Here is a 72,089-nt window from a genome sequence, read left to right as displayed (position 1 = left end):
ATGCCAGGCCTGGTAGCCACCTAAATTTACCCCCTCAGTTGAATGTGTGAGTTGGTCTGATGCTTCAAAAGGCAAGCAACAACCCTTTTCCTCCCCTTCAAGAAAGTAATGCAGCACTTCTTACTTCAATTCAAAAGACTCCTCTCATGGGGAAGCGAACTGCTCACAACCACCTTTGGAAACAAATGCTTTCTGTGAAGGTAGAAAATAAAGTGTGACTTTTCAAATGAGCTTTGCCATTTATGTCACGCATCACACACATTCTGCACAGAACCTTGATACAACATGGTGTTTATGTCTCCTGAAAGTAAGTATACTTCCACTTAGGAGGTTTGTGGATCATTGGCATTTAGCGCTTAATGTCAGCTCTTGCTTGTAGAGTTAATAAATAGAAACACATTCTCAATAGACATGAATATTCAAGCATTAAGTAGGTGAACTTTATCTGTTTCTGCCATTAGTGTATGTCTCTTGATAAATTAGGCAAAAGAGATCATACTGTTGCCGGGTACAGGATATTTTTAATGGAGAGCAGCAGTGCAGACGTAATTTTCCTGAGGGCATCTTTTCTGAGCCATCAAAATCAAAGCCAGAATTTGATGGCTCAGAAAAGAAATACAGACATATACAGCTACAGAGAACATGTAAATAGACATACCGGTAGGTTAAAATTAAACTATATAAGTTAGAGTATGGTAAATAATGCAGATATAAAACAATTAAAATATGTAGGTTAAGACCTTAACCGCTAATTTAAAATATGCATGTTAAGACATTGGGCATTAGATTTATTCAGAGCTTGTCTCCTTAGTTTTATAGCAACAGCATGGAACTTGGCCACTTTTAAGGTAATCTCTAGTTCCCTGTCCTCTATTAGATATTTTAAGTAGTGGTCATCAGATCTGCTTGGGGTTCGTTGCATGACTGGAGTGATAAATAACGAATGTACAGTATGTTCCTATAGTAATGAGAATATAATAGGACATGAGGAACAGTTTAAACTTCCTTCAAACTGCATAGGCGTATTCACTCTGAATATAGTTTACCTTCAAATCTGCCCTGCAGTAATGCAGATGGTAGGACACTGAATCTGGCAAGGGTAAAAGATCTTCTAAATTTGAGTATATCTACCTTGGATAAATGGGATCAGCGGGTGGCGCTGTGGGTAAAAGCCTCAGCGCCTAGGGCTTGCCGATCGTAAGGTCGGCGGTTCAAATCCCCGCGGCGGGGTGCGCTCCCGCTGCTCGGTCCCAGCGCCTGCCAACCTAGCAGTTTGAAAGCACCTCCGGGTGCAAGTAGATAAATAGGTACCGCTTACCAGCGGGAAGGTAAACGGCATTCCGTGTGCTGCGCTGGCTCGCCAGATGCAGCTTTGTCACGCTGGCCACATGACCCGGAAGTGTCTCCGGACAGCGCTGGCCCCCGGCCTCTTGAGTGAGATGGGCGCACAAACCCCAGAGTCTGTCAAGACTTGCCCGTTCGGGCAGGGGTACCTTTACCTTTACCTTGGATAAATACCCACTGAAGTAAAGTCCCACCCATTCTCTTTGATTTCTGGGTACCTGGTCATTTCACACACATGGCAACGCAGTTCAACACCCCAAATATGTTGCTTAATTATGGATTTGACTTTCTCATATCCACAGGTTATCACAGCCTAAGGTGTGAACCCTTGGCTTCTCAGTTTCTCTAGCAGTGAGGACTTCCACTTTGTTTAATGTGTATCTATTAGAGTTAAGGGTGCCAGACCTACTGAGAAGAAAATCAATTTTAGCCAATAGTGGATCTTCAGAATCTGTATACGGGACATAACTAGGATTTGTCCAACTTCCAGGTGAACTGCTACATTGGGCACACAGGATGGAATCCTCAGCAAAAAACAATAAAATTTAATTTGTAAAATTTCAAAAGGAGCGGTGTTTTTATAATTGCATACCTGGGAGCCATATGTGAGATGGATTTTTGAGCCATCATACTTGTGTTCATTGGAATGTGATTTTCACTTAATTGACTATAAGGTAAAGGTAAAGGTACCCCTGCCCGTACGGGCCAGTCATGTCCGACTCTGGGGTTGCGCGCCCATCTCGCTTAAGAGGCTGGGGGCCAGCGCTGTCCGGAGACACTTCCGGGTCATGTGGCCAGCGTGACGAAGCTGCTCTGGTGAGCCTGCACCAGTGCAGCACACGGAAACGCCGTTTACCTTCCCGCTATAAAGCGCTACCTATTTATCTACTTGCACTTAAGGGTGCTTTCGAACTGCTAGGTGGGCAGGAGCTGAGACCGAATGATGGGAGCTCACCCCGCCACGGGGATTTGAACCGCCGACCATGCGATCGGCAAGCCCTAGGCACTGAGGTTTCACCCACAGCGCCACCCGCATCCCCCATTAATTGACTATATATATATATATATATATATATATATATATATATATATGAGACGCGGGTGGTGCTGTGGGTTAAACCACAGAGCCTAGGACTTGCCGATCAGAAGGTTGGCGGTTCGAATCCCCACGACGGGGTGAGCTCCCGTTGCTCGGTCCCTGCTCCTGCCAACCTAGCAGTTTGAAAGCATGTCAAAGTGCAAGTAGATAAATAGGTACCTCTCTGGCGGGAAGGTAAACGGCGTTTCCGTGCGCTGCTCTGGTTTTCCAGAAGCAGCTTAGTCCTGCTGGCCACATGACCCGGAAGCTGTACGCCAGCTCCCTTGGCCAATAAAGCGAGATGAGCGCCGCAACCCCAGAGTTGGCCACGACTGGACCTAATGGTCAGGGGTCCCTCTATCTATCTATCTATCTATCTATCTATCTATCTATCTATCTATCTATCATCTATCTATCTATCTATCATCTACCAGCAAAAATATTTAAACCAGCAATGGTTTAAAGACGGAGTGGGGAGAGCAAATAATGAGCCTCTCCCCACTCTGTCTTTAAACCATTGAAAGATGTTTAACAAACAGTAGATTAAATGAATAAACCTGACCGGGGGGCGGGTTCAAAAAGGCTGTAGGGACAACAGAATATAGAGTGTTGGCTGCATGAGGCTTTGGCTTATTTCTCTGTTTGGTGTTGTTGCTGCTCCCTCAAGAGTAGACCAGACACTATTCTCTGGAGTGTAGAAAGCAAATGGGAGGTATCTTTGTCACATGCTAGTGTCTGAAACCAGATTGGAAGGAGGAGAGAGACGAGTTTGGCTCATCCTCCAAGAACTTCAGAAATCCTTTTGTGGGGATAAAACGGAAATATTCCAAAAAGCATGCCGTAAGGATAGATGGAGTTATAGACTGGCCCGAGATCACCCCGTAGGCTTCGTGGCTGACTAATGATTTGGTTCTGTGGGCAATGTCCAATATTATGTCCACTAGTATTCTAGTGGTTCTTTCTAAGACACCCAGATTTGTTCAGAGTCAACTACTTGCTTTGCTTGCCTTGCTTTCAGCGGGATGGCATGTTGTGGGGAACTCTGTTTGACTCTCTAACCGCAAACCACACCATGAGTGTTTGTCTCTTGCAGCAGAACCCCTTTCCTACTACAGTACTTTGAAAAACTGCATTCATAGTATTATATAGTATGGGTGCAGAGTAAGTCTCAAGAAGAGACAATACTGGGCTAAATTGGATCAGTAATCGAACTCAGTATACGGAACTCCTTATGTAAGAGAAAGCAACAGTTTTAAAATGTAGTCTTGCTGTTCATAGAGCTAATAATCTGAGCTGTAGTAGGAAAAGAGGGAAGGTGAACTCAGGCCTTGTGCCCCCCTGACCCCCATATGCAACTCCCAGCAGCCTTGTTCCTATGCTTTGGAGACCAGGTTAAGACAGTCCGTTAAGGCATCTCTTTATCTAAACCCTCCATTTCTCACTGAGTCTTGTTCTTCCATTAAATTGGCCTTATGACCCACTATTACAAACTGAAACTTGGGCAGAACATCTTAAATAATCACATTGAAGGGTGATGGTGCTTTGTTCACGGGGCTATTTGTATGACCTTTATTTTCCCCTCACAGAAATGGCTTTTTTCAAATGACTGGTTACCCTAAAATCCTGGCAAGCTTCCATTCCTAAACTAGATTTTTTTAAAAAAAGAAACCCCAAATGTGAATTGCCTACTGCCATTTCAGCAACACGGAAGACATCATTTCTTTTATAGTAAGTGGCTATTTATAGATTGTGTGTGAGAGAGAATAAATTTAATTATGCATTTCTACTACTGAGGAAAACTGAAAGAACTAGGAGGGAAAATCAGAGCAGTTCTTCAGCATTACCTTGTATCATTTGAGTCTGTGGTATAATATAAATCAGTAGTATCAGAAATTTAAGTGGATGTGACTTAATTACTAGATATAGTTGGGTTTGATAGGACTCCTGCACAAGCATAAAGGGATGTTTTCCTTTAACCTACCAAACACACATTTTCTGAACCATTTCGTTAGTGCCTGATTTCTTCAGACTTGGATAGGTAGTTTATATGAAAGTCAAAAATCCTAAAGAGAGTGAAAAACTGTGGGTTGCTAATTAGTCCTCTTTCCTTAGGATCCCACTCCTATATTTAACTGAGAGTAGTAAGTCATTTTTGTCCCACACTAACCCATGCCAGACTCAAAAGAATTATTTTTTACATGCTTACTTAATGCCTCCTGCAGATATACTTTTAACTTGGTTTTATTATGTTTTGTCTCTAAAAGTCCTAGGTGAGTGAACAACTTTGCATGATTTTCGCTGAATTTGTCATCTGAAAATGTTGAACTAGGTTGATATATTTCCAAAGGCCACTCAAGTGAAAAACAACATCTTAGAGAGTTCTGAATGGTTGCCTTACAAAGGTAGCATAACTTTATCACTCATGTCACTCAAACTAAGCTCCTCTAAGTTTTGAAGAGCTCATTCACAACTCAGAAATGGGTGAGATATTCTTTGTTCAGATCAGGTCCTACCTCAGATCCAAGGGCCAAGACCCTTGCCAGCCAGAAGCTTGCAAGGTTGCCCAGTGGTGCAGATGTTTGATGGCCCCACAAAATGTTTTAGCAATAGCTATTTTGTTCTGAATTTTTTAATTTTATGGTACTTTGTATTTGTGTAGTGCCTTGTTGTGCATGAAAAGTTGTATATAAATATTTTAATAAATAGATAAATAACATAAAAGCAAAATTCTTAATCTACTCTTCTCCTGTCTCTCTCCCAGCACTTTAGAGGCCCGCATGTAAAATGGATTAAAGATTGCAAAACACAATGAGCAGTGTGCTCTTCTGGGCTAAGAACAGACTCCTGCCTAAAGTGAGAGTATGATCAGTCACTTCCCTGAGGGCCCTTGGAAACGGGCCTCTCATACTGAATAGGAGAGATTGCCAGAGGGTGAAGCAGTGCAGTCTTTCCCAACTTGGTGTGCTCCAAATGTTGTTGGACTACTATTCCCATCAGCCCCAGACAGCATGGCTAATGGTCAGGGATGATGACAGCTGTAGTCTAACAACATCTAAAGAGCAGCAAGCTGGGGAAGAAGAAGAAGAAGAAGAAGAAGAAGAAGAAGAAGAAGAAGAAGAGGAGGAGGAGGAGGAGGAGGAGGAGTTTGGATTTGATATCCTGCTTTATCACTACCCGAAGGAGTCTCAAAGTGGCTCACAGTCTCCTTTCCCTTCCTCCCCCACAACAAACACTCTGTGAGGTGAGTGGGGCTGAGAGACTTCAAAGAAGTGTGACTGGCCCAAGGTCACCCAGCAGCTGCAGGTGGAGGAGCGGAGACGCGAACTCGGTTTCCCAGATTACGAGTCTATCACTCTTAACCACAACACCACACTGGGAAGGCTAAAGTTGAGTGAGCAAGCCACAAAAAGCTAGTGTAAACCAAGCGGGTATAAACTAAGCTGGTGAGACACTGCACCAGATCCAAGCTGCATTTAGCAGTGGGCCCAAGCCTGGCAGAGGGAAAATAAATATTTAAAATAGTGTTCTACATCAGGTTGCCAGGTCACCTGACTGAGCTGAATGGGCTTAGGATCGAGCCTAAATGGATCCTCTCTGGTCCCAACCCCACCATGCCCCTGAGCCATGGCTGCATTTGGGTGAGCAAGCTATGGTGGTGGATTTTTGGATGAGCTGGGGTCAGAGACTTAACACCAGCTGAGCCAGGGATCAGCCAGCTAAGACAGATTCACTGCAGCCTAAGCTGCTCATCCAGACGGGTCTTGCCACACTTGAATGAAGGCGTAGGCACCAGCTCTATGGGCTATTGTTGGCGGTGGGCCAAGGCAATCCCCATTGGCCTCCTCCTGATGATGTGTGTGTGTCTCATCCTGCTGCTGCAGCTGCAGACTGTGTCATGTGCACAATGGGAGGAGGCCAAGCGTGGAGCCCAGCATTGCACATTTGTGACATCATACATGCACATTACACTGGGCCCCTCAATCTGTGGTGCATATCATATCAAGTAGAGGAAATCTGGGCTAAAGAGGACATAGCTGTCTATCTATCTATCATCTATCTATCATCTATCTTTCTATCTATCTAATCTCTTTATTTAACAAAATGTATATACCACTTACTCAAACGAAACCCCTGTAAATGCTTTACAAAAGTATATTTAAAATACTAATTAAAATTCAATTAAAAGCAAATATTTAAAACAAGTTCCATTAAAAAATTAAAAATATAGAATAAAATCAGTAATTTCAAAACAATTATCTGTACTGAAATCACATGCTAAAGCTGCATGCTAAAGCTACAGGCCTGGCTAGGACTGCTGGGATTTATTTATTTTTAGCAGGCGCCAAAAACAATGCAGCAAAGGTGTCTGGAAGGGCCTGCACATCTTTACCTGCTTTGTTTGCTTGTTGAATTCCCAGAGGTCTCAGGATGGTTCACAGAAAAGGATCACAGTATGTAAAATAAAAATAAAAGCAATAACCCAATAATTCCCCACCCCAAAAGAGCCACATTTTAAAAGGGTATGTCAAGCACAGGCCTGGTTAAAAAGGAACGTTTTTGCCTGGCCCCTAAAGGTGTATAATCAAGGCACCAGGTGAACTTCCTTGGGGGGAGCATTCCACAGATGGGGAGCCACTGCAGAGAAAGCCCTGTTCTCATGTTGCCATCCTCTGGACCTCTCAAGGAGGAGGCACACGAAGAAGGGCCTCAGAAGATGATCTCAGGGTCCAGGTAGGTTCATATGGAAAGAGATGGTCCTTGAGGTATTGCTGTCCTGAGCCATTGTTACTACACATGGGAAGATATGTGCTCTTCCTGCTTTACTGTCAAACTTTCTAAACTTGGTGTTTGAATGGAGGGAAAAGGGTAGTAACTTGGTTGTGACTCTAATTGTTCTGCTGTTTTTTAAATGTGAAATCACTCTTCCCAGTAAATTTCATGTCATTATGAATGAGTAATATAATGACTAGTTTACAGCACAGAATTGGCAGAAAGCAAGTCACAGGTATTAATCATGCCTCATAATGTTTGCCAGTGCAGGCTGACCTGCAGGCTGCTTGTGAGAGTATCCTGTTACTCAAAAAAGAAACGCATGTCTTTTGGCAGGGTTTGCCATGCAAGAGACGAACCAGAAGCTCCATGTGAGGAAGCTGGTTTTATGATCCCCTTTATGATGCGGGTGGCACTGTGGTCTATACCATTGAGCCTTGGGCTTGCTGATCAAAAGATCGGCAGTTCGAATCCCCGCAATGGGGTGAGCTCCTGTTGCTCTGTCCCAGCTCCTGCCAACCTAGCAGTTCGAAAGCATGCCAAAAAGTGCAAGTAGATAAATAGGTACCGCTCTGGCAGGAAGGTAAATGGCATTTCTGTGCACTGCTCTGGTGATGGTGTTCCATTAGTCATGCTGGCCACATGACCCGCAAAAACTGTCTGCGGACAAACGCTGGCTCCCTCGGCTTGTAAAGTGAGATGAGCGCCACAACCCCAGAGTCATTCATGACTGGACTTAACTGTCATGGGTCCCTTTACCTTTTTTACCTCCATTCGCCAAGGAGAGACCCTCTCTTGCATATTTGGGTTGCAGCTGTTGCTTTATGAAGGAAAATGCCATTTCCAGTGAAGGGAATCAACAGACTGGCCACGAGTAAATGACCATTTACAGACTGATGTAGGTTTGAGCCATGTGCAGTACCTAAAATGGGTAATAAATGTGGTGTCCTCCAGATTTTGGGGGCTACAATTAGTTGACTATAATAAAAAACATATTGAAGAAGTTAAGAAATCAGGAGCTTTTGAAGTCGACCAATTGTAACTTTGGGATGTGGTAACATTTGCTAATCTTTTTGATACACTTTTACTTCTGTGAAATATGCAATGACTTTTCACTTTAGGTAAAGCTTTGTAGCAACATGTGGATCCTTTGCTTCTTCCAAGAAGCTTATTTTTTTGTCAGTGCTCTGTTGATAGCTTCAAAATTTCCTCTTCTTCCCCCTACTCCCAAACAGGAACTGATGACTTTATTGGCAACTCTAATGGAGGGATCATAGAGCAAAACAGACTAACCGGCACTACAATATAAAGTATCACCACATTATTGCATGGAACTTGTGGCTAGGAATAGTGCTCATAAGAGTCTCTTCAGAAAGAGATGTGTGATCTCACTGCAATGAGAATTATACAAGGGCCTTATATACAAAGCTCTTTCTGTCATGTTTCACCAGGAAGCTTTCAAAGGAAAATAAGCTCTAAACAAGGTGCCAAACTGTTCAACACATTGCCAGACACATTGCACTCAGGATACTTTCTCTGTTCGTCCAGACTGAACCAAAATTCAAGGTAATTCTTGGTTCTTGATATCTTAGTAAGGATTGAACTAGAAACTTGGCAATTCATCCCAAAGGTCATGACCGCCCCCAGCTGTAGATGTGTTAATGGAGATTCCTCAAAATAGCATCACCATTTGTGCACTATGATCTCAGTGCCTTCCTGAGTCTTCATGCCAGTACTTTAATGGCAGTTTCTTTGGAGTGCCTTCACAACCACTGTGAAGGATTCTGTAGGATATCTGAGGATATTCATGAATATGAACAGCTTTTCATGGATGAAAATAACTTGATGTGAATCCAGCCAGAATCAACACATCTGCTACAAACACTATAAACTGAAGCTAAGCACTGTGAATGTGTTTTAGAGAAGACAACTGACTCAAAAGAAGATTCATGGCTAGATTTTGTTGTTGCTAAATTTGCAATTAGCATATGTTTTTCTTACCTCTCAATGCTTGCCTTGTTGGGAAATTATCCAATTCCACTTTTGAACTCATTAATGCCTCTCAGTTCAACTGTGCTATTTTTGACCCTCATCCAGTTTTCCATTCTCTTGTCTGTTTTATATTTTTTGATCTTGTCTGTTGAATATTTTTGCATGCTTAGGTGTGAATCAGCTTAATTTTTTCCCCCTGATGGCATTAAATGGTTCCAGTAAGGTCATCAGTCATGAAAGACAACTTCAGTTACTTATGTTTCCATTGGTGCCTGCCTCGAAACATATATATCACAAAATCTAACCCCTCAACAATTTCCTTTTAAATGCAGCCTCTATTTCAGGACTCCTCTTTGCCCCACCTAAAAGAGAGCTATTATTAAACCGTTGCAAAGATGTGATACAACTTAAGATCCACAGAAGATCTCCAACCCACAGAATGGGTTGGAGAATGTATTCTAGCCTGCTAATGTAATGCCTCTTCATAGCCAATACCTCAAAAGAGGTAGAAAGGTAACTAATCTTTGACAGCTTTTGACAACTTTTCAGCCATCATACCAACACTCAGCACTGACCAAAAGGAGAAATTTCTGGGGAACCCCAGAGAAATCTGCCTTATACTAATATTGTTTATTCTTTTTAAATTCATGATTTCTTCCTCACCTTTCTATACTGAAGTGTATTCTTCTTTCATCTTATTTCTCCCAAATGCTTCTAGGCTCCACCTTCAATGCGCTGGTGGTGTGTCAAGAGCTGGAGGAGGAAGAGACATTTGTGGGAAAGAACCTGGCAACTGTCTGTCACTTATCCTTTCAGTCTTTGAAAGGGGAAAAGTTGTGCTTGCCTAGGGGGGATGTGCACAAATGTTGGTTGGTTTTTCTTTTGGGGACCCAGCACTGAAAGGAGAAACGTAGTGACCTACCCCTGACAACTGCTCCTATTGCTCTCTTCCCCACCACCTGGGAAGTCCAAGACTGGACTTCATTGCAGGTGCCCAGGGGACGGCCAGAGCCACCACTGGCTCACCATGGAGGTGCTCAGGTGGGTGCTGTTTGGGGGAGTCCAGAGAGAACATTGTCCAGGGCTCCCTTGAATCTGACATCTGGCCTGGAATAATCTATAATTTAAAATTCAGTTTAAATATGTTTTAAATAAATGTTTCCAGAAACTGAGTTACCAGATACTGGATTTCAGATAAGGGATTATCTTCTCATTTGATTATTTACTCTTATATGGTTGGTAGGAAATAAAAACTTCAGTCTGTATAATTATAGCTCTTCTAATACATTTTGGCAGTGCTGTTTTTCCTTAAAAATGTTTAGGGGTACTCATATTTTAACTCAAGAAAATCACAATTTTATAGTTCAAACTGGGAAAAATTAATACAGTAAATGGACAAAAGTACAAAGATTCACAAAATGTTTAGGGTTATGTGTCCCCCTGCGTCCCCCTAAAGATTTTGTGAATCTTTGTACTTTTCTCCATTTACTGTATTTAAAGCACTGCATTTTGGTAACAAGCCAGTTTTTATACCAAAACATCCAGTTCCATAGCTGCACCTGCACAAAGAACAGCTTAGACTAACATTGTTACAAATCCATATCGCCACAAATATCCCGTCTGGTTTTACTTTGGCTTCTTCTGGTTCATTTTAATGGTACGTCCCAAAAGTTGGCATTTTGGATACTGGAAGTTTGTGTGCCTGTTTTTGTTAAATTATAAACTGTTTGTATTCCCCCCAATGTTATTTGTTGATTTAAAATTATGTAAGAATTGAACTACTGGTATTATAGAATATTTGTCAGATAACTTTTCTGCTGTTTGCCTTTTATCTTATTTATCAGTTTTTAAATGTTTGCTGCATTGCACTTCCTTTGAATAGTCAGTGAGGCACAAATGACGCTGAAATTTAAATTAAAGGCATGATCCAGTGCATGAAATATGAAAAACACAATTTACCTTGTACAATGAAGGAAACAGGAAAAAAGATCTTGCATATTTATAGACACCACCAAATAAAATAATATTTTTAATGGATTTGCTACACATATCACTGTGATTTAATATATTTAATAAATGACTCCCAAACAGTGGAGAAATCTGAACAATGAGCATCACTTCTAGCCACTCAGATATTACCTGTTAATTACTCTGATAGCAATGAACAGAACTGTTTTGAACCAGTTATCTAGAGTACAGCATGAAGAGTCTGTCCAGCATTGAGCGATTACTAATCAAGCGGCTACCTAAATATGTATAATTATCTGTTTAAAGATAAGATCCATGTTACCTTTATCAAAAATAGACAAAATACACTGTTTAGAGTACAGAATAGCAGTACTACAGCCCTGCCAGAGGTGGATTTCGGAGAGTGCGACTGGTTCGGTTGCACTGGGCGCAGAGTCTTGGGGGCACTGCAGCAGATGCCACAACTTAGAATGGAGCATGAGAGGCAGAGAGGTGCCAAATTTTGACATCGCACAAGGAGCCCCAAGGTCTGCCACTTTTAGCGACTGGGCAGAGGACGAATGGCAGAGACTGCCTCCCCATCCAGACCCCTCCAGGGAGGAGGAAAAGGAAGATAGTACAGTGGTACCTCAGGTTAAGTACTTAATTCATTCCGAAGGTCCGTTCTTAACCTGAAACCGTTCTTAACCTGAAGCACCACTTAAGCTAATGGAGCCTCCTGCTGCCGCCGCGCCGCCGGAGCCTGATTTCTGTTCTTATCCTGAAGCAAAGTTCTTAACCTGAAGCACTATTTCTGGGTTAGCGGAGTCTGTAACCTGAAGCGTCTGTAACCTGAAGTGAGGTACCACTGTATAGATTTACAACAGGGGTTTGAGGGACGTCACAGCTCAGAGGCAGATGAGGGGGAAAGTTGGGAAATCATGGGAGAGCCAGGACAACACCCGGCTGACATGTTCTCATTAGAAATCATTCCACGCCCTCCATCTCCCAGAACCCGACGGGCCTTAACAGTAGGAGAGCATGGAGATCGAAGACAGAGGGCACCTAGCAGCACCTGTAGAGGAGATGATGACAGTGACAAATGAGGAAGTGGAAGAGAAGGGCGAGGTGGAGATTCAACTGAGGCAACGCCATTATCTAAGAGGCTGGGTTCTATAGCCTCTCTCTGTAAAGTTTGAAACACAAAAGGACTGTAATAAACTTTCCCTTGTCTTTATACTTTCCAGCCAGGAGCCGCTGACAACCACTGGCCCCACCAGTGCAAGGGAGATCCTGTTCTTGCAATGTGAGCCAAAGCACTGATGGAGGTTGATCTTTTAAGTCACTCATTTGACATACTGGGAGTGTTTTAGTTGGGAGGAGAGCAGAGCTCCAGAGAAATGTTGCTTCCTTAATAGAAGAGTGCACGCATCTACTTGGTTGAGAGTATTTTGCTGCTGTAATTTCAGTTTGTGTGGAGTGATGGCAGGCCCAAGTATTTTGACTTTTTGTCTCATGTGAATTGTGTGTGCCATAGCAGCATATGTTGCAAAATCCCTCTTGTCTGGAGGCAAGCGGAGCTGGAAATGGGTCACCAAGTAAGAAGTTTAAAAACAAGTGAAATGAATTTCACTCACTGACAGGTGCTAATTTTATTGCATTGTGGAATGCCCACTAAACTCATGACAAATGTCTTTAGGTTTTTGCTGGTGGTACCCAAATTCCTAAATGGTATCCCCACAACTGGCTTTTCTTTTTTCTTAGACAGCTGTGTGTTTCTTTAGCCTTTGATGACCTAGAAGCATATGGTAGCTCTGTATTTCTACCAAGTACCAGCAATCCTGGAGCAACTCAGCGAGCCATTCTTACTAAGTAAATTACAGTATTCCTAAAGCTGATTTAAGCTGCATTAGGAGGCAAACCGATTTCCCTGCTAGCTTCTGTGAAACTAGCACTCCAGATATGGATGTAAGCCAACAGCTTCATCATTTTGAGGGAGGGGGAGCAGCAAATATATAAACCACCTGCTGAGTGATAATTATTATATTTTTCTGCTGGCACTGGCTAACTGTTGAGAAAAAGAGTAGTGGTGGGATTGTTTTTAAAGATCAGAATTGCACTGGCTTTGATTAGGCATGAAAAGCTTTCCTTATCCCTTGGCATTCATAAATCTCCAAGGTCTCTTTACCCTAAAGAAGGACACAGTGTGCTGGTTTTTGAGGAAGGCTTTCTTTTCTTCATGCTTTGTGATTAATTCTCCTCTCCTCTAGCTTGTCTTGTGCTTGTAGCAAAGTTTGCTATCCGCTGCTGTGATAAGGAAGTGAGGATGGGAACTAACTCGAGACATTTCTGCCACACCCAAATGTATACAGCAAGTGTTGGTAGGAGGGCTGCCAGTTCTTATCCTAAAAGGAGTTTCTCTAATGACTTTAAGGTAGTTCTTGCCATAGATTTGGAACTTTATGCACACATGAAAATTGGATGTGCATCTTTTTAAATTACTCAGAAGTAACAATGGGTAAATTCTCAGGGTTTTTTTAAAAAAGAGGTATGAGATATTTTCATGACAATATATTTGCAAACAAGCTACCAAGAGTAAGTGGGTAGTAGATAACATTAAGCCATGGCTTATTTAACAAACCACATGAGTTGTCCCACAGACTTTCAAACCATGTCGTCCCCCCCCCCCCAGTTTTCAGCTGCTCTTGCCTGTGTAGTTTTGTGAGTGTCTGATGTAGTGTGTCCCCAACCCAGCCCAAGCCAAAATTGAGGAAGGGGGCTTCATTTGCACATGATGTCAAGCCATAGTTAAAACTATGCAAGGCTCCTAAACCAACAAATTAGATTGTGCTTTGTTGGTATTAAGCAAACCTTAGTTAAGCAATTTGGCAAAATTAACACATAAAACTAAGCCATGGTTTAATGAACCAGAGTTTAGCATTATGTACAAACCAAGCCAGAGTTGAACTATGTTTAAAGCCAACAAGGAAAGAGAAGAGATGAGTGGAAGGAGGGAGTGACTGCATGCTTCTGACATTGGTCCTGATTTGGAAATCATGGGAAGCTATACAGTACTTGAGGGTGACTGCATTGTGCCACTCATGTCCTCCTAGTGGTGCAGCAATAAAACGGCCAGCACATTTGCAAATCTAAGCAGGGTCTGATATGGTTTCTACTGCTGGCAGAAGGGATGGGAGGAACTGTCTTGAAAAGTTCTGCTGTGCCCCCTGCAAATACTTTTGTAGCCACCTTAATTGTTCGTTGAACGTTTGGCTGAAGTGAGGACCTCTAAATACTCATTGAAGAGACAACTTTATATGAGAAACGTATGTATTCTGTGCTTGGACTATCATAAGCATATTTATATGTGGGCTCATGTGGCAAACATAGGGAGCAATTCTATATCAAGACCCACCAGGATGAGTGGGTTAGGATCCAGTGGATTTATGGCTGAACTCCCTTATCCTTGGCTGAGCCAGCGATACACTGGCATATCTCTATCCCCAGCTCTGTTGAGATCCAGTTGGCTGAGCCAAGCCCTTTGGATGTTAAGCCCTTAAAAAAGGGGTAGTGGCAGGAGCAGGGCCAGAGAGGGAGAACTTAGGCTGGATCCTAAGCTCGTTCAGCTCAGTCATGTAACCCTGCAACCTGGCATAAATTAAGCCAGAAGAAATGGTTAGGAAGCCATCTTAAAATCAGAACCTGGTGTAAAGCAAGCTGGTGTAAATTAAGCCAGATCCAAACTTTGGGGCTACTACTAGATGAGCCAGCCTATAAGTTAGAACTTTCCAAATTTTTCATGTTGGTGACACACTTTTTAGACATTTATCATTTTGCTACACAGTAACATTCATTTTTGGGGGCTTATGCTGGCTCACCAGACTCAAGTTCAGTTAGTTGGATCTTGGCCAATCCAAGGATGAGGGTGCTAAGCCAGAGTAGCCCAGCTGCACCAGGAACTTCCCAGCTCAGCCAGAGATCTGCTGGATCCTAATCCACTCATCTTGGTGGATATTCCTTTAGGATTGCTTCACTAAATTGAGGTCCAACCCAGACACTGAGGTCCAGCTCCGAGGGCCTTCTGGCGGTTCCCTCACTGTGAGAAGTGAAGTTACAAGGAACCAGGCAGAGAGCCTTCTTGGTAGTGGTGCCCTCCCTGTGGAACACTCTCCTATCATATGTCAAGGAGATAAAGAACTACACAACTTTTAGAAGACATCTGAAGGCAGCCCTGTTTAGGGAAGTTTTTAATGTCTGATGTTTTATCATGTTTTTAATATTCTGTTGGGAGCTGCCTAGGGTGGCTTGCGAAATCCAGCCAGATGGACATAAGTTGTTGTTGCTGTTGCTGTTGCTGTTGTTGTTGTTGTTGTTGTTGTTGTTGTTGTCGTCGTCGTCTTCTTTTCCCTTTGCCAGCAGATGGAGGCCTGCTGCTGAATGGAGTTTTGCTTAACTTACCCTGGCTTTTTTTTATGCCAGCTTCTTGTGTATGGGATTGCTTCCATAATCATTGCCGTTTCCCCAAAAGTCTGTCTTTGGACTAAGGAATCAGACAGAACTTCAGACTTTATTCTTACTTCAACAGACTGTAGGACACGAATCTAAACGCACACACACACACACACACAGAGAGAGAGAGAGAGAGAGAGAGAGAGAGAGAGAGAGAGAGAGAGACTCTTCTACCCAAATCAAAATGTTAAAAGAAAACCGGCCTGAAAATATTTTGCAAATATAGTACGTACATGAAAGGAAGTCTTGCAAGGCAAAATCTGGAGGGGGGAAAATGACAAAAAAGGCTAGGAGAGATTTTAGTGTGGACTGTATTATAAAATGTACCATCTGTTACATGGGCTATTCCAGTACCAATATTTTCATTTCAAAAATAATGATGAACTGAATGCTGCCCCCAATATGGATGTATGGATTGTAATTTAAATATAAATGTAACAAATAATAAAGATAGTAGTAATAAATAAAAATATTTTGGGAGACAAAATGGTCCAGCACATCTGAATGTTATGGCTACAAAAAAATAATGTTCCAAATGAAGCCAACCTGCATCTCGTGTGGGCAGAATTTTTAATACTGATAGGAACCAGTCATTGTTTACTTGTGCCAAAGAGGAAACAAAGCCCTCTCCTGGCTTCCTCTACTTTGGATGGAGCCATGTGATTGCATTGTGTTTCTTTCTCCTTTTTTTGTGTGTGGCATGCTGCCTTTTCTGTTGAAGAGCCTGGCGTGCTGAAGTGCCAGAATGTATAATCCTTCAGACAGTGCTGTAATTTTGTTTCTGAATGAAACTGACAGACAATAGGTTCCCAGTGAGGGATATCCAGAGATTTCTAAGCTTTTAATGTACATCTGTCCTTGGGTGACACAGAAAGGGAAACTAGCTACAGCTAGAAAGAAAAGGAGTTTGTGCTTTCCCAATGTGTGAGTAGGATCCAATACTTTATATACATGTTACTATTAATTACATGGTTGCTTCCTCCTCTATGGTCACTGCCATATTCCTCTAGAGAATGAACTGAGACATGTTCTCCAGGTCAGTAGCAAATCAGGGCCTGAGAATCCAGCTCACTGCCAAATACCTGAAAAATGGTGGCAGGAGGGCATGATTTTGAAGAGAAGAGGTGTCAGACAAAGGAATACAGGGAGCAGACCATGGATTCATCTACCTCAACCTTGTCTACGCTGACTGGCATTGGGTCTGCAGGGTTTCAGATGGGACATGGCCATGCTCACCTGGAGATTCCAGGGACTGATGCTTAACCCTTCTCTGCCAGCTGCCTCCCCCCATTGGATTCACACGCTTGCTCCAGCTAGGAGAAAGTGGCCAGAGCAGATGGGACAAGGGACAGGCGTAAGTGTGGGAATTTCTAAACACTTGCTATCATCACTATCTTATCTCTCACTTCTTCGCTCCTCTTGCTGAATGGTGCTTGGAGATGCTGACAAGCTGGGATTTGCATTTTGCAGTGTGCACTGGAGCTGTTTGTGGTTTGTAAACCTATCCAGTGAGCAGAGCCTAGATGGAATCAGCAAACCTTCTTCCAGGCTCACAGGTCAAAGGGTGTGTGACAATTTTTTCTTTTTTCAAAAAGGAACACTTGTTGTGGGTGGGGGTGGGGGGTGGCCACAAAAATTTTCAGTATCACAGTGGGGCAGCCAGTAATATATGCCTATATAAATATCTATATATTTATGTATATATCTATGTACCTAGATAAACTGGAGTGGGGAGACAAATTGGTGCCCTGGGAGAAGAATCTTGTGGGCCATGAGTTAGCCACCTGTGTTCTAAGGCAGTCTCTCCCCCTGCCTACCAGCAGTGGGGAAACAAGTCCACATTTCTATCTATAAAATAAGTGGTTTTGGAACATGCCCATGTCCAAATGAATAATAATTGCATCACCAAAAGCTTAATAGATAAAGTACCTTTTCAGTGGCTGAAAAAAAGTAAACTTCTGATGGTTAAATTCTCAGATGTTTACCAACTGAATGTATGGAATAGACAAAATCTGACAAAGGAACTGGATTAAAGTAAAATTGACCAGCAATCATGTCTTGGTGAGAGACAAGTGGTTCCTTTTTGGATCCAGGTAGTCAATAAATGAAACACCAGTCTGATCTTAAACGGGGCTTATGTGCTAAGCAAGAACACAAAGCAAAGCACAAAACGCAGAGATCCTGGGGCCCTTGAGAGTTGCTGGGAAGGTCCCTCCAGAACAGCAGCACATCTTCCCACTCCTGCTGTCAAATTTGGTGTTGAAATCTCCATCTTAGCAAAGGCACTACACTACAGAGCTTTATACTATTGCGAGTGTAGTATATTTAAATATTGAAAGTAAACACACACACACAAACACTCAGAGGCAGATGGAGAGCATTTCTTATATTCTAACCTATCAACTCATTTGCTACTTGTAGCCAATGAGACCTCCAACATAGAATTGTGCTGGGACTCTCTCTTGGAAAGAGTCATTTCTATGACTGATGGGCACAGTCATTGTCAGCGGGAGAATCCTTTGTTTTATGGTTCCTCACATCAAATCAGACACTGGTAGATGCATTTCATATATTCAACACTGCTGTGTTGTTGTGGGAGATAGAGTTCATAGTACTGACCTCACAGCATGTTTTCTTATCAGCACAGACTACAGATAATGATTCTCAAGCACATAACCCTCCATCAAAGTCTGTGCCTGCAATAAATTTGCAGTAATTGAAATCATGCAGTTCTTAAGCTTGGCCTGTAGAGTGCCTTTGTATCCATCCATAGCTGGGTTGACCTTTGAGATTTCAGCTAACAACAGAACATCATCTCAGATATATAGGAAACTTGGATACAAACTATATGCCTCCAAAGGTGGCAAGCCCCAATAAACATGCTCTTGTTGCCAAGGATTTAACATTTTTCTGAAATGCTATATCACAGCTAGATCTGAGGTACCGAAGTTGGAAGCCTTCCAGGTGAGCAATATTGCCCCAGTAAGCATCACAATGAGCAGAGTGTGTTGCACTGCACTTCTACCTGGTGAACAGAACAGCAAAGAAGAGAGTTGATTTGTTTCCCCGTCTCAAGGTCTTATGCAAGTGCAGTATAGGACTAGAGATATGAGCTATCTGCTTCACTTGTTGATGCTCCTATGTGAAATAGTCAGAGCATCTGATATCACCATAGGATGCTGCCCAATTAATATTCCCCATGCTTAAACAATAACTATACATTCCACTCTGCTTTTGCTTCCTCCCTCCCTCCTTGTCTTTTTGTCTGTTATATACTGAATTTTTCTTTTGTTTTGTAAGTTTGTGTTTCTGATTGAATCACATGTTATAGTTGCTGGCTGATAAACAGGTAAAATTTACCTGCTGATAAACAGGTAAAATTATTGCTGAGGTTAGGGGTACTTTAAGGGAGGAGTGGGTTGGGGATATTGACTGGTGTCAGTAATAATAATGAGTAATGACTCATTACTCTGTATTAAGAAAAGAATAAAACTTTAAATAAACCATTGATTAGCCTGCCCATTAGTCTCTCCACACACACAGACCCAGCATGGGCTCTGGTTTTGGTGACAATTCTTTGCTTGAGGTTTTAAGCAGTCTAATTGTACGCAGGTTTGATTACAATACTTCCTGCAGAATTTTATATTCTATCCTCCACATTCTCTTCATGCATTTATTACAGCTAAAAATGCACACAGTGGGAAGAAGTGAGCAGGTGCAATGAGCAAACCTTGGCAGGTTTCCTGGCTTCTGTCCAGTCCCAAATGGGACATTTATAGCTTTTTTAAATCTACACACATCACCCATAAAAGTCCATTTTAAGAACAGGGTGGGGGTGGGGAATCTACCTTTGTTCTATTGCTGATTTTGTTATGTCTACTTAAAATATCAGTCTTGAGTTCTGTTCTGTTCTGTTCTTTACTTAAAAAAAACCCATTGGAAAGCTTATTCAAAACATAAATACTGACATTTGTTAACCCGCCTGGCTATTCCACAGTTCCTCACACTTCTTTAGAATGATTTGAAAGGCAGAATAGCTTTTAAATTGCAATTAAAATCTCAGATGAAAACTCCTGGGGTCAACTAAACGGCAAATCATAATCACAGTCACAGTTCCGAAGCCAATTCTGGTAGAGTCCCAGGACTCAGCTAGACTGGTAAAGAAAAAGCTTATATGCACTGTCTAGATTCAGCCCTGGACACATCAAAGAAGCATTTCAGTTTAAAGTGTTGTAAATTAAAACAGGGAAAGCAGGTAGAGAAAAACGGGACTCCACATCACCATCTGGTAGCACAATGTTATATTACATATACAATGCATACATATCACTTTTTCATTACCAGTCTAGCTGAGTCCTAGATCCAGACCCAAAATGAGTTTATAGCAAACAATTGTTCAGTTCATTACTGTGAATACTCAAAGGAGGTTTGTGTGGACTACAGAGGGGGAATGTTTCATGAAAAGTGTGGGCAGAGGCTTTTTTTTAGGGCTACCAACAGATTATTCATTTTTATTAACTAATCATCTTTCTTTTAAGTGGTAATTTATTTATAGATTGAGCTTAAAAGAATGTGCAAAAAGGTGGCTTTTTATTTAATGAACAGCCACTACCAAACTTTGTTTTAAGAAGGGGACATGTGTCCTAATGGCTGAACTGTATTTTGAAAACACCCTGATTGATCTCATATGTGAAATTCAAGAAGACCACGTACACTTTAGACACTTCCCCATATGAGCCCTTAAGCTTGTTACAATACTTGATATACCACAATATATTTTTCCTAGGGTTTTGCAATATGTGGTAAGGCTTCTCAGGCATTTTGTACCATTTTGTGAATCATCTAGGTCCCCGGTTTTCCTTCTGCAAACACTAGAGTTCATTATTCATAAAATGGGACTTTCCCATCTCTCCCTTCTTTTGCGGCATATGATTTGGGGTGGGGGTTGCAGTGATGTTCTATTATATTTTAATTATTTTTTTGTTGGAGCCACAGGGGCAACTCAGTCAGATTGGCAGCACAGAAGTCATAGAATCATAGAACTGTAGAGTTGGAAGGGACCCCAGGATCCTCTAGTCGACCCCCTGCAATGCAGGAATCTCAGCTAGATTATCCATGACAGATGGACATCCAACCTCTGCTTCAAAACCTCCAGGGAAGGAGTCCATAACCTCCTGGGGGAGACTGTTCCACTGTCAAACAGCTCTTACTATCAGAAGGCTTTTCCGTATGTCAAGGTCAGAATCTCCTTTCCTAGAATGTGTGCAGAGGGGACAACCAAGATGACCAAGGGCCTGGAAACCAAGCCTTATGAGGAATGCTTGAGGGTGTTGGGTATGCTTATCCTGGATAGGAGGAGACAGAGAGGAGATATGACAGCCACCTTCAAATATCTCAAGGGCTGTCACATGGAGGATGGAACGAGCTTGTTTTCTCCTGCTCCAGAGGGTAGGACCCAGACCACTGGCTTTAAGTGGTCTTTATTTTTTTTTTAAATATTTTTTATTGTTTTTTTCCAAATAGGAATTGTTCAGCAAATTATACAGAAACTTATCCATTTACATGAAAGAAAAGAAGAAAGAAAAAGAAAAAAAGTTGGTTATTTCCAAGCTTGTTCCAATCTACTATCGGACTTCCCCACGTCTCCCCCGCATTGCTTTCTTACAAATAAAGTTTCAACAAATTATATCCTTGTTTCATATGTTTCTTTTTTTACCTTCAAACTTACATTTTAGTTTAAATTACTTATTGTCATATTACTTTAATCAACCAATATAATAACCTTTCCAACCTTTAAACATTTATTCCTTTCATTAATTCATTATTTAATTTCAATGTCTTTCACTCTCATTGCTGGAGCTGTTTTCTCCAATACGTGCGAATTCTTATAATTCATATAATTTATAAAACTTTTGCATATAGTCCTTAAATTTTTTCCAATCCTCCTCCATTGCTTCTTCTCCCAAGTCTCGGATCCTGGCAGTCATCTCAGCCAATTCCATGTAGTCCATCAGCTGCATTTGCCACTCTTCCAGTGTGGGCAAATCTTGAGTCTTCCAGTGTTTTGCGATAAGAATCCTTGCTGCTGTAGTTGCATACATAAAAAAAGTTCTATCCTTCTTTAACACCTTTTGGCCGACAATGCCCAAGAGGAAGGCCTCTGGTTTCTTGGGGAAAGTGTACTTAAACACCTTTTTTTAATTCATTATATATCATTTCCCAGAAGGCCTTCACTTTAGGGCACGTCCACCATAGGTGAAAGAATGTCCCTTCAGCCTCTTTACACTTCCAACATCTATTATCAGTCAAGTGATATATCTTTGCTAGTTTGACTGGGGTCATGTACCACCTATATATCATTTTCATAATGTTTTCTTTCAAGGCATTACATGCCGTAAATTTCATACCGGTGGTCCATAACCTTTCCCAGTCTTCAAACATGATGTTGTACCCAATGTCTTGAGCCCACTTTATCATGGCTGATTTAACTGTCTCATCCTGGGTATTCCATTTAAGCAACAAGTTATACATTCTGGATAATAACTTAGTCTTTGGTTCTAACAATTCTGTCTCTAGTTTCGATTTTTCCACCTGGAAACCTGTTTTTTTTTAATCCGTCTTAATTACCTCTTGAATTTGGGCATAGTGGAACCAATCTTGCACCTTATCTTTTAATTTTTCAAAACTCTGTAATCTCCAATTATCTCCAATTTTTTCTATTATTTCCCCATATGTCGGCCAACCGGCCTCCATATTGGGTCTTTTCCGCGCCTTGGCCTCCACTGGTGAAAGCCACCTCGGGGTCTTACTTTCTAGCAAGTCCTTATATTTTGTCCAGACTATAAAGATTGCTTTTCTGACAATATGGTTTTTGAACATTTTGTGTGTTTTTACCTTGTCGTACCACAAATACGCATGCCATCCTAAAGAGTTGTTAAACCCTTCCAGATCTAGGACATCAGTGTTCTTAAGCAAAAACCCATCTTTCATCCAGCAGAAGGCTGCAGCTTCATAATATAACCTTAAGTCTGGCAGGGCAAACCCCCCTCTTTCTTTTGCATCAGTTAATATTTTAAACTTTATTCGGGGCTTTTTGCCCTGCCAAACAAACTTTGAGATATCCTTCTGCCACTTTCCAAAACATTCCACTCTGTCCACGATCTGTAAGGTTTGAAACAAAAATAACATCTTTGGCAACACATTCATTTTTATAGCTGCTATTCGGCCCAACAAGGAAATTTTCAGTCTTGACCAAATTTCTAGATCTTTTTTCACCTCTGTCCAACATTTTTCATAGTTATCTTTGAATAAATTCAAGTTTTTTGAGGACAAGTTAATCCCTAGGTATTTCACTTTTTTCACCACATTTAATTCTGTTTCCCTCTGAAACCCATCTGTTTCTGAAGATGTCAAGTTTTTACCCAATACCTTAGTTTTTTGTTTGTTCAGTTTGAATCCTGCCACCCGACCAAACTCCTGAATCAATTCTAAAACTCTTTTTGTACTAGATTCTGGCTCCTGTAGTGTCAAAACCAAATCATCTGCAAAGGCTTTCAGTTTAAATTGTTTCTCTCCGACCTGTACTCCTTGTACCTGCCGGTCCTTCCTAATCATATTCAAGAGCACCTCCAGGACCGAAATAAATAATAAGGGGGAGAGAGGGCACCCTTGACGTGTTCCTTTTTCAATTTGAAACTCTTCTGTCACCACATTGTTCACTATCAACTTAGCTTTCTGTTCTGAATATATTGCCTCTAAGCCATTTTCGAATCCCCATCCCACTCCCATCCCTTCCAGGTTCTTCTTCATAAACCTCCAGGAAATGTTATCAAAGGCCTTCTCCGCATCGATAAAAATTAACACTGCTTTAGTGTTAATGTTGGTTTGCAAAAGTTCCAAGACATCAATAATGTTCCTGGTATTATCATACAAATGTCTACCTGGGAGAAAGCCTGCCTGGTCCTTATGAATTACTTCATTCAGTACCTTTTTAAATCTATTTGCCAAAATGTCTGCAAATATTTTGTAATCCACATTAAGGAGTGAGATGGGGCGGTAGTTCTTTAGTTGAGCCTTTTCAGTTTCCACTTTGGGAATCAATGTAATGAAAGCTTCCTTCCACGTTTCTGGTGCTCTCCCTCCGTCCATAATCTGGTTACAAACCTCCCCTAATGGTTGTGTCAAATAATCTTTTAGTATCTTATAATACTTGGAGGTAAGTCCGTCCGGGCCTGGAGATTTGCCCAATTGCATGTTCTGAATGGCAACCTCAATCTCTTGTTGTGTTATTCTGTAGTTCAAGATTGATCTCTTGTCCTGAGAGATTTCTGGAAGGCCGTTGATTTTCAAAAATTGGTCCATCTCAAACACTTCCTCGGGTCCTTGCGTATATAGCTTTTTAAAATATTTCTGGAAGCACTTTCTAATTTCACCTGGTTTCTGGATGTTTTTCCCTTCAACCTCTAGATTGGTAACATAGTTCAATTTTTGTCTTTTCTTCAACTGCCATGCTAGCAGTTTCCCACATTTATTCGCTGATTCAAAAGATCTTTGTTTCATTTGTTTAATTTTCCATTCCACTTCTTGGTTTATCAATTTCATATATTGTGATTGGTGGAATTTAATTTCTCTCAAAGTCTCTTTTGATTTCGGATTGGATCTCAGTTTTTTCTCGCCGTCTTTTATCTTCTCTAATATCTTATCCTTTTTTCCATTCCAGAGCTTTTTCTTGATTGTATTTTGTTGTATCAGAAACCCTCTCATTACAGCTTTGCTTGCGTCCCAGATTGTTCTCTTTTCCACCGAGGTGTTCAGATTAATTTCAAAATAATCTTTTAAAGCTTTTTGGGCCTTCTTTACAATCTCTTGATCTCTTAACAGGTTGTCATTCATTTTCCATCTGAAGGAACCGGCTGGAGTAAATCTTAATTCCAATTTCAGAGCGTTATGGTCGGAGCAGGTTTTTGGGCAGATTTCCACTCTTACAGTCTTAGGTGCCAGCCCTCTAGTTACCCAAATCTGGTTGATTCTTGTCCATGATAGGTGGGCCTCAGAGAAGAACGTTCCCTCTTTACCAAGGGGGTTCCTTGTCCTCCAAGTGTCAATCAAATCCATGTTGTCAGTCAGTTCGAAAAAGGTTTTAGGTAGTCTGCCGTCTTTAGTCAAATTTTGGTTCTGCGACTTGTCCATTAAAGTAGAGACCACTCCATTCATATCTCCCATCATAATGATGTTAGTATAGTCCAGATAGTCCAGCAATGTCTCATGCAATTTCTTATAAAATTCCGATTTCCCCTCATTTGGTGCGTAGATTCCTAATATCAAAACTTTTTCTCCTTGAGTTTGTATTTCAATTGCCAAAATTCGTCCATATTCATCTTTGAACAAAAATTTTGGTGACAAATTCTCCTTTGCATAGATCACCACTCCTCTTTTCTTAACTCTGTCTGATGAAATAAATTCTTGGCCTAATCTTTTGTTTATTAATACTTTCTTTTGGAGTCTTGTCACGTGTGTTTCCTGAAGACAAACTATATCCAAATGTTCCTTTTTCAAAATATGAAAGATCCTTTTCCTTTTCTCCGGGGAATTTGCGCCATTAATATTCCAGCTGTATAGCTGCAGAGACATCCTGGATCAGTCTGTTGTTACTCTATGATGGGGTGTCCTCTTTTTCTTCCGTGACCGGGGCAGCAAGTGGTGGTCCTGTTCCTGGCGGTGGTTGTGGCCAAAGAGCCGCTATCCCCTTCTGTAGGTCCTCTCCGTGGTCCTGCAGGAACTTCTGGGAATCTTCTTGCGTTTTGATTTTAATTTTCTTTCCTTTATATGTAAATGATAGCCCTTGAGGAAACTCCCACCTATAGGGTATCCCGTTGCCTCTCAGTAGTCTCGCTAGGTCCATATAAACAGCTCTGAGGTCCAAAAGTTGTTTTGGTATGTCCTTGTAAATTTCCACTCTCCTGTCCTGGAACTCAAGTGATTTCTTAAAATGAAGGTCCAATATCTTGTCTCTCTCCTGTTTCGATCTCAAAATAATCAAGCAATCCCTGGGTCTGTCCTTCCTTGTTGCTCTTCCCAATCTAAATGCAGTTATTATTTTAAAGTCCTGATCAACTTTTATACCCCAGAATTTGGAAAACTCCTCTGTCAAATAGCCAATCAAATCTTCTTTCTCAAATTCTGGGATAAGGCGGAGTCTCAAATTGTTTTCCCGGTTTCTCAATTCGATCAAAGACAGGTAGGCCTGCTGGTCACTGATATGTTTATGAAGTGGCCTTACTTCTCCCTTTATTTCCTGAATTTCTTTATTTGCTTGTTCAGCTTTCAAATTTGCAGCCTCAGCCAGTTTCCGATTCTCCGATACTGTATCTTTAAGGTTTCCAATTGCTTGTGAATGTTGTGTCACTTGTTCAGTAAGTTTGGTAATGGAGGATGTGGCTAAGTCAATTTTTGCCGTCTGTTCGTCCACTTTCTTATTTAAAATTGCAAATTGATCTAACATCTGTTTCAATATAGTGGACTCAGCTCCTCCTGCAGCCATGCCCTCTGATGTAGTCTGACCAACTTCGTCCAGTACAGCAGGGACGGATGATCTGCGTGCTTGGGTTGTCAAGGTTGTTTGCAAAAGTTGTCCTTTCCCTGCTTTCGCTTTTGTTGCAGCCCTTGTTTTCGGCGGGCCACTCATTCCACACCTGTCTCTGGCTCAAGGTCAAATTGTCAGTCTTCCCATAGGAAAAGCAGTCCCACAGTTGCCAAAAGAAACCACAGAGAGACAAAATAAAAATTTTTTCCCAGGCAATTGTAAATCCAAAACTCCACTAGGGGGAGTGTTATTACTGTTCAGGAAAGAAAAGAAGAAACTTGTCCGCCATTTAAAGTCCCTGCAGTCCCAAAAAGTTTAAACAACAGTCTTTTTTGAGAGAGGAAAGAAAAAAAATAAGCCTTTACCCTCCTCTTTAAAACTTACAGAGTATCCACAAGTTGTCACAAAATCTCTCCATAAGGTGCCTGCTACAGTTCTTTAAAGTTGTCCTCCAGAGCACCCAAATGTGTCAAGTTCCACTTTAGATACAGTTTCCGCAGCCTCAGTTCTCTTTCACTCTGCCAGCCCGATACTAGGTACTTTAAATTTTGTAATCCACTAAGGAGGAGAAAGTTCCCAACTTATTCAATACCATGAAAGTTAAAAGAAAGAAAACTTGCCTTTACCCTTTTGGTTAACAATTCCGTTTACGCACGATGGTTTCAGTTTTTAAATCCCTTTAAAGCGCTTCCCGCTGTCAGTTCTTTGTCTTTGTTCTTTAAGCAACGCGGAGAGACGGACTTCCTTTTTTTCGTCCCTCGCTTTCAGCCGTATTCAAAAATTTGTAATCCCAAAGAAAGAGTAATCCTTACTCACGAGTAGAAGATTTGAAGTCCAATTCAAAGGAAGAAAGGTCAGCGCTCATCGGCAGCAGCCGCGCGGCTTCACTCCAGCAGAAAGAGCGATGAACCCACAGCACCGCTTCCCCTCCACGCTTCCGGAGCCCCTTACGGGGTCCCTTCTTCGTTTCGGGGGTCGCTCCAGGTGCCCGCCGAGTCCCACGGCCACGAGCTCGCTCTGCTCGTGGTTTTTCTTAATGGATCGTCGCTGTGCCGTAGCGCACAATCCTTTTCTGCGGAGCCCCTCTTCAGCAGCTGAAGAGGACCGCCATTGCCGTTTCGCGCCGCCTCCGGAAGTCCCGCTTTAAGTGGTCTTTAAATGGCTTTAATGAGATTTAAACTATACAAAAGGAAGAACTTTCTGAGCTGTTTGACAGTGAACATTCTCCCTCCGATGTTGGTTTTAAGTAGAGATTGGATCGTCCTCTGTTATGGATGCTTTAACTGAGATTCTAGGATTGCGGGGCATTGTAACAGATGGCCTTTGGGGTCCCTTCCAACTTTACAATTCTATTATTTATGCTTCTATGATTCTTTGAATGACGAAGTGCAGGCAAGACTGCCATGTTCATTATGGCTGGTTTATGTTTGCACTCATGAAAATGGATCATCTGACTTGTTCTTCAAGAGCAGGACATGACATTTCACACACTACCTCCTCAGAGCAGGTTTCAGCTGTGGGGTGCAAAACTACTTATGGTGAATAAATCATCTCTTTGCTGTGAACAGTAATATGTGCATTAATGAGGGGGAGGGGGAAGGCCATCAACAATGGCCTTCAAAATGTGTATGCCAGGAGTGGGGCAGTGCAAGTGCTATTATGTACTGTGTATTTTGGGGTCTATGGACCACATTCAAATTGTGTGTGTGTTATGTCATCCTTTCCCTTGGATGTCTTGAGGGAGAGATGCGCGGCAGCAGCTCATGTTCTCTCATCACAGCAAGTTAGTCCTCAGTGAATGTTAAACAACAGCTTTCTTCTGAATGTGTTCAGTGCTGCTTTCTGTTGAAAATGGGCTTCTCAAACACTTTAGGATTATTTAAGGGAAATGATACTGTCACAACTGTTGTCCTTCATTATGTAAATTGAGATGAGGGCATTCTTTTTGTGTATGAATCATCCCCTTTGCAGAAAAAACTTCACATTACCTGACTGTATTTGCATATTGTTTTGTTAAAGAAAAAGTGAGGCGGCTGGGGATGTTTTGGTATTACTGACTTTAAAGAAGAAGTAAAGGTAGTCAGTTATTACAGGTGTGGCTTTGCACATACCTAATTACTGCATTGTAAAAGAAAGTGATTGTGAGTCATTTGCTCAGATGTACCTGCCAAACTGACAGATTTGCCTTTAGATTATGTTTTTTTTAAGGTTCCCTCAGTTTGAAGACAGTAAGAAAAAACCAGACTGTGGGCTGGTAAAATACTGAACAATATAGATGTCAAAGTGGGCAAATGATTTTATATCTCCCTTGTCCTGAAAGCAGAGTTACCACAGCCCATAATCGAATTTGACTGGACTTTACTGCCCTTACAATTCTACTAGAGCAAGAGTCCTAATACAACACTGATCCTTCCCTTGCCACAATGGTAATGGCAAAAGTCTGCATCATAATGGAATGAAGGCGGCCATTGCAGTTCCTTTCCATCCAATGGCAATGTCACCACCACTTTTAGAAACAAAGAGGCACTGGAGAATTTTTGGATAGTGTCAGGTTTGGAAGTGGTTGCTCGTGAGTAACCAGGCAGGACGCTGACCTGTCTTTTACAGGTTTTATTGGTGCAAACTATTTACAGTGCAGAACCCCAAAGGTCATGTCCATCTTAGTCACTTGCAGATTCTGGGAGTGGCCCCTTCCAGTTTCTTCCCCAACATAAGAACTTAGACACCCCAAATCTCCGCCTCCCCTCCTTACGTTTCACCCCTCTGTGCAAGCTGGGCAACGGAAACGGCATGTCTGTTTCCTGGCCAGCTGGGCTAGGTGACGCGCTTGGGCTTTCAGTCGCATCTTCAAGCCCTCCCCTCGCCTGGCTACCCCCTTCCCCCTCTGCTCCACTGGAGGTGTGCCTTCCCTCACCGCTGGACAAGGAACTGCTCCTCAGCAGTGTCGGAGGCTCTCTGTATTCGCCTGCCCCCCTCCCCTGTTCCGATGGCAGTCCCCTGACAGATCATTGAGTAATAGGAATCTCATGAATCGGTAACTGGTTGAGAAACAGGAAGCAGAGAATAGGATTAAATGGAAAGTTCTCCCAATGTAGAGATTGTAGTTCTCCAAGAATCAGTATTTGGACTTGTGCTTTAAAACTTGTTCATTAAGAATCCAGTGTTAGAGGTGAGCAGTGAGTTAGGAAATATTTGCTGACAATACCAGAATGTTCAAGATGGTTAGAACAAAAAGGGATTGTGATGGGTTCCAAAAGGATCTTTCTAAACTGCATGTATGGACAATACAATAGCAAATGCAATTTGCAATTCACTTTTAGCAAGTTAAGTGATATTTATTGGGGCAAAAGTCCTTAATTTCACATGTATGCTTGTGGTGTCTAGCAGAGATGTTGACTGACTGGGAACAATACTGCATAAATTTGCAGTAAAATGGCAAATGCCATTCAATGTAAACATACTGTATGTAAAGGGATGCACACTGAGCAGAAAAATCTTAAATTCACATGTATACTAATTAGGTCTGAACTGTCAGTAATTGACCAAGAATGAAATATTGGGGTCACAGTTCATAGCTTGCTTACGTTGTTGACCCAGTCGCAGCTGCAGTTGTGAAAAAGGAAAATTTCATGAGAAGGATAGTTGAAAATAAAATGGTCTGAATCATAATTTTGTTATACAAATCTGTGGTGAGACCACACATGGAATATGTTGTACATTTCTGAACACCTAATCTCAGAAAGGATATTGCAGAGTTGGAACAGGTTAAGAAAAGGGCAACTGAAATGATAAAGAGGCTTCTTAGTTTAGAGAAAAGGCAAGTGAAGGGGGCAGGGTAATGAGAAATATGAGAAAGTGCTGAGAAAGTAAAAACCTTTTTCTTGTAATTCTAGAACCTGGACCCGTCCAATGAAGCTGAACACTGGAAGGTTCAGGACAGACAAAAGAAAGTACTTCTTCTCACAGTGTGTTGTTAAACTATGGAATTTGCTACCACACGATTTCACCAACTTGGCTTTAAAAGATGGTTAGAAAAATTCCAGGAAGACAAGGTTTCAATAGCTACTACTAATTATGACTATGCTCTACCTTGGCTGTTGGAAGCCGTATGCATCTGGATACCAGTGGCAGGGAGTCACAATTAGAGGCTTTCAGGCTTCATCTGAATATCTGAAAGAATGCCTCCTTTCCAACATGTCCTCTCAGGTGTGATGATCAGCAAAAGGGGCCCTTTTGGGAGGTCCACTGCTCCCAGAAGTTCAGGGGAGGGAGCAGCGGCCCAGAAGATGGGAATCTCTGTGGCAGTCCCTAAACTGTGGAATTCCATCCCCACAGAAAACACTTTCATTATTGTGTTTTCATTATACGTTGAAAACACACCTCTTACCCTGGTCTTTAACATCTACATGCTAAGACTCACTCTACGTCTCTTGATTTGTTTCAACTGTCTTTAATGCTGTATTTTAAAATGGTTGTAGCCCACTACAGGACCTGGGCGCTGAACTAGATTTTTCCCCCTTTTGCTTGATCTAACCAGGGCTCTTCTGATATTCTTATCTTCTGGCATTTCCCTTGCAACGGAAGACGGAGCCAGCGTTGACACAGAGGGCCTTTAGTCAGAGGTCAGTGTTAGAGCAGGTGCTTTTTATCCCAGGTCTGGATCTTTGGTAGTGGAGCTGGAAAAGGACTTTATCTGAGACCAACCATGGAGATCAGTTGCCAACCAGAGTAGATATACTGGGAAAGATGAACCAATAAAGTAGGTTGCAGGGTTTTTTTTTGCTTATTAAATAAGAGGCTCTTAGCTAAAGTGAAAGGGACCTTCAGTTGATGGCCTCATTCTGTGCTATAGGTACAACCATTCTCAAGTGTGTCCAATACACACATGAAGCAAGGGAAATTTCCATAATCTCCTTCAACAAAGAATAATTCTTTAGCTTTCTAGAAATGTCTCTCCTTCCCTATTTAACCTTTAAAAAGTCCTATGACAGCAAGCATATTCTACTAACTGAAATGGCTTTATCTTCATGGTTAGTCATTTCCCCCCTCCTGTTGTGTTCCTTCAATCTTTGATCATGGAAGTTGCTTGATAACATTCTGTATTTGTTGCTTATCTTATAATTCTGTTATGCTCCAATGATAATGAGAAAGCAATTAGTCTTGATGACAGAGATCTTGAAAAAGCAGTGAAGCCTTCTCTAATAACTTCTTGTTGAGAAAGTATAAAAAATCAATTTTGATCCTTGAAATGGGTTCTTATATTCTGTTTGCACTTTCTCATTTCCCTCCTTAACTCTCTCTAATCTCATGGCAATGCCAATTTTATTTGACTTGCTTGCTTGATGCAGAATCATTAGTAGTCCAGCCAAATTTTGGAAATGGGAGGGAGAAAAGCTATATAAAGCTTAGGAGTGTGAATCAGATTTGGAGGAATCCTGTATCCACAGAGGGTTCTATACAGACAACTCCATTCTTGAGACAGTGGTAATTCCACACAGTTCTGGATAAAAACTTTCCCTTTGATTTCAGTGTTTTAGACTGCACTATAAAATGATCAATAGCTGACTTCATACTTATACTACAAATGACAAAGAAATTGTACTTAAGGCTGTTTGATGGAGCCTTCCAGCAAATGGATGCTGCTAAGCACACAACAAGAGGGCATTTTGATGGAGTTCTAAGGAATCCAAGAAAATTTAGAGCAATCGGAGGATAAAAAGCTTGTGGTTTATTTGGAGCTGGTTTCTCTAATCTTCAAGAGTTCTATTTATAAGGGATCGTCTTTTGGGTACAGTTTATAAATAGATAACATATTTCAATAACCAAGAAGTTGAAGACATCATCAAAGAGTCTGAAGCGAAATATTGTTTTCAATGAATATTTCCATTGAGACTGAAGAGACTTCAGCTGGTGGGATTGAAAACAGTGGTGACGAACACTGGTGCAGTCGGCAACCTACACACAATTGCCTGTTGGAAAAATATGTAAAACAATGATGCAAAAGCCAATTAAAAACAACATCAAAAATAGTTAGGGGTAGGGGAACAGAAACAACTTCAGTACTTTCTTATCAAACATCATTACAATATTAGTTGTATTTTCCACAATCTAGTTCTTTTGCATAAATAGTTGCTCAAGAAGGTAGATGTAGTCCAAAATTCTTTATCCTGTTGAAAGAAACTCTTAGTGTATGTACATGGAAAATTCAACTTGTGATACATGTGTATAAGCCTCCTTATAAGCATGGACCTCCTCTGTTGCTTAGACCCCATTTTGGTGCTTCAGAAAACAAATGGCTTGGACTCATTTGGGGGCTGCCCAATTAACCTTGGATAGAAATCTAAACTGGGAAAACCAAAGCTTTGTGCCTTCTCATTGAATATGTGGGCAAGTCAACAAATGTCTAAAACCTTTTCCCCTCCTATCAGAACTGATCAACATTTTCAGAAATAACAGTTGCTACTACAGTATGTGGATAAATCCTGCCAACTTCCAAGCAAATAGGCATAGGGGCTTTCATGTTTGAAACCACTAAATTTTGATTATTTTTTTAATGGAACATTTTAAAACTTTTAAAATATGTACGCAGAATTGGACAAAAGTTGCAGATGTTGGGAAATTATGGCAAAAGTACAGTCATTACTGGTGTGGGTAAAATAGAATTATTCAGTTACTCTCCCCTTTTGTTTTGTGATCAATTTGTATGAAATTAGCAAGTTTCGTATAGAATCATCTTCAAAAATTAGAAGACACAATGCACAAACTAAACAACATAGCAATGTAAAACAAACACAATTGGAATGTGAAGACAACTAGGAACCTAAAAGTACCTGGCATACTATATGAAAACAATAGTCAACCCAGCACAATCATAAAGCACAATACGAGCAGAAAAAGACCCCACCATTTCAGCAGCCCAGTTAAAATCATTTTCACAGTACTGAGTCCCAGTAGTGCTTTCAGATGCAGGAGCAATGCTATCAAGTTGGGCTTTGAATCTTGGACTGAAGAGATTTCCAGTAGTTGGAACTGGCTGCATGATTTCTGTTTTGAAACACTACTTTAAAACAGTATTTCATTCCTCCTTAAAGGCATTAACATCAGCAAATGAAATCCAGTTAGTTTTGCCGCAGACTGGTGATTATTAGCTTATGGTGTCATAAGATTTCCCCATCAGTATTGACATTTCATGGGCTCTTGAAGACACACCTGCTTAGACAAACATTCCCCTGCACTTGAACTTTTGATTTATTTTAATTTTTAAACTGTTTCAATTAGTATGTATTTTAACTGGCTTAGTTTACTGCATTTTAGAATTAGGAATGTTTTAGACTGCCCTGTCAGAATTGTTTTATTCTGATTCTAATTATGTATGGATTTTATAATTGATTTTTTTATTTGTAAACTACTTAGAAGCCATTGTGCATGTAAGTGGCATAAAAAATTCTGTACAGCATCTTGAAAATGTTATGCTCTGTGGATTAATCTAAAGTATCCAATTGAGCTGCATGCAGCCCCCCCCCCCTTTGTACATATTATTTTGTTCTGTTCAGACCCTGCTCCCAACCCTAGTGGGAAAATAGGTTATGCACATTTTCCCCCAGCCAGCAGAGAGGCCTGTCTCTGCTGGAGCTCTTCCCCAGGGATGAGGCATACTGTATATATGGATGGGGAGGAAGAGGATTTAGCAGGACATGTGCTTCACTAGTGTTGCTGGAAGACACCTGCCACACATTTAAAGATTTGCAAGCATTTGGTATTAACTGTTGCTGGATGCTATTGGCTTTCATGCTGTGCGCTGTTGTGCTCTTTCGTGTCTGTTCAAACTTATTGCTAAATCTTGTCCGGAAGCCACATTCAACACCTGGAAAAGTTAATTCTCCACTAATTTAAATCTCTCCCCCCCCCTTTTGTGTTAAGATTAGCAAGCTATCTAAACTGACCCACCAAATTGTGTGTTAAGTTGTGGGTGAACATATCAGAAGACACAGCGATTCTTCAAACAGCTCTTGTTTATTCACAGGCCAGAACTGAACTGAACTGAAGGGTTCAGCTAGCCTGCTTATATAGAGCTCCACTAGAACGCAACAGTAACCATTTTCTGTAACTATCCAATCACTGAACATCACTTTCGATCCCTTATTTGAATATGTGGACCTGAACTATCTACAGTATCCCCCTGCTGGCCCAGGGTGAGAACTTCAGTACATAACATTGTGAATGTTACATTGCTCACATGTGGGGTCAGGATGAAGTCAATAATATTATAGTTTATTTTGTTTACACTTCCAGATTATATATAAGAGCAGCCTGCATATATCTGGATTATCGTTCTGATTCCATATCTACAAGCAAGTTTTAGCAGTTTTTCATACAGGTAGGCCCTAAGGCAAACCAAAGAACACAGTAAGACATTGTTTATTTCATTCTGAAAATTACTTGTATGATCTTTCGCTTTTCAACCTGCCTGCGATTTACAAAGGTTAAGGTGGCTAAATAGTAAGTGTGATGCCTCTTCCTTTCCTTTCCTTTCCTTTCCTTTCCTTTCCTTTCCTTTCCTTTCCTTTCCTTTCCTTTGTGAATGTTTTATTTAAAATTAAAACTCCTTACCTAGCTTTGTGTTAAGTTTTGAATTCATTTAATTTTACTTTTCTTCTTTCATTTGTTCATGTTGTTTTTAGTGTGACACACTTTCCATCTTGGGGCTGCAGGTATTTCTCAGTCCTGTTTTTATTCTTATTTACTTTCATTCCTATTTAGCCTCCTTGCTGCTAGTGACGGGGTGGGTTTGGGTTTTTTGGCCAATTACATCAAAATGCTACATCTGAAACAGTGCCATAGACATCCATATACAAATTATGCGATGCCACAGCCAATAAGATAAAATGATAGAGAAAGCTGATGAAAAAAGTATGGTTGAAGAAGAAGAATGAAGTGCATTGTATGAAACAGCAGCAGCAGTAGGGAAACCAAAGGGCCCTCAAGAGCAGGGGGGGACATAATCAAGGTGGGGGGTTTCTTTGTGTGTGGGGGGGATAATTGCCTTAACTTTAGATATGCTCATTTTCAAGCAAATATAGAAATCAGTGAGCATTTGGTGCAGCATACATTCTTACAATAGAGGCATTTTAGTTTTATATGATCATTTACAATGATAGTCTACAGTGAGTTTGCCATGGTGTTCATTATGTCTGATCATACTTGAGAATAATGCACCATGAAAGGCAGGCAGCCTCCTGCCCTTCAGAAGCAAATTGACTGTTCTTCTTCAGAATGTGCTTACCTGTCTGTTGACATCTTGACATTTCAGCTATACATATAGACTTGCTATCACCGGGTGCTCATCTTTAAGAACCTTTAGTACAAAACTTGGTTTGTGAGTAAATGAATGAATGAATGAATTTTTATTCACTTTAGATTTCTGGTGTGTGCTGCTCTGCATGTGAAGACTTTCCTTTCCATAAAGCAAGGCTAAATAAGGACTCTGCTACACAGCTGCAATTATAACGTTGTAAGTGCATTATAAAAAGGTGACACCAGATGGTGATGTAGAGCTCAATGGCAAATTACATGTGTAAGAAAAACATCTGCTCTATACAATGAAGACTGCAGTGCTTTTTTTCTGGGGGGACGCAGGGGTATGCACACCCCTAAACATTTTGTGAATCTACGTTTGGCCTCATTGAGGGGCAGTATTTCAATATGAGTAGGAAAATGAGAGTACCCCTAAGCATTTTTTTTTGGGGGGGGAGCGCTGGAAGACTATCAGTTTATAATCAAAATGTTGCCAGTGAGGGAGATAACAAAGATAAGAACAAGAAGACAGGGTAATAAGGAATAAATACAAATTCAATCGTGCTGAGCTGAAATGCCTCATTTTTGCCAACCAGTTTGTAGGCTGGTGAGCATATTCCTGACGGCTGCTGGATGCTTCTTTTTTATTTTTCTTCAATTTGGGGCGAGGACAGAAAACATTGTCTTCACTCTGATTTGTCTTCATAATGTTGTCATGACTAATGATGTCTGAACCTAAACCTTCAGGGCTTCACATTTGAGTATTCTAAGCGAAAGGGGGGGAAATGGTACCCAGATGCAGCCAGGAATAAGTGGCCTCGCACCATGAACGTGCAGGTCCCCAAAGTGAATGGATGGAGGGAACTGCTTTTGCAACTTCCATGCTCCCATGTCAGTATGCATGGTATTACAGCCTAGGTCAGAAAGGAATTACCTTTCCTTGTTCGCCCAAAGAGTTCTTGTATTGATCTGTTGTACTAAAAAAATAAACACATAACCTGAATACTTATTTGTGAGTAATCCTATCAAACCCAGCAGGACTGCATGGGTTTGGGAATTCTAAGTTGTGGTAGCTATGCTGGAAATTGAAGCAGGTCAGTCTTTGTTCCAGATTAGTTAATCCAGAACATTTTACCCCTGCTTTCATCAACCATCTGCTTTGGTTAGATAGATAATTCCTGAGGGAGTATAGTGCTCAACAGCAAAAAGATTCCCCAACCCTGTAATAAACAGAAGACGGTGAGGACAAGCAAAATACAAATGGCAACAGGGTCTCTGTGGCTTTTATAAGGACTATAACTGTTGTGTGTGGGGGGGTGATTAACAAATTAATCCTCCTGGCAAACTGGGAATACCCCCTCACAGACGCAGTTTAGGACATTCAACACCTTTCCTCAGCAGAGTTTGTTTTTCTTTGAGACAGATAAGTCGCTTGCATAAATGTAAACTAAGCTTTAATAATAAAGACAACTGTAACAAAACAACATGATGACAGAAACTAAATACAACATGAGGCAAGTCTGAGGCAAGAAACAAGAAGAGAAATTTGAGACTCTGCTATACAGCAGCAAATTGTTGTTGTTGTTTAGTCGTTTAGTCGTGTCCGACTCTTCGTGACCCCATGGACCAGAGCACGCCAGGCACTTCTGTCCTCCACTGCCTCCCGCAGTTTGATCAAACTCATGCTAGTAGCTTCAAGGACACCATCCAACCATCTCATTCTCTGTCGTCCCCTTCTCCTTGTGCCCTCCATCTTTCCCAACATCAGTGTCTTTTCCAGGGAGTCTTCTCTTCTCATGAGGTGGCCAAAGTATTGGAGCCTCAGCTTCACGATCTGTCCTTCCAGTGAGCGCTCAGGGCTGATTTCCTTCAGAATGGAAAGGTTTGATCTTCTTGCAGTCCATGGGACTCTCAAGAGTCTCCTCCAGCACCATAATTCAAAAGCATCAATTCTTCGGCGATCAGCCTTCTTTATGGTCCAGCTCTCACTTCCATACATCACTACTGGGAAAACCATGGCTTTTACTATACGGACCTTTGTTGGCAAGGTGATGTCTCTGCTTTTTAAGATGTTGTCTAGGTTTGCCATCGCCTTTCTCCCAAGGAGCAGGCGTCTTTTAATTTCGTGACTGCTGTCACCATCTGCACTGATCATGGAGCCCAAGAAAGTAAAATCTCTCACTGCCTCCATTTCTTCCCCTTCTATTTGCCAGGAGGTGATGGGCCCAGTGGCCATGATCTTCGTTTTTTTGATGTTGAGCTTCAGACCATATTTTGCGCTCTCCTCTTTCACCCTCATTAAAAGGTTCTTTAATTCCTCTTCACTTTCTGCCATCAAGGTTGTGTCATCTGCATATCTGAGGTTGTTGATATTTCTTCCGGCAATCTTAATTCCAGCTTGGGATTCATCCAGCCCAGCCTTTCGCATGATGAATTCTGCATATAAGTTAAATAAGCAGGGAGACAATATACAGCCTTGCCGTACTCCTTTCCCAATTTGGAACCAATCAGTTGTTCCATATCCAGTTCTAACTGTAGCTTCTTGTCCCACATAGAGATTTCGCAGGAGACAGATGAGGTGATCAGGCACTCCCATTTCTTTAAGAACTTGCCATAGTTTGCTGTGGTCAACACAGTCAAAGGCTTTTGCATAGTCAATGAAGCAGAAGTATTGTATTGTATAGTGCAATATACAAATGTGAAGTATTGTATAGTGCAATATACAAATGTGACAGTAGATGGTGACAGTGAGCTATGCCAAATTCAATGTAGTTTTTTAAAAAAAATTAAAAACATTCCACCTTGGTCCCTCTTGACGGAAACTTAAAGTAGGGAGGGGCTGATTCCAGAGCAGGACACACAAGCCCCACCCACCAGGTCCCAAGCATTCTACTGATCAAATTAGGCCCCAGTGTAGACCACCTGCTTTGCAGGTACGTGGTCCTGAGTGCAGCCCTGTCATCTACAATTACATTACATCAAATATCTGGGCTTCAAGAGCCACTTCTGGGCTTGAAGGACTAATGCACTTAGTAAATGTTCATCATATTGCTACCAGTTTGTGGGTGCCAGACCTCTAAATCCCTGGATCCAGCAAGTGTTAGAATTTAATAAAGGCTTGGGGTTCTAAACTGTGTGCCAGACACTTCTGACCCCGACACCCAACGTGTTGCAAGCTAATCAAGCCTGCCTGGCTTCCTGAGTGATGTACTTAGGGTACTTAAGTGTGCAAAGGGTCAAAGGGCTCCTGCTAGATGGCAAATGGATGGAGCCCCCTTCTCTCAACAGATAAAGCCAGAGTATTAGGACACAGTTTGCTGTGATGTGACCTAGAGAAAAAAGCTAGAGGCTGGAAAAGCAGAGGGAGAGAGGGCCATGGCTGATTTCTGCTTGAAGCAGAAACAAGACACTTTTGAGGTGTTGACGCTGTGAACTCCTCCACTGCAGGCTCAGGTTGCATATATGTGTAAATAAACCATATATCTTAAAGACACCACAGACTCTGCTGTGCTTCAATTCCCAAAGGAAACACCAACCCTGGGTAAGTGCCCAGAACCCCTGGAATCTCACACTGCTCAGAGATGGGGGTGTCATGAAACAATATGGTGATATAGAAACAGCATCAGCTGCTCCCAGTTCTAAGAAAAGGGATGTAAATTTGAATACCCGTCACTAGCAACAAGAAGCTGCTTCTGATTATACAAAACAAAATTTTCCTTCTCACGGGATCACAAATAATCAGGACTCATTTTTACTGTTGGCCTCAATTTTATTTTGCAATTTCATTTCTAGGCCCTTTTAGATATGAGAAATGCAAAACAGCTTTTGCAAAAGCACCTTGCACGAACTTCTAAGTATCCCTAGGTAGTTTGTCCTCCTCCGCACTCCTTATCTCTACCAGTGGCAGCCAGGCCAGATCCCAGCTGTGGAGCTCTTGGCTGTAGGCCAAGGCTCTTTCAATCAGCACTAGCGTATCTGATGTTTTTGCATGTACTTTACCAAGTTTGTGCATGAAATACTAATGATAGGTGTCAGCTACTCTTATGGTTCCTTCTACCTGTGTTCAGACTTGCATATATATTGGCCCAATACATTGGTTCTTTGTTTTTTATTAAAATGAGAGAAAGCAGGAGGGAGACAATATATATATATTAGGGTAAAAAAATAAATAAAAGTACAAACATTTTTCTTTCCCCTTTTACCTGTTTTTGTGATTGTTTTCATAATAGCCGACAGGAAAAAATTGTGATTCAGAAATGAAGAATAGATGGTTCATATAGTAAGGTTACCAGATTTTTTTCAATGAATCCAGGGACACTTTAAATACATACATACACACACATTCGGAAGTTGACGCTGCAGCGATGGGGGTGCTGCAGAGGGGTGGCTGCCACCTTGACCTCAACCGCCACATCTCCCCTTCCTCCAAGGCTTCTATCTTCTTTCTCCGTGAGCCTGGGCAGCCCCTCAGTTGTTGGTTCTTTGGTGCTGGTGGTGGGGAAGCAGTGCATGGTGGGTCAGGCATGGAAGGCGGAGAAGGAGGGTCGAGAGTGGCAGTGGCGGTGAGGCTTGGGCAGCGGGATGCCTCCCTTCCCACCGGAGCAGCCCCAATCGCACTCCCCCTTGCGTGCAAGCAGGAGGGGGCAGGGATCCCTCGGCTGGGAAGGGAGGCTTCCCATTGCCTACCTGAGAGATCCCTGCCCCCTCCTGCTTGCACGCAAGGGGGAATTGGGAGGCTGCTCCGATAGGCAGCATGAAGCCTCCCTTCACAGCTTAGTTGCTGGGGTCAGGGAAGGTGAAGGCAGCCCAGAAGCTGCATCTTAGAGTCCCTGCACCACCATCATATGGGGACTTCTGAGCAGCTCCTGAAGCCAGCCAGAGCCAACTGCTCCGGGCTGCTGAGACTGCCACTGCTGTGTTTCCCGGGGGCATCAGATGAAATCTGGGGACATTCTATGGATGGAATTTGTCCGGGGACTTATTCGCAAATCCAGGGATTGTCCCTGGGAAATGGGGATGTCTGGTAACGCTAAGTTAGATTGCAATATAAAAAATGAAACTTGCACTCAGAAGAAATTGTAGGTGGCATGCTGCCACAACAGGTACCTCTTTCACCTGATATTCTGGACATAACCTCAGTACATGTACCTTCCTTGTGATGTTAGAAAAGCTATGCATAGATTTTACAGTTAGCAGCACATTATGATTAACAAGTAGAAATAGTATTAAGCATTTTGAAAACAAAAACTGAAAATACATTTTCTCTGCTTTTGCTTACTGAATTTCTAAAATGTTTTTTGGTAGATCATGTATATTTGCTGCTTCCCAGAACAAAATCCAAACAAGGGTATATATTTTATTTGCTGGCTAAAAATTATACCTCATAGAAGTATTCTCCCTCCCCACTCCAAAGTCTTTTATTTCAGTACCTTTAAATAACATTTTATTGTCCTGGTTTCATTCAGCCTCTGTAAGAATGGCTAACCAAAATGGCATTTTAAATCACTGAGAAACGTTGAAGATATGATATGCAAGGTCACAGCCGGCTTCTTTTTCTCTAAGTTATCTTCTCATCCTGTCTCTAATTCTTTGCTGATGTATGAACTTGGATTGGGATGCACCTTAAACCCTCCGTGGGGAAAAAGCTTAATATGGAATTGATTCAAAAAAGCTTGTTTGGGCAGAAGACCTAAATTGGGTTTCTAATAAAGCAGGAAGGCTTGGCAGTGTAGCAGCAAGATAAAATGATAGCGGAATGATAGAATGCGTCCAGGAAGACGTTGGCAAAAATGGCAACAAGAACTTTAATAATAACAATTCCTTATGGCATACCTTAGTAGGTTAAGTGCCCAGCAAGTAAGTCAAGTGCCCAGCAAAGTTGAATTTATCTGCTTTTTTGATATCTACTAAGGCATGGCAATGCCCAAAACTTTAATTTTCACTTAGCTACAAGTTACATGATCACAGACCAAAACAAAAACAAAAACGTACAAACTGTGTTATTTTAAATACATCTGCTGCATTTCCCCACTCTCATTTTATTCCTAACAGTCTTTGTGTTAAAAGCAAATTAGATGCTTTCACAATAATTAGCTCTCTGCTTCACCCAAGATCTCTCCTGGGAACGGCAATAAATGTCTGAAAGGGGGATGAAGAAGAAATCTGAGTTAGGGGAGTGCTTTTTTCAGCCTTATCAACTCATACTCACTTAATTATATTGTTTTATATGCTCTGCAGGAGAGGCCTCCTGCCAAAACCGTCTTATCAGAGGTCTGTTCTGCACAGTGAAGGAACAGGGTCTTTAGTGTTGTGGCACCTTCACTTGGAATGCCCTTCAGACATTGTCTCTGTTGTCTTGTTGGCGCCTGCTGAAGATCTTCCTCTGTCAACAAACCTTTTAAAACAGCGATCTTTCCTCGTCTGCATCTGTATTGTGATTGGTTTTAGATGTTTTGACTGTTTTTGCACTTGTGTGTTTGCTGCCTTGGGCTCTTTTGGGAGGCAGGGTAGGAAATAAATTGAATGAATGAATGAATGAACAAATGAATGAACAAATGACTATTGATAAACATGAAGGTGGGTATTACTGATGGAAAGAAGGAAGGCACATCTGGAAAAAAGCTTGAATTGAGTTGACTTATTCCTTAAAAAAAAGCAAGTATGTCACTTCCGGGGCTCCTGGGCCTGGCTTTGCTCTCAAAAAAAGAGGTAGTAGTTGCTGGCAGGGTTGTCCTTTACATTCTTTGACTAGCAGGCCAATGGCAGCGTTTTCTAGAGAAAACTGATATTTACACAATTGCATGCATGGGTTGCTTTGCGATTGGACTGCTGTCATGTCCTGTATGTAAGACTGACCTTTAAGAGTGTTCAGAAACTGCAATTACTGCAAAATATGGCAACAAAGAGAGAGGTTAGTCATATGTTGGATCAGTTGTGCTGACTTCCAGTAGGTTTCCCAGCGCAATTCATTTTCGCCTAAAATGCCTGAGACCAGACTATCCAAAGGACTGCCTCCAGCCATGTGAACCTGCTGAGATAATTGGGAGGCACTCCACTGTGGATCCCTTTGCCTTGTGAAATGGGGTTGTACAGTTGGGCCTTTTCTCAGTGGCAGCCGTCAGATGGTGGAAGAGAGAGCTAGCCAGTAGTAAAGGCCAGGAGGTTCAACTTGCTCCATCACTTAGCACGCTCAGGTGGAAAATGAAAACGGTTTTGTTCGAGTGGTTTTTTTGTTTTTGTTTTTTGTGTGGTATTCAGTGCTGTGCAGGGTTGAGTTTTAATTATTATTGCTGTTTAACTTGTATGCTATATAGTGAATTAAGTTTTTGTGATTGTGTGCAATTGTAAGCCACTCTGGGAATCCCTGGTATCAAAGATGTATATTGAGCTGCTTTTGTAATTTATTCACTGTGCTGGGAATTTTAACCTGACTTATTTTGGCTGCTAAAACAATTGAGGAAAGGACAGACCCTCCAAGCGCCCCTATTTTCCAGGAATGTCCCTGATTTAGAAAAGCCATCCCAGTTTCTGATTTGATCCCAGAATGTCCCACTTTTCCTCAGGATGTGCCTAGTTTCATTGCAGAAATGTTGGAGGATATGGAGTTATCTGACCCCCCCCCAAGCTGCCTGAAGGCCATCCTGTATAGGAAAGGTTTTTTAATGTTTAATGTTTTATTATGTTTTTATATATGTTGGAAGCTTCCCAGAGTGGCTGGGGCAATGCAGTAAGATGTGTGGGGTATAAATAGTAAAATTGTTGTTATGGAATGGGACGTCCCTACTTTCATCGGAGAAATGTTGGAGTCTATGAGAGGAAAACAGGAGTGTTCTATTGAATGGACCAATTAAGGTTAGGGTTCACAATCGGATCCCAGAAGGCAGACTTATCTTAGAAAAGTAACATATACCTGGAAACTATTCCATAAAGAGACAGTCCCTTTGTCCTCCCTTGGCTGGAAGCCAAGAGAGCATCTTTGGCTAAGCAGATGTTGCTTCTTAGACGAAAATAGTCATAGAGAGAGAGATGGCTGCCCTGCCCTGCCCTCTGCTTTTGTCATTACCTGCACAGGTGAGGCCACGCCCACTCTAGTCACATGCAGAGGAAGTCTGTCCCAGCCCAGAAGGAAACAGGAAGTTGACCTGCTGGCTGGACAAACATTCCTCCCCATGTCTAAACATGTACACTCTAGGAATGTTGTACTTGACTGCTCTTGTGTTTCACATCCCACAGGCAGCAGTGGCTGACCAGAGGACTCCCAAGGAGGGGGGAGAGGAGAGGAGGCTGAAGGAACGCTCCACAGGGTGGGTGTTCGAAAAAGGTGAGGGGCTGCCAGCTCTGCAGGCAAGGGGGGACCTAACTGGGCTCCTGAGCCCCACAGGGGAGCCACAGAAAGGATGTAGTTGGTCAAGGGAGCCATGGACTCAAAAAGGTTGAAAACCTCTGGTAGGCTTTACAAGCTCAGTAATGCTGACCTGGAAAGAATTGAAGCTATGAACATGTGATCCTTGCACCTCTTTGGGTACATAAATATGGAAGGAATCCTGCATAAATTCATATCTTCCAGCGCATACATGATGCCACATTCATATATTCATGAAATCTGGTCCCATTCCTCACTCCCAAATCACCTTTGAAACATGTTATTATATAGTAAAATAGCTGAATTAAGTTCTTGCACCCTAAGTGATTATGCCTACGCTTGCCTTTTTAGGGAGCAATCATATGCACAAGAAGCTGGCATAAAGCAAAGTGGCATAAATTAAGGCTGCATAAGGTTACATCAGGGACGCGGGTGGCGCTGTGGGTAAAAGCCTCAGCGCCTAGGGCTTGCCGATCGAAAGGTCGGCGGTTCGAATCCCCGCGGCGGGGTGCGCTCCCGTTGTTCGGTCCCAGCGCCTGCCAACCTAGCAGTTCGAAAGCACCCCCGGGTGCAAGTAGATAAATAGGTACCGCTTACCAGCGGGAAGGTAAACGGCGTTCCGTGTGCTGCGCTGGCTCGCCAGATGCAGCTTTGTCACGCTGGCCACGTGACCCGGAAGTGTCTCCGGACAGCGCTGGCCCCCGGCCTATAGATGTGAGATGGGCGCACAAACCCCAGAGTCTGTCAAGACTGGCCCGCTCGGGCAGGGGTACCTTTACCTTTACCTTTAAGGTTACATCAGATCTAAACCCTGTTCAGCTGCGACTACTCTGCATAAGCCTGGCAGAAGGAAAATGAACCTTTAAAATAGTGTTCTATGGCAGGCTGCCAGGTCATGTGACAAAGCTGAATTGGCTTAGGATCCAGCCTGAGTGCCTCCGTTCTGGTCCTGCCCCCACTATGGCTCCTGGAGCATCCCTTCCTGGGGACTTGCGCTGGCCTTGGCTCAGACGGCTTCAGCTCAGCAGCTGAGTCCCAGCAGAGCCAGGATGAGCAAGTTATACTGGCATATTGTCGGCTTACCTCCAGGTCCCTAACCTCCAGGGTTAGGGAGTTAATGGTGGCTACGCTGGGTATCAGACTGCTGAGCTGGAGATCTGCTGCATCCTAAGCTACTTATCCTGGTAGATCTTGCCATAGGATTGCCCCTTTAGTATGTTAACCCAAACAGCCAACATGGCTCTTCTGCAAACACGCAAGCAAAACCACACACCCCCTGCTTGAGAACAGACGGAATGGACAAACCTCACACTCACTTGGTCTTCTGGCAGCAAATGTTCCCTTTATCAGAGGGTACCAGCCCCATAGGCGCCGACTCCATGGGGCTTGAGGGGGCTTGAGCCCCCTCAAAAAATTTTTTGGGGGGGCTCAGCCCCCCCAATAATCTCGGGCGCCCCTCCAGCAGAGCGCCGCCGCCGTCCCCCGCCTCCTCCCCACCTGCTCCCTCGCCAGCCAGCCAGCCAGCCGCGCGCCCTAGTTGGAGAGCCCCGGCCGTCCCCCGCGAGATTAGGGAATCCCCGGGGGCGGGGGCTCCTGCCTCTAGCCCCAGGTTTCCCGCCTATCAGCTGTTCCGGAGCTGATAAATAGGCAGCAGCACGCTCTCCCCTATTCGCTCACGAGGGGGCGGCGCCACTTTATTTGCATATTCATGAGCTTATTTGCATTTCACGAGCTTTCCCGGGCCCCCCCAATATTTTTTATAAGTCCGCGTCCCTGACCAGCCCCCCAAAATATGGAGGCAGTGCTGTCCATTTCCTGCATTTTATTTATGCATTTATTTAATGAATCTATGCTCTGCCCTTTGACGTGGGTGGAGCTGTGGGTAAAACCTCAGTGCCTAGGACTTGCCAATCGTATGGTCGGTGGTTCGAATCCCCGTGGCGGGGTGAGCTCCCGTCGTTCGGTTCCAGCTCCTGCTCACCTAGCAGTTCAAAAGCACCCCCAGGTGCAAGTAGATAAATAGGGACCGCTTTATAGCAGGAAAGGTAACGGCGTTTCCGTGTGCTGCGCTGGTGCAGGCTCGCCAGAGCAGCTTCGTCACACTGGCCACATGACCCGGAAGTGTCTCCGGACAGCGCTGGCTCCCGGCCTCTTAAGCGAGATGAGCACGCAACCCCAGAGTCGGTCACGACTGGCCCGTACAGGCAGGGGTACCTTTACCTTTACCTTTATGCTCCGCCTTTAGCCAAAGAGTCTCTCAGTGTGGCTTACAAAAATCAGCTTTAAGTTGTTTATTGTGAAGCCCTCCTCTAAGTTGTGCCTGGCAGCCTGAGTGGCATAAGCAGCTGCTTGTTTTGTAAGTGCTGATGAAATGAAGGACAACTTTAAACATGAAGATAAACCCAAGAGGGAGCTGAATGCAATATTAAGGCTACATTTTTCTGCTTTTAGTGCTAAAAGATTTGCTACAACTGCTTCCAGCTGATATTTGTTTATCCCTAAAGGCAGAAGCATCTAACCTGGGCATCTTCATGGATTTCATATTATATTTTGAAATGTGAATGTGATGTCTAAAAAACCTGCCTGGATGGCTTAGAAATTGGTAGCAAATGCCATCCTTGCTTACTTGAGGGCAAATCGGCATTAATCTGTGAATTTGTCCACACGAATTGTGTTCGCTGCAATCATCATGATGATCTTGAGCACTGTTCTTTACTACAGTATGAACTGGAGATGGATTGAATTGCATTTCAAAGAATGTTGAGCTACTGTAGGTTATGCATATAAGCAGTGAAGTCCATTGTTCAAACACTACCAACAGGGGGGAAGTTCTAAACTCACTCAAAGTTGATAATTCCCACTGAAGTCACAGGGACTGGTTTCTGAAAAATGAACTCCCAGTGACTTTTCATATGGTCTTAGGCAAGCCAGTATTTTGTTTTAGCATCCCCACCCACCAGCACTCACAACATAAAAATGATTACTAGGCTGTCGTAAACATTACTGAGACATGCACAAAACACTTGAAATAACTTTATAAAACTGCTAAGCATTCTTCTTATTCCCCAGATTCTTAAGTTCACGAGTATTTTGTTGCTATACTTGCCAGAAATAACAATAACATCAAGAATAAAAAAGCAATTCTAACAGGGAAAGATTCAGGCTGGTTCTAGGACTCGGCTGTTGTTGTTTAGTCGTTTAGTCGTGTCCGACTCTTCGTGACCCCATGGACCAGAGCACGCCAGGCACTTCTGTCCTCCACTGCCTCCCGCAGTTTGATCAAACTCATGCTAGTAGATTCAAGAACACCATCCAACCATCTCATTCTCTGTCGTCCCCTTCTCCTTGTGCCCTCCATCTTTCCCAACATCAGGGTCTTTTCCAGGGAGTCCTCTCTTCTCATGAGGTGGCCAAAGTATTGGAGCCTCAGCTTCACGATCTGTCCTTCCAGTGAGCACTCAGGGCTGATTTCCTTCAGAATGGAGAGGTTTGATCTTCTTGCAGTCCATGGGACTCTCAAGAGTCTCCTCCAGCACCATAATTCAAAAGCATCAATTCTTCGGCGATCAGCCTTCTTTATGGTCCAGCTCTCACTTCCATACATCACTACTGGGAAAACCATGGCTTTTACTATACGGACCTTTGTTGGCAAGGTGATGTCTCTGCTTTTTAAGATGTTGTCTAGGTTTGCCATCGCCTTTCTCCCAAGGACTCGGCTAGACTGGTAAAGAAAAAGCATTTTATATGTGTTGTATGTAGACATATCAAAGAAGCGTTTCAGTTTAAAGCACTGTAAATTTAAACAGGGAAAGCAGGTAGAGAAAAACGGGACTCCACATCGCCATCTAGTGGCACAATGTTATATCGCACATACAACACATATAAATCGCTTTTTCTTCACCAGTCTAGCTCAGTTCTCAGTGGAGAAGCCAACTATTACCACTCAACTGCAAACTCAATTGGAAAAGTAAGCTATATATTGTAACACAAATTAATGAGTCACACGGGTTCAGTAATTTGTGCTGGATAATTTTAGAGGTTTTTGTGGCTGCAAGAAGGAACTGTGTTTATTTATACAGTGGTACCTCGGTTTTTGAACGTAATCCATTCTGGAAGACCATTCTAGTTCTGAAATGTTTGAAAACCACAAACTCAATAGCTGACATTTGGGCCTCAGGATCTTGCACTCAGCGGAAGCCGCGTTTCCTGTTCGACTTCTGAGGCGTGTTCAAAAACCGAAGCGTTCACTTCCAGGTTCACAGCGTTCAAAAACCGAAATGTTCAGCAACGGAGATGTTCTAAAACCGAGGTACCGCTGTACACTCATATATAACTTTTATAAGATAAATATTTATTGCCAAAACCACTCTTTCCAACTGCTTTGCTTTCTACAGGAAGAAGCCATTCTCCCGGCAATTCAAGATGAGGACCTAATGCCTGGTACTGCAATTATTCATGCCTAGGGACTGAATCCTCAGCTACGCCCCCAAAACAACCCAGTGGACACCCCAAAGCATCAAGGTAGTAAAGAGTGGATTTGGACCTCCTTCCAGCTGAGACTGAGGAGGGAGCCGGCCGGGGGGGGCCCTGGCAGTGTGGATTCCTCAACAGTCTTCCCAAACTTGCTGACTATCTGCATGCCCTCCCCCCTCCTGTGTTTGTGGGAGGGAGGGGGCATTATTGGTTTGGTTTATTCTTGTTCTTACTTTTATTATGTATGTTGTGTTTTTATCTTGTCATTTCATGCTGTGAAGAACCACCCTGAGATCTATGGGTGAAGGGTAGCATACACATGTAGGAAATAATCAGAATGGGTGATGATGCCAGGCCCTTTTTTTTTGGCAAACCAGTAATGTGTGTGTGTGTGATGTAAAATAAAGGGTCGTGTGTTGTATTGATTGAAGGCTTTGATCTAGGGTTCAGTCACCCTGGGAGGCAGGAGGAGACAACAGTTTCTCTCTCTCTTTGCAATGTAACAAGCTTTATTAATAGTCTTATAATACATTACATATATATAGTACATCTCGTAAATTGAGATTTCAATCATATACACACACACGCGCACACAAACAAAACATATACTAGTTATAAACCTTAAGCTTCAGCTGTGTTTATGCTACTTTTTACGCAATTATTAATAAAGATTATTAACAAAAGTTATTAACAAAAAATATCATAAAAACTTTGGACTTCCTGTCAATTCCCATTGTATGCTTTTATTCTAATAGTGAATGTACCTGCCATTATTAATCTATTCTTTATATATTCCCTAATACATTATTACAACAATTTGACCGTTAATCTTATTTCTCCTATACAGTGGTACCTCAGGTTAAGTACTTAATTCGTTCCGGAGGTCCGTTCTTAACCTGAAACTGTTCTTAACCTGAAGCACCACTTTAGCTAATGGGGCCTCCTGCTGCTGCTGTGGTGCTGCTGCACGGTTTCTGTTCTCATCCTGAAGCAAAGTTCTTAACCTGAAGCACTATTTCTGGGTTAGCGGAGTCTGTAACCTGAAGCGTCTGTAACCTGAAGTGTATGTAACCTGAGGTACCACTGTATTTCTTTATCCAAGGTCATTCAAATGCTGCCAAAGACGAAAAACCATTGGTATATTTTGGTACATATCTCTTGTATTTATCCCACTTTTGTGCAAATTCTTGTCTGCCCCTTAGGCTATTGGTCAATTGTGCCATTTCCACATATTCTTGTGGAACTTATTCTTGTAACTTATTCTGCCAATCCATTATAGCTGGAACATTTTTCCCTTTCCAGTTCTTTGCTACAAGTGTTTGGGCCACCGCCGTAGTGTATAGAAATATTTCTCTTAAGTTTTTCGGGATATCTTTACCAACAATGCTTAACAAAAATGCTTCTGGCTTTTTTAAAAAATGTTGTTCCAAAGATTTTTTTTCAGCTCATCATAGACGAGGCCCCAGAATTCTCTTATTTTCCTACACGTCCACCACATGTGGTACATGAGGAGACAACAGTTTCTCACAGTCTCTCCTAAGCATCAGCTAACCAGCACTGGGTTTGGGGAAGCTTGACAACAAATTAGGGGCATGAGTCATAAATCAATTGTTAAATAAAACTAAAAGGCTTTAGTTCCCAGCACACTGGTATCTTGTATTTTTATTCTGCAGTGTGGGGGAATGTATATACACTTCCCTCCCTACTCATTACTCCAGGTTGTATGGGGAGGCAAGTCAAAGGGTTGCAGGCAAATCATAGAAGTCAGCAAGTGAATCAAAGCCGGAAAGCCTGGCAATGCATTCAAAGAATGTAACAAATTTACATACAACAAATCACTGGATAAATATCGCCTTGTGATCTTCATTTCAAAGACTGCAGCAGACATGGTGTATGAGGAGGGAAATGAAATTATTTTGTAAATTGTGGTCTCGTCTGATGTTGCTTTAGCTATATAGTCGACAGCCTCTTACTCTTTTATAAGGCAGGGTCGATCCAGCTGCCAATTAGCTTCTGGGAACAAAGTGCTGCTCTTACCTTTTACAGTCCTAAACAATTCCCCCATCACACTGACCTCAATAATATTTGTATTAATCACTGGCTTTCAGAATATCAGCAAAATGCCTATTATGAAAGGCTCTCTCTCTCCCCCCCTCCCCCCTCCCTCCCTCCCTCCCTCCTGTGTGCATAGGGCTGTATGTTACAATAATTCCTGGGAGGTGCAAAGTGTTTCTCCATGCATCCTCTGTGAATCCAAGATTACTGTTAGTGGCAGCTGGGGCTTCCATTGTCAGCATTGCAGGGCAGGTTTCACCTCCACAGCAAAAGTGTTCAAGTGCAGCACTGCTTTTCTTCTCTATCTCTAGATAGAGGTGGCTGGAAAATAGTCACCTTAAGGACACAGGGTTGAAGTCTGACTCTGTTTCCCATTGCCCTGACGGTCCCAGAAACACCAGCCATTGGAACTTGAGGTGACTCCTATCTACGCAGCCCTTTCCTCATTTCTTCTTCTTGGTCACATTGGAAACACCCTGACTTTTATATAGCCGTCTTCACATGTGAAGGTGCGTCTCACAAAGAGAGGGCTCCTTGGTTCTGTCCCAGGGTCAAGTTTTCCTTTTTTCCAGGACAAACATACATGGCTCTTCTGTAGCCACCATGAATGAGGACAACACACATCTCTAGAGGGGGATCAGCAGCGCAGCCCCTTTTTACACACAGTGCTCCTTCATGTGATTCACAGGTGCAGGGGGCACTTGTGTATTTGTTTTAAAATCGGGGGGGGGGGCTGTCTCTGGTATTTCTAGCATCAATAGGTTCCATTAGTTTCCAGGTCTGCAGATCGCTGACACGTTTACTGTTGTCAAGCTTGAAGCAACTGGATGCATAAAAACGGACTCCTTTTGGAATAAAACATTGTGCAGACTAATAAGCTTTGGTTCAAAACTTTGCTAACCAGATCTTCTTCAAGTGGCTACAAAAACATCAGAGATACATTCAAATAAGTCCATAATTTTAAACAATTATACTTAACATTTGCACACTCCTTGGTTCAAAAGGTGAGGCACAGAACGTGCCAATGGATATATACCTAGAGAGCCAAGCTCACATATTTTAATAGAATTTACTTCCAAGACAGTATGCATAGGACTGCAGTCTTACAGCCCAGCACTGAGTGTTTTGCAAGTTTACTCAGAAGTAACTCTTATGATGTTCAATGGGACTTCCTCCAAGTTAAAACATACACAGGGTTGTATCCTTTCTCTTCCCACTCTTAATTTTACTGTTGTTCAGATTTGCTAATTGACCTCTGATAGTTTTCATAGAGTATCTTAATATCATAGAACCATAGAGTTGGAAGGGACCCCGAGGGTCAATCTAGTCCAAGCCCCTGCAATGCAGGAATCTCAGCTAAAGCATCCGTGACAGAGGGCCATCTAGCCTCTGCTTAAAATCCTCCAAGGAAGGAGACTCCACAACCTCCACTGCTGAACAGCTCTTACCGTCAGAAAGTTTTTAGTTTAGCCAGAATCTCCTTTCTTGCAACTTAGAAGAGACAATTGCTCCTGTGTGAATGGGAACCTGTGCACACTTTCTTGGGAGTCAGTTTCATTTAACTTAGAGGGATTCTGAGTAAACTTACATAGGACTGGATTGTAATGTGTATCATGTTGCCTTCCCTCAATATTTTTCGTACAGATTTATAAAGTTTTTTTAATATAAAAAATAGCCTACTGTTCCAATTCACTCGGTTGTTTTTAATTGATCAAATTGAAATCATTCAGCAGTGCAGTCACATGCATTACTACTCAGAAGGAAGTCCTACTGAGTTCTATGGAACTTACTCTCTAAGTGTATAGGAATACATCCTAAGAATAAATGTTTTAGCAATAATAATGAAAATAAATAGCTACAAGCTCATTTTCCCAAATCCTCTGTACTATTCTCTGCCTCCCACACATTACTGTACATATAAATATCTTATGATACACAGTCTTGGTGGACTCGCCACAGATTTTAGGGGTCAGATGAGTTCTTTTTGTTTTGTTTCATGCTCCAGGACAGGTTAAAGGACACCTATAATAGCTGTATGATTATGACCCCCTACATGCCCTACATTTTGTGAGTTCTAAAGATGGCAATCAGCCCAGAAGAGATTTTAAGACCCTCTATGACCCTCATCACAGGCAGGAGGCAGGGAATGCAGGATCCAGTGGGAGGGCACAATGCATATTTCGAAGCTCTCTGGACTTTCAAAAAGACATTGGCCTTGTACGAAGTGGCATGAATCCTCTTTCTTTCCTTTTTGGGAGGGCTTATCCGTGCCCTCACAATGAAGTAGAAAACTATTACACCAAGAAACAACCAATTCATTTCAATCAACATAGTATTTTGAAGAATGAGCGACTCATTTTCTTCTCTCTCAGGAATATTTCACTGGTAGCATTCTGAAAATCACATTTGTGCAAAGTTTCATATTTTGAAACAAAATATGTTCAGGGCAGGTAAGTGAAGTCCTGCAGGAGAAAATACCAAATTGTGATAGTTTACTTTGGAGTCCTAAAAGGGAAATAAGAATAAGGACAGAGAAAGCAGGAATTCTTCCAAAGAAGGCAATTCAGAATTTCATGCTTAAGCATTTTACAAGCATTACCTTACAAGCAAGGTAATTGAGCATCAGGAAACCTGTATCTGTTATCTATCCCCATAAAGTATATTTTAAAACAACCTGTCATCATTGTAAGTTATCAGCAAGGCAGAGAGCTTAACGTAATTGAAAACAGATTATAGACATTTCTATGGATACTGATGCATGTATATAAACCTTTATATACTCCTGTATGTATATGTATGTATAAGCTGTCTGTGGACAAACTTTGGCTCCCTCGGCCTGAAGCGAGATGAGCACCACTCCCCATAGTTGCCTTTGACTGGACTTAACCATCGAAGGGTCCTTTACCTTTACCTTTTTTACGTAAACATTTAACATGCAAAATGGCATATATGAGCTTCACTTTTCTTTTCTTTTCTTGTACTTGGAACTGTACTTGGAACTTGTAGAAGCAGTTAACCATATGTGCTGTACACTCATGATATGGGGTCAGGACATCGCCAGCACTCCATGTAGCATGGATGACCATGTGCTTGAGGTGGTAGATGATGTTGTCTACCTGGGTTCCACCATAACCAGCAACCTCTCCGTCAACACTGAGCTGGACAAGCATATTCACAAGGCAGCTGTGGCAATGACTCTCCCCTCCAAAAGGGGATGAGAGAATCTGATGCTAATGACCAATACCAAGATGAAGATCTACCAGGCTTGCATGTTGAGCATGCTGCTTTATGGAAATGAGTTGTGGGTAACTTACAGTTACCAAGATTGATGCCTCAACATATTGCACATGTGCTGTGTCAGGAAGATTTTGGGCATCATGTGGCAGGACAGTCCCAAACAAGGGTGTGCTCTCCCAAGACTACGTTTCCAGCTACACTGGTTTAATCATGTCCACAGAATAAAAGATGGCAGGATCCCAAAGAAGTGCTTTATGGGGAGCTGGCTTCACATACCAGGCCCATTGGCAGACCTATTCTGTGTTACAAAGGTGTCTGCAAACATGGCATGAAGACTGGCAATATCAACTTTGCTGTGTGGAAAACCCATGCAAACAGAGGCACTGAGTTGGGCCCCAGATTTTTTGGGAGCAGAACAGTGCTATGTGCATGTGATGCCATGTATGTGCCATGTGTGTGATGTCACATGCGCAATGCTGGGCTCATGCTCGTCCCAACAATGTGCATGTGATGTGGCATGTTGATGTCAGTAAAGTCAGCATTATGAATGGGCTTCTCCAAAGTGCTACTTCTGTAACATGAAATCCTAACATTCCAGTATACTCCCTAGGCAAGAAAAACATGTTGGTGCTGATCTTTAAAGGCCTAAATGGCTTTGGCCCAGTATTCTTGAAGGAGCGTCTCTTCCCCACTCATTCAGCCCAGACACAGAGATCCAGCACTGAGGGCCTTTTGGTGGTTCCCACACTGCAAGAAGTTAAGCTACAGGGAACCAGGCAGAGGGCCTTCTCAGTAGTGGCACCCATCCTGGGGAATGCCCTCCCATCAGATGTTAAGGAGAGGAATATTTATATAACATTTAGAAAACATATGAAGGCAGCACTGTATATAGAAGCTTTTTAAGGTTTAATGTTTTGTTATGTTTTTATATATGCTGGAAGCCACCCTGAGTGACTGGGGCAACCCTGTGAGATGGGTGGGGTACAAATAAATTACTATTACTATTATTATTATTATTATTATTATTATTATTATTATTATTATTATTATTATTAAAATTTGACCCTGTCACCTGAGGAATGAAGAAACCATATGAGGAGATATATCTTCAAATAACTCAAGGACTGTCACTTGGAAGACGGAGCAAGCTTGTTTTCTCCTGCTCTGGAAGGTAGGACCTGAACCAATGGCTTCAAGTTACGAGAAAGGAGATGCTGAATAAACATCAGGAATAACTTCTGACAGTAAGAGCTGTTCAACAGTGGAACGGACTCCTTGGAAGGTGGTGGACTCTGCTTCCTTGGAGGTTTTTAAGCAGAGGTTGGATGGTCAAGTGTCATGGATGCTTTAGTTGAGATACCTACAAGTGCAGGTGGTTGGACTAGAGGACCCTCGGAGTCACTTCTGACACTACAATTCTGTGACTCCATGATATGCCATCTCCTCTTACACCTCCAGTCCCAGCTTCTACCTTAATCTTAGGCAGATCCTCTGAAGGCAAAGCTACAGAACCTGTTTCAACACAAGGGATCAGTTCTGGAATATGTGAAATAGTGGCAGTAACAGATGTAGTTGTGAGCATATGAAGAGAAAGTATCTGAGTGTACCATGCAGACAGGATTTTGGAAAACAGGGTTTCCATCTCTCCCTCCAAGCTGATTCTTAATATTTACTTAGAATTTTGCAGCCCTGAATAGGTACCTTGATTGTACAGCTCCATTATCTGTTTTGTGCTCTCTCTTAGTCATAGACAAGGAAGGAAAGAGGGGAGCTTTGGAGGTTCATAGTTTTGGTTTGCTGTGTGAAATGCCATTATGAAGCTTCACCAAATGGGAAATGTCTGCTATTCTCCCTAGAAATGATTAATTGTTCTTTTCCTTAAGATCAAATATGTTTTGGTGACAGTCGGGAAATTAATTATACCTCATTTAATTGAGGGAAATGGAAATTATCCCAATTATGTCAAAGCTTTCAATGAAACAACGATGTAAAGTATTGTGCATACATCATTCCACAAGCGGGGTAGGACACAGGAGAGCCTAATTGAAAAATTACAGAACATCAGTTGACACAGATCATTGTCAATTTACAAGGCTGAACCCAGCCCCACCCCCCACAAAAACCGGTAGCATTATTTTTCATTTCTGCAGTAACAATGCCAATACACAGCACATGACTATCAAATAATGTAAGAAGCTCAATAGGAAAGAACCAACTTGTAAACAACTTGCTCTTAAGGTTTTCTTTGTTTTTAATTAAATCATTGCATCTGTAATTATAATTGAGGCATGCATTGCTACATTCAATGCTAAAGTGATGGAATCTGAACTACTAATGCTCTGATTTTGACAGGGTACTGGGAAATTCACAAATTTTACCATAATTCCTAGGATGAAAGACTTTCGCCCTCTTCATATTTTGCCTACCTCCATTGCCACTTACACCTAGGAGGCCAAAGTTCATACTGCAGTTCAATCATGATGCTCACGGTTGACTTGGGGCTCTTTTCCCCATTATGTTTCAGTGTAACCTACCTGTCACGGTTGTTGTGAAGATATGGGCCAACCCACCCATGAAGCAAGGGCGGCAAACTGTCCTGGGCCGGCTCTGGAGAAGATGGTGTCATCATCCCATATACAGTGGCACCTCTAGTTACAAACTTAATTCGTTCCAGAGGTCTGTTCTTAACCTGAAACTGTTCTTAACTAGAGGCGTACTTTTGCTAATGGGACCTCTTGCTGCTGCTGCGCCACACGATTTCCGTTCTCATCCCAGGGCAAAGTTCTCAACTCGAGGTAACTCTTCCAGATTAGCAGAATTTGTAACCTGAAGCATTTGTAACCTGAGGCGTTTGTAACTCAAGATACCACTGTACATTATCCTGAGTGCCTTGGAGAAAGGACTGCATATACAAATATGACAGGTAGAATTAAATGGCAATAAATAAATAAAAACTTCACTTCACTGAAGAAGAAACATCTTCAGATATTGCAGTGTTGGAGGATCACATATAGCTGATATACCAGCAAGGACACTTTAACATGTACTGTGAATTACCTGTGTTAAATGGGGATTTTGCTGCCTCCATGCCCCTATTTCATTCTGGCTAGGAACTCACAGAATTGGAAACAGAATGCTGAACCAGACGGGTGTTGGGTCTGATCAAACCAAGTGCTTATGTTCTGACATGGATCTGGCCTGGAGTGAATGCAAATGTCCTCTACCACACAAAACAAAGCTTCATGTGCATCATCTCTACTACAACGCTCACTCCCTTAGAGTCTCTGTGTTTTTGAGGGCTGAACCATTCAGCCAAAGTGGTTGTTGTTGTTGTTTAGTCGTGTCCGACTCTTCGTGACCCCATGGACCAGAGCACGCCAGGCCAAAGTGGTAGGTTGGGCATATAGGCTGAATGCAGGCACACATGAATTCAGTTTTGTGATCACACAAAGCAGTTGTGTGCAGCTTTTGCCGCGCAGCCCAGCATGCAGTTTCCAATGAGAAACTGACTCCTTGGGCAAACAAGTTAATCATTTTCCCCAAGTTTCTTTCCCACTACCCAACTCTGTGCAGCAACTTCTGCATAAATATTTCCACAAATACCATTCTGTATTCCTCTTAATATACAATAACTATTTGAGCATTGTTTGGGGAATTATCCTGGTGTGATACTGTGGCCTCCTTTTGAACTGGTTCAGTCTGGTGAAGCATTAGGTGGACCAGAGGGAAATGTCATAAGCAGCACTAAAGAGGACGTGCAAATTTGTATGAAAGGAACAACTCAGATGACCACAAAATCCACTGAGAAGCAACCCTGCAATGGCCTCATTAAAATGAATGTGATGTATGCATCCTGCTGGATAAAGCAAAGATCACCACCACCACAATGCAAGTCAGTGAAGGAACATGAAGGAAGGATGAAAAGCCCTGCATTTTATAGGCCATATGCCTACTGTTTGTGACTGAATAGCTACCTCTGTTCCAGGCAAAATTTCTACGATCTCTGCTGCAGGTACCCAACTGTGTCCCCTTCTAACATCTGTTAGAAGCTGGTGAATGCCCAATTTCAAAAGCATGGTGGGCTGCCCTAAAACATTGGCTCAGGATTTCAGTGTTTAATCTAGGGAAGGGTTTGTATCAACACCTGACCAATGAGGAGTTTGTCAGCAAATGGCAGAAAACCATGGCTAGAAAAGCCACCTCTATTGTTCTGTCACACACACCCCAGCTTTATTACTTGGGTTATGAAGGTGGAGAGCAGTTCCCTACCAGGACAGACTTTGCTCGTGTGCTCAAGACATCAATTCTATAAAACATATTTTGCTGCACTGTGCGAAATATGAGCAAGCCAGGGCTGAACTGATATTACCCTTGCTGGTACCTTTCCTGGGAAAACCAGAGGCTCACTATATCAGGTTCCTATTGGAAGACTGGACAAATGCTAGAACATTAGCAGTGGCCAAGTTTTTATCGGTGGTTGCAAGAACCAATGATCCCTATCTTTAAGTCTGAACAAAATGCTTGTTTAACCTGGAGGTAGGCTGTCTGAATTATGCACTGCTTTGTAACGATTTGTTGGGTCTCTGGACCGTAATAAAGATTGATTGATTTTTTTTTATTATTATTATTTACAGCAAACAGCTGAAACCTAGGTGGTCTACTTCAGAGAGAAGGACATATGGCTTCTGAGAATTCTGTTGCTCCTTGACACAGTTAAACTAGCCCTGATGGGCTCTTGAGTGTAGGCCGGACCTGTATTCATGCATGCCAGGTGCAAATTACATTTACCAGTATTATCAAAAATTAAAAGCCTATTGTCAGGGGTTCAGGAGCAGAGGCGAGGGCAAGGGAGGAAACAGAGAGCGAGGGGGAGGAGGCAGAAGAAAGGATGAGTGATGACGACGACCCGAGATCTCCGAGTCTTTCCAGTGAATCAGAAGATTCACAAAAAGGAGCACCAGTGGCCAGGGCAAGGGGGGAGGCTAGGGGGACACCCCAGGAAGAAAGAGCCAGAGGGGACTCAGAGGGGAGCAGTTGGAGATCGGGACCAACGTCACCGCCAGAGAGTAGGAAAGAGGAAGAGCGCCAGGGAGCAAGCGCTGGCAGCTCGCAACAGGAGGGAGGGCACGAGTCAGGAGTGGCCACACCTTCATCGGGGAGCGAAGTGACGGTTAGACGGAAAGTGGAAGGTTGGGCGCGCGCGCCAAGTTCAAATGCACAGGAAGGTGGCGCAGTAGGCAGCCCGGAAAGGGAGCCAGGTCCTAAAGCCCGGCGCAAGGAGACAGGAGAGTCAGGGGGGTCAGCGTCAGAAGAATCCCGGAAGGAAGAGACCCAGGGGGGCAGAGGGACCCAGAGGAGAACTGTCAGGCGGAAAAGGTGGAGCAGGGCTAGGATATTAAGTTGGTGCGCAAGGGGCGGAGACTCAGACGGAGCTTCGCCGATCTAAGCATAAGACGTAGGGTTGCACGCAGCAGCTCGAGAATGGAGACTGTAACTCAATAAAGACTTTTATTTAACGATCGCTGGCTAGCGTGATCCTCTGTGAGCTAGGATCTGGAAGTAACCCTGACACCTATGAAATTTGGGAGAGATGTGTTGTTGGTGCACCTGTGAGAAGCCTCAAATGCAATGTTCTTTTGTCACAGAAGAGGGGAGGGACTTTGTAACAATGATGGCTTACATGTACTGACAAAAGCCATTTCATCAGCAGCATCAACTCTGCATCTCAGCAGCTAGACAAAAAATGCTTAGAATAAGATAAAATAAAACTGGACAAAAATGCCCAGTAACACTAATTATTAGGCAGTCATGGAAATGGTTGAAAAATTAAATAACATCAGGGAAATGGAGATAAGTGAACATAATTGTCTCTGACTCAAGCACTGAGGCAATTATGGAGGAGCGTTATTATTACAATAACTGCTTCTGGACATGAACAACATGTTATCCTTCTGTTAAATAATTTGGGTGATTATGTATCTCCTCCCTTGTTACCTCCTTACAAGCTGGGAAGTGACTTTGAATGCAAATGCCCACATGTATAGACAGGAGATGTGCCCCTTGCAAGAAAGTGTGGGCAGATGTATTATATTTGTGCCATTTCTGATCCTTCTCTTTTGGAGCCATTCTTTTTAGATGGTGGTTTTTCAACATAGATGGCTAGAAGATGACAAGCAGTAATAAAATAAAATAAATATGCACACTAACTCTGGGCCCACATTTGCTGAGAGGTGATCTAGCAGTAATTTGCTCACACTGCTTTTGGGTGTTCTGAAAGCCTAAGCAACAGAAAAAACCCAAAAAGCAGAGGTAGCTTTTCCAGCTCCACAGTCCACACCAGGGCACTGCCTTTATCAGTCCAAGGGAAATGTTATACTGTCCAAGCTTTGTGGGATGGGGAGGGGGAAATTGGCTGGTTCTGGAAGCATGGGTGACACTATATTTCATCACAGCCTTGAGAGGAAATGTGGAAGGAAGTGTGCACTTTGCAATTGTAAGGTTGCAGATAGGGATGGATTCGAGGAAGTTGAAACAGACAATGGCCGACCATCAACTTATCTTTTTTTAGAAAATAAAACGTAAAAGGCAGGATTCAACTTATTTATTTATTTATTGCATTTATAGCCCACCTTTACTTCAATGATCTCAAGGTGGCATGTTTGGTTTTCCCTGTCCCCATTTTAACCTCACAACAACCATACAAGGTAGGTTAGAATGAGAGATAGTGACTGGCCCACGGTCATCCAGTGAGCTTCATTACTGAGTGGGATTTGAATCCTGGTCTCTCATATCTCAGTCCAACACTCTAACCAATCCACCACGCTGGCTCTATGTGTCCTATCAGTGGAAGCCTGCAAAAGTCATTCTGCTTGCACAATGGGGTTTTCCCTGCTGTCCTCACCCCCCAGCACACCCACATGCCCCCTGAAATTGGCTCGGGGGGTTATGTCTGGAGGAAAGACCAGCAGACTTGTTCTGTGTGCTCCAGAGGTTGGTTAATCCTGACCAGGAAGGCACATCTCTGGAGCACACATTGACTAACTGTAACTGAATAACTAAACACTTTGAGGATAAAGTTGCTCAGCTCTACAGTGATTTAGACACTGCCATTGTGTCAGTGCTTAAAATTCTACAAGGAAGGCTCATGCAGTATGTGAACCGAGAACTCCCAGAAGTACAAGCTGGATTTAGAAGAGGCAGAGGAACCAGAGAGCAAATTGCAAACATGTGCTGGATTATGGAGAAAGCTAGAGAGTTCCAGAAAGACATCTACTTCTGCTTCATTGACTACGCAAAAGCCCTTGACTGTGTTGACCACAGCAAACTATGGCAAGTTCTTAAAGAAATGGGAGTGCCTGATCACCTCATCTGTCTTCTGAGAAATCTCTATGTGGGACAAGAAGCTACAGTTAGAACTGGATATGCAACAACTGATTGGTTCAAAATTGGAAAAGGAGTATGGCAAGGCTGTATATTGTCTCCCTGTTTATTTAACTTATATGCAGAATTCATCGTGCGAAAGGCTGGGCTGGATGAATCCCAAGCCGGAATTAATATCAACAACCTCAGATATGCAGATGACACAACCTTGATGGCAGAAAGTGAGAAGGAATTAAAGAACCTTTTAATGAGGGTGAAAGAGGAGAGCGCAAAATATGGTCTGAAGCTCAACATCAAAAAAACTAAGATCATGGCCACTGGGCCCATCACCTCCTGGCAAATAGAAGGGGGAGAAATGGAGGCAGTGAGAGATTTTACTTTCTTGGGCTCCATGATCACTGTAGATGGTGACAGCAGTCACAAAATTAAAAGACACCTGATTCTTGGGAGAAAAGCAATGACAAACCTAGACAACATCTTAAAAAGCAGAGACATCACCTTGCCGACAAAGGTCCGCATCGTTAAAGCTATGGTTTTCCCAGTAGTGATGTATGGAAGTGAGAGCTGGACCACAAAGAAGGCTGATTGTCGAAGAATTGATGCTTTTGAATTATGGTGGTGGAGGAGACTCTTGAGAGTCCCATGGATTGCAAGAAGAACAAACCTATCCATTCTTAAGGAAATCAGCCCTGAGTGCTCACTGGAAGGACAGATCGTGAAGCTGAGGCTGCAATACTTTGGCCACCTCATGAGAAGAGAAGACTCCCTGGAAAAGACCCTGATGTTGGGAAATATGGAGGGCACAAGGAGAAGGGAATGAAGGAGGACAAGATGACCAAACTGTGGGAGGCAGTGGAAGACAGAAGTGCCTGGTGTGCTCTGGTCCATGGGGTCATGAAGAGTCAAACATGACTAAACAACAACAAATTGTGCCAGTGCCAATTGAAGTGTCCACCGCAGTGCCAAGCCCAGTGTTGCGTGATAATGCAGCCTAATGCTGTCAGCAGGATACTTGCAGTGATGCACCCAACCACCTGCTCATCAGATCCTTGCCCATCCTGACTTTAAGAGATCTGAGTCCTCATCAGGGGATGAGTTTTTTGTGGGGTCAGGTCAGTGCTTGTATCACACCACCATTCTAGTCATCCTTCAGGAATTAAAGGGCAAATCTATGAAGTGGACAGCCTTTTCTACTTGTGGGAACTCCCTGTGCTTCTGAGCTCCATACAGTCAGGATACTAGAACCTTCTGTATGAATCCTAAAATGAGCGCCCAGCACAGGCCCATCCCAAAATCCAATATATTGAGATCTCCCAGCACTGGAGACAGTCATATGATTCCGTTAAAAAAAAAAATTCCAAACACATCCCCAACCTCTCCTGTAAATTCATTGTTTTTCCCTACTGGCCACTGATGTCAAATGTAAACAGTTTGAAAAACATATGTGACATTAATCAAATTTTACTTCTCATTTTCCAGGCTTCTGAACAGAACATATTGCATCAATTCTTCCTCTGAGTCCCATGGAACTTGCCCATGAACCACGGCACTAACAAAGTTGGACATCTGCCTGATCTGTAATGTCTCTGGCTTGATCTTGTTGGCTGAGCTAATTAAAAAAATATGGCTATTAGTATTTTATACTTGAGCAATGTAATTAGGATCTACTAGTAACTGTTTTTCTTCCATTTTCCACCTCCATAGCACTTATACTACTTTGTATCTTCACTTTATAGTTGATTTTGTTTGGGGGAAGAAAATTTCAGAATAGGTGACTGCATGGGAAATTAGGTAAAGCGTTAATAATAATATAACTGCATTTAGAAGGCAGTAATAACCTCAAACTTTCAACTCTATACAGTTTTTTTAGCCTGAAGGCAAACATTAAAAGCATATTATTCTTTCAAGTGTCTACTTGATCATATCTTCTGTTTGGTAGAAATACAACAATTAAAACAATAGCTTTTGTGCATGGGTACACTAGAAAACTAGTTAATTTACTTTTTCTGTACAGGGATTTTCTTTTAAAGAATGTTTAATTATAATAATTTCAGTAATAATGAGAGAAGGAACCGAAGACAGTATATGGCACTGCTGATCACATACCTATCGTCGAGTTTTGCTCATCTTTCTCACTCCATATTGTACATTTGGAATTAAATATTCAAGGCAAGCTTCACTTTATCTAATGGATGTAGAGTTTTTAATAATATAAATATGAAAACTATTTGCTAGCATATTCATGCAACAGATACTTTGTGGACAGCATTTTATGGAGAAAATGTTTAAATAGGAGAAAAATTAGTATCTGCGAGGACCCAGGCAATTTACTAATTTGAAAAGGCTTCAGAAGAGTGATAAGGCAGCTTGTTATACTGTATATTAGATCCACCATGAAGGTTGCTCAGCGTCGGCTGATAATGGATGCAAATGAAACCTACTGAAAAGCAAATTTGTCATGTGCCTGTAACTATCTCCATTGCTTCTGTGGATTTGTGTCTTAATTTGAATATAGCTTTACTTACTAGACTTTTTTTTTTTAACCAAATAAATGTACATTAGTTGATCTAGGCTAGGTCTATCCCCCCCCCCCCAGTGATTTTGCTCTGTATTCCAGTTTGGCTCAGAGAATGTCAAAATTTCATTTCAGAAATGCTCCCTGAACATGAATTTCTTAAATTCCCCTAACAGGCAAGAGGATGTGAGCTGGACAGGGCTTGAAAGGCTAAAATACATTAGAAAGGATGCATTTTAAACAGCACATCAGAAGGCCAGTAAACATATTGCAACTTATAAGAGATATGAATGTAACAATATCAAAGAAATCACCAACAATTTATAAATGAATGCATCTGGGGGCAGGAGGAAGGGAAATATATAATGAACAGCATGTGCAAACTTTGATCATATAGAAAACAAAATGGAATATGAATGTGCAATATAACTTACAAACTTTACTGAGAGAAATAATATGCAACTTAACTATTGTAAACAATGATTATGGTGTGCAAAACTAATTATAGATTTTACTATTATGCAGCTCTACTTTTGTTTGCTCCCTCAAACTTTCACCAGTCCAAACTAATTAAAGCATATTACATTATCCCAGTTGTTCCACCTACAGGGTTTCCTGCAGAAATAAAGTGATGCTTAAATTCTGTGATGTAGATATATCCTGAGATATTCTGACTTTCCTGTGTAGCTTCACTGCATGTGATTGCATGCATTTAATATATTTGTGACAGGATATATATATATATATATATATATATATATATATATATATATATGCAGGTTTTGGTGTCTTCGGGTGTCTTCCCGTGTAAGAGTCGGGGTGTCTGTGCGACGTTTCGACGAGGTCTCACTCGTCATCTTCAGGCTGGTGCTTTCGGCTTCTTGTTACTGGAACAGAGCAGAGTCTGGTGTTTGAGTTCCTATAAATACTGTTGAGGGGTGTGGTGTATAGCCTCCAACGTTCTGGGCAGAGAGGAAGTTCCTAGATTAGTGTGCCTTTTCTTCTTTTGTTCCTTAATTACTTGAGGGATATCTTGGGTGATTTCATGAGTGATATTCTGAATATCACTGGGTGGGTCATTAAGTGTAGATTAGTTGCTAAAGCTTTCGTGTCTTGACCTCTTGAGCTTGTGAAGAGTTTTTTTGAGAAGATGGCTGTGCTGCATTTAGTTGTGCTCTGGCTTGGCTTCGTGTATAGGGGCGAGCTATGGTTTTGTGCCTTGTGCCAGCCAGATCTGTGTAGGGATTGCAGGGGGGTGCAGCATCCGGAGGTGCCACTATAGTTTGGCTACTGGATGGAGTCTGTAATATGTCTGTGGAGAGGGTCTGGGTTTGGGTCTGGTGTGGTTGATTGGTGACGGCGTTCTGTGTGCCTCTGGTTCTGGTGTCGGTTTTTGTGGGGAGGGCTAATTTCCAGATGTCTGGCAGGCGGGACGTGTCGTCACGCTTGTTCATGTTGTGAGGGTGTTTCTCTATCTCGATGGCTTCCATGATTATTCTCTTGTGGTGATGTTCCATGTTAAAGAGCATTTTGGAAGCTGCAAAATTAATTTCGTGTCCTGTTTCTTTCATGTGTTGGAAAAGAGAGGAAGTTTTTTCTTCTTTTTTGACGGCATTCTTGTGTTCTGCGATACGTGCATTTATTCGTCTGTTTGTTTGTCCAATGTACGTGGCTGGGCAGACTTTGCAGGGTATTTCATAGACCCCTTGGTTTTCCAGCTGGATTTTGTCTTTTGGGTTTCTGAGGATATTGGCTATTTTTTGGTTGGTGCAGAAGGCTGTTTTGATATTGTGTTTATGGAGGATTTTGCTGATTTTGTCTGTAGTGCCCTTGATATAAGGAAGGAGGGCCATGCCATTGTTTTCTTCTGTGTCTTGGTTTTTGGGGGGTGTTTCTTTTTGGATTAGCTTCGTAACCCTGTTTTTCTGGTATCCATTGGCGATTAACACATTTGAGAGATTCTGTAACTCAGTTGTCAAGTGGTCTTTGTCAGCCAGGCGTTTGGTTCTGGAGATGAGAGTCTTGGCTACGGAGTTTATTTGTGCAGGGTGGTGGTGTGATTGTGCATGTAAGTAGCGGTTGGTGTGTTTTTTTTCCGGTAGATAGTGTGTCCTAGGGAGCCATCAGGTTTTTTGTAGATTAGGACGTCAAGAAAGGGGAGTTGGTTGTTGTCTTCTATTTCCATAGTGAATTGTATTTTGGGGTGTAGGCTGTTGAGATGTGTGAGGAAGCTATCTAGTTTTTCTTTCCCGTGTGGCCAAATTACAAAGGTGTCGTCAACATATCTGAGCCAAAGTTTGGGTTTGTGTTCTGACTTGTCTAAAGCATTGGTTTCAAAGTGTTCCATGTACAAATTTGCGATGACCGGTGAGAGGGGTGATCCCATAGGTGCTCCTTCTATCTGTTTGTATCTTTGTCCATTGTGGATGAAGTACGTGTTGGTTAGGCAGTGGTTGGTCAGGTCCAGGATGTATTTGGGGGGGTTGTATTTGTTTTGAATGGCTGTCAAGGCTTCATTAATGGGCACTTGAGTGAAGAGAGATACAACATCGAAGCTCACAAGTAGGTCATCGGGATGTAGGTATTGTTTCTTTATTGTTTCTATGAACTGGAAGGAGTTAGTAACGTGTGAAGCGATGGATTCTGCATAGGGCTGAAGTTGCTTAGCGAGAAATTTAGCGAGATTTTGTAGAGGTGAGCCTATGGAGCTGACTATTGGTCTGAGTGGTGTTCCTTCTTTGTGTATCTTGGGGAGACCGTAGAGTTTGGGGCATCTGGATGATTTTTCTCTGGGGATGATTCTTAGCTGGATTTCTTCACTGATAGGAGAGGCTTTTATTTTGGATTTGGTGGTTTTTTCCAGATAGGTGGTGGGATCTGTTTTTATAGGTAGGTAGGTAGGGTCTTGGAGTAGATTTGATAGTTTTGCTTGGTAGTCCGATGTGTTCATCACAACAGTGGCGTTGCCTTTGTCTGCTGGGAGAATGATTATGTTGTTGTCTTTCCTCAGGTTGGTGAGTGCTTTCTGTTCTTCTTTGTGTAAATTGCTTCTGGGTGGTTTGCTGGAGCAGAGGATGTTGGTGACTTCAAGTCTGATTTTATTGGCTTCATCTGGGTCGATTTTGGTCAGGCTAGCTTCGACTCCGCATATGATGTTTTCCGTGGGGATGCGTCTCGGGGCGACTGCAAAGTTGAAACCTTTGGAGAGTACTTTGGTTTCAGTTGGGGTGAGGATCCTGTTTGATATGTTATGTACTGTTTGTTTCATGGGTTGTTGTGGAGGGTGGCTGGGCTTCTGGCGTTTCTCTAGTTTGTAGAGTTTGTTGGTGTGTCTGTCTGTCTTATGTGAGGTCTCAGTTTCAGCTCTCCAGACGGCTAGTTGTTTGCATTTGTCCCAGAGTGCAGGGTGGATTTTGTTACATAGTTTGAGGTGAAGAGTGAGCAGATCTTTGTTGGTTTGGTTTAGTAGGTATCTTTTCTTATGTATTTCGTTTCTGATTAGGGATAGTTCAGTTCGTTTCAGGATCCTTTCGGTAGCTGGGGTTTTAGAGTGGAATTTAAGTTGGAAGCATGTGGGAGTTAAGTTGTTGTCTCGGCAGTTGCGTAGGAACAGGAGATCACATAAGATGGTGGCTCTTCGGATTTCTAGTTTCTCGTAGGTTCTTGTCAGCTGGAAGGTTTCCTCCCCGTAGAGGTGAGATATTTGCTTTCGTAGATTTTCACGGGTACAGGAATGCAGGTTTTGGTGTCTTCGGGTGTCTTCCCGTGTAAGAGTCGGGGTGTCTGTGCGACGTTTCGACGAGGTCTCACTCGTCATCTTCAGGCTGGTGCTTTCGGCTTCTTGTTACTGGAACAGAGCAGAGTCTGGTGTTTGAGTTCCTATAAATACTGTTGAGGGGTGTGGTGTATAGCCTCCAACGTTCTGGGCAGAGAGGAAGTTCCTAGATTAGTGTGCCTTTTCTTCTTGGGTGATTTCATGAGTGAAGAGTTTTTTTGAGAAGAGTTTTTTTGAGAAGATGGCTGTGCTGCATTTAGTTGTGCTCTGGCTTGGCTTCGTGTATAGGGGTGAGCTATGGTTTTGTGCCTTGTGCCACTATAGTTTGGCTACTGGATGGAGTCTGTAATATGTCTGTGGAGAGGGTCTGGGTTTGGGTCTGGTGTAACAAAATCCACCCTGCACTCTGGGACAAATGCAAACAACTAGCCGTCTGGAGAGCTGAAACTGAGACCTCACATAAGACAGACAGACACACCAACAAACTCTACAAACTAGAGAAACGCCAGAAGCCCAGCCACCCTCCACAACAACCCATGAAACAAACAGTACATAACATATCAAACAGGATCCTCACCCCAACTGAAACCAAAGTACTCTCCAAAGGTTTCAACTTTGCAGTCGCCCCGAGACGCATCCCCACGGAAAACATCATATGCGGAGTCGAAGCTAGCCTGACCAAAATCGACCCAGATGAAGCCAATAAAATCAGACTTGAAGTCACCAACATCCTCTGCTCCAGCAAACCACCCAGAAGCAATTTACACAAAGAAGAACAGAAAGCACTCACCAACCTGAGGAAAGACAACAACATAATCATTCTCCCAGCAGACAAAGGCAACGCCACTGTTGTGATGAACACATCGGACTACCAAGCAAAACTATCAAATCTACTCCAAGACCCTACCTACCAACCTATAAAAACAGATCCCACCACCTATCTGGAAAAAACCACCAAATCCAAAATAAAAGCCTCTCCTATCAGTGAAGAAATCCAGCTAAGAATCATCCCCAGAGAAAAATCATCCAGATGCCCCAAACTCTACGGTCTCCCCAAGATACACAAAGAAGGAACACCACTCAGACCAATAGTCAGCTCCATAGGCTCACCTCTACAAAATCTCGCTAAATTTCTCGCTAAGCAACTTCAGCCCTATGCAGAATCCATCGCTTCACACGTTACTAACTCCTTCCAGTTCATAGAAACAATAAAGAAACAATACCTACATCCCGATGACCTACTTGTGAGCTTCGATGTTGTATCTCTCTTCACTCAAGTGCCCATTAATGAAGCCTTGACAGCCATTCAAAACAAATACAACCCCCCCCAAATACATCCTGGACCTGACCAACCACTGCCTAACCAACACGTACTTCATCCACAATGGACAAAGATACAAACAGATAGAAGGAGCACCTATGGGATCACCCCTCTCACCGGTCATCGCAAATTTGTACATGGAACACTTTGAAACCAATGCTTTAGACAAGTCAGAACACAAACCCAAACTTTGGCTCAGATATGTTGACGACACCTTTGTAATTTGGCCACACGGGAAAGAAAAACTAGATAGCTTCCTCACACATCTCAACAGCCTACACCCCAAAATACAATTCACTATGGAAATAGAAGACAACAACCAACTCCCCTTTCTTGACGTCCTAATCTACAAAAAACCTGATGGCTCCCTAGGACACACTATCTACCGGAAAAAAAACACACCAACCGCTACTTACATGCACAATCACACCACCACCCTGCACAAATAAACTCCGTAGCCAAGACTCTCATCTCCAGAACCAAACGCCTGGCTGACAAAGACCACTTGACAACTGAGTTACAGAATCTCTCAAATGTGTTAATCGCCAATGGATACCAGAAAAACAGGGTTACGAAGCTAATCCAAAAAGAAACACCCCCCAAAAACCAAGACACAGAAGAAAACAATGGCATGGCCCTCCTTCCTTATATCAAGGGCACTACAGACAAAATCAGCAAAATCCTCCATAAACACAATATCAAAACAGCCTTCTGCACCAACCAAAAAATAGCCAATATCCTCAGAAACCCAAAAGACAAAATCCAGCTGGAAAACCAAGGGGTCTATGAAATACCCTGCAAAGTCTGCCCAGCCACGTACATTGGACAAACAAACAGACGAATAAATGCACGTATCGCAGAACACAAGAATGCCGTCAAAAAAGAAGAAAAAACTTCCTCTCTTTTCCAACACATGAAAGAAACAGGACACGAAATTAATTTTGCAGCTTCCAAAATGCTCTTTAACATGGAACATCACCACAAGAGAATAATCATGGAAGCCATCGAGATAGAGAAACACCCTCACAACATGAACAAGCGTGACGACACGTCCCGCCTGCCAGACATCTGGAAATTAGCCCTCCCCACAAAAACCGACACCAGAACCAGAGGCACACAGAACGCCGTCACCAATCAACCACACCAGACCCAAACCCAGACCCTCTCCACAGACATATTACAGACTCCATCCAGTAGCCAAACTATAGTGGCACCTCCGGATGCTGCACCCCCCTGCAATCCCTACACAGATCTGGCTGGCACAAGGCACAAAACCATAGCTCGCCCCTATACACGAAGCCAAGCCAGAGCACAACTAAATGCAGCACAGCCATCTTCTCAAAAAAACTCTTCACAAGCTCAAGAGGTCAAGACACGAAAGCTTTAGCAACTAATCTACACTTAATGACCCACCCAGTGATATTCAGAATATCACTCATGAAATCACCCAAGATATCCCTCAAGTAATTAAGGAACAAAAGAAGAAAAGGCACACTAATCTAGGAACTTCCTCTCTGCCCAGAACGTTGGAGGCTATACACCACACCCCTCAACAGTATTTATAGGAACTCAAACACCAGACTCTGCTCTGTTCCAGTAACAAGAAGCCGAAAGCACCAGCCTGAAGATGACGAGTGAGACCTCGTCGAAACGTCGCACAGACACCCCGACTCTTACACGGGAAGACACCCGAAGACACCAAAACCTGCATTCCTGTACCCGTGAAAATCTACGAAAGCATATATATATATATATATATATATGCAGGTTTTGGTGTCTTCGGGTGTCTTCCCGTGTAAGAGTCGGGGTGTCTGTGCGACGTTTCGACGAGGTCTCACTCGTCATCTTCAGGCTGGTGCTTTCGGCTTCTTGTTACTGGAACAGAGCAGAGTCTGGTGTTTGAGTTCCTATAAATACTGTTGAGGGGTGTGGTGTATAGCCTCCAACGTTCTGGGCAGAGAGGAAGTTCCTAGATTAGTGTGCCTTTTCTTCTTTTGTTCCTTAAAAGCCGAAAGCACCAGCCTGAAGATGACGAGTGAGACCTCGTCGAAACGTCGCACAGACACCCCGACTCTTACACGGGAAGACACCCGAAGACACCAAAACCTGCATTCCTATACCCGTGAAAATCTACGAAAGCATATATATATATATATATATATATATATATATATATATATATACACACACACACACACACACACACACACACAAAATATATATAAAATATTTTACTCTATTTACTGTGGCTTTTAAAATATTTTTGCAATTTTTTTATTATTTTATTTTATAATGTATATAAAACAGAGAGAACATTTATAGCAACAGACAAAAATTAAAAGTTGAAAAACAAAACTATAAAATAGGCCCATAGAATGAGTAGTTAGTTGCACATGAGTTAAAATAATAAAGTCCAAGTTCCAGATTTGTCAGGCTTGTGATGAAGGTTATCTTGAAAATGATGGTTCCTCTGTACACATCATAAAAGAATGCCAAACCATCTAAAAGGTGCCTGGGACTTCTAGTCCTTGTCAAAATCTCAAATTATGCCGTTATACCTGTTTTCCAGAGTGAGCAATACTAAGCATACAATGTAAGATATTGGGTTGTTTTCCATTGACTTGCACTATTTGCACCAGTGGCAAGAAGGATTAGGGCATCCTTTCTGGGTAGTGCAAGTGCCAAACCCCAGGGATGTTGACTAGAGGGAATGTTCCTAAATTTTGACCATTGTAGATTTGGTCTGGTGCATTGACTTGCAATTACTATCTATGCTGCCACAATCATATACGAGACCAATTCTTTTGACAATATATTTACCTTGGTATCATGAAGAAAATGGTCAATAACTTAAATTTTGGACAGCAAACAATAGTAATATTTATCATTTCAGTGAAAGTTAGTTTCAAAAAATATTGCACCAACCGACATTTCCCACCATAAATGATAATATGTACCAAGTTTATTGCAATCCCTCCAACAATTAGGTGATAATGGAAGAAAACATTTGCAAGGGAGTGCAATACACTTGTGTAATAATCTTAAGGTGTTTTCCTTAAGATTGCTTTTTAAATATTGAGATAAATACAGTGTGCCTGCAGAATGTTCTGCTCTCTGTGGTCCTGGATGAGCACTATTGAAGCAACATAAAGTGCTTGGCAACTGAATATCCTGAGATTATCCTGGAGAGCATGGGCCATGGGGCGAAGGGGGCTGCCAAATGCTTAAATGAGAGGTAGACTTGAAGTGAGCGGCCAGCTGCATCACAGCTGCCTGGTACTGCAGAGGCCCAGTGGACACAGAAACGGCAGATGCAGAGTGGGGAAAGGAATCACACTTCATCCCTTTGAGAAAGTGCTCTGTATTCTCTCCAGAAAATGTGCAGAGTGTGCACAGGACTGCGGCCTTAAGGAACTTGGAATGCCAGGGGGCTAAGTAATGGATACATGCCTGCT

The 72,089-nt window shown here is 42.3% G+C and overlaps 1 long non-coding RNA gene across 1 annotated transcript; it reads left to right on the top strand.

Annotated features, from left to right (window-relative positions):
* Window positions 1–34,521: 34,521 nt before the first annotated feature.
* Window positions 34,522–63,522, top strand: LOC309531754. Its single transcript, XR_014219427.1, has 4 exons — window positions 34,522–34,628; window positions 48,273–48,399; window positions 58,278–58,414; window positions 62,503–63,522. It is a non-coding gene; the product is annotated as an uncharacterized lncRNA (long non-coding RNA).
* The last annotated feature ends 8,567 nt before the right edge of the window (window positions 63,523–72,089 follow it).

This window comes from Podarcis vaucheri (assembly GCF_965113315.1).
Source record: "Podarcis vaucheri genome assembly, chromosome: 4".
NCBI classification, from domain to species: domain Eukaryota; kingdom Metazoa; phylum Chordata; class Lepidosauria; order Squamata; family Lacertidae; genus Podarcis; species Podarcis vaucheri.
Note: the sequence above shows the minus strand (reverse complement) of the source record. Positions and strands in the feature narration are given on the sequence as shown.